The sequence below is a fragment of the Lontra canadensis genome, unplaced genomic scaffold (assembly GCF_010015895.1).
Source record: "Lontra canadensis isolate GAN:19392208 unplaced genomic scaffold, GSC_riverotter_1.0 scaffold176, whole genome shotgun sequence".
NCBI classification, from domain to species: domain Eukaryota; kingdom Metazoa; phylum Chordata; class Mammalia; order Carnivora; family Mustelidae; genus Lontra; species Lontra canadensis.
In genome coordinates this window covers 1,427,126-1,499,214 of record NW_022631170.1, presented here as the reverse complement: position 1 = coordinate 1,499,214, position 72,089 = coordinate 1,427,126, and the positions used below count along the sequence as shown (strand labels likewise).

At 35.8% G+C, this 72,089-nt stretch overlaps 5 protein-coding genes and 2 pseudogenes across 5 annotated transcripts; all 7 read left to right on the top strand.

Moving 5' to 3' along the window:
* Positions 1-4,284: 4,284 nt before the first annotated feature.
* LOC116860497 (olfactory receptor 8J2-like) lies at positions 4,285-5,232 on the top strand. The gene has a single exon (XM_032846550.1). It carries the CDS (start codon positions 4,285-4,287, stop codon positions 5,230-5,232), a length of 948 nt encoding a protein of 315 aa, XP_032702441.1.
* Positions 5,233-19,909: 14,677 nt separating this feature from the next.
* Positions 19,910-20,863, top strand: LOC116860496 (olfactory receptor 8K3-like). The gene has a single exon (XM_032846549.1). It carries the CDS (start codon positions 19,910-19,912, stop codon positions 20,861-20,863), a length of 954 nt encoding a protein of 317 aa, XP_032702440.1.
* A 9,025-nt stretch (positions 20,864-29,888) lies between these two features.
* On the top strand, positions 29,889-30,810 carry LOC116860524 (annotated as a pseudogene).
* A 5,169-nt stretch (positions 30,811-35,979) lies between these two features.
* LOC116860419 (olfactory receptor 8J2-like) lies at positions 35,980-36,927 on the top strand. Its single transcript, XM_032846472.1, has one exon. It carries the CDS (start codon positions 35,980-35,982, stop codon positions 36,925-36,927), a length of 948 nt encoding a protein of 315 aa, XP_032702363.1.
* Positions 36,928-53,334: 16,407 nt separating this feature from the next.
* LOC116860441 (olfactory receptor 8K3-like) lies at positions 53,335-54,276 on the top strand. The gene has a single exon (XM_032846497.1). It carries the CDS (start codon positions 53,335-53,337, stop codon positions 54,274-54,276), a length of 942 nt encoding a protein of 313 aa, XP_032702388.1.
* Positions 54,277-61,280: 7,004 nt separating this feature from the next.
* Positions 61,281-68,779, top strand: LOC116860495 (annotated as a pseudogene).
* Positions 68,780-69,968: 1,189 nt separating this feature from the next.
* On the top strand, positions 69,969-70,916 carry LOC116860411 (olfactory receptor 8J2-like). The gene has a single exon (XM_032846466.1). It carries the CDS (start codon positions 69,969-69,971, stop codon positions 70,914-70,916), a length of 948 nt encoding a protein of 315 aa, XP_032702357.1.
* Positions 70,917-72,089: the final 1,173 nt, after the last annotated feature.

The window sequence follows — 72,089 nt, the reverse complement described above, 5'->3', positions numbered from 1 at the left end:
TGGTTTGGTGTCTGCTCTCAGCACAGGTCATGATCCTGGGGTCCTGGGATCCAGCCCCGCGTGGAGCTCCCTGTTCAGTGAGGAGCCTGCTTCTCCCTCTCCCTCTGCCACACCCCCTGCTTATGCTCCCTTTCTCTGTCTCTCTCTGTGTCAGATGGATAAATAAAATCTTTTTTTAAAAAAAAGATCATATGAAAAATGTATTTTCTATCAAATAATTTTAATTAAAAGCCAGCAACAAAACCAGATATATGATGGGTACCTTCAAATTTCAATAAAACAATTGATAGTCTTCTTACAATAATGCACATTTTACGTTTATCATGGAAATCATGTGTTTCTTATGGCAAATACATCAGGGCTTGTTCTTGATCAGAATGTGAGCTTTGCCTTCAGTTCTATTCCCAACATTCACAGTAAAGTGGAACATTGGGGCCAGAATCCTGGGCTTTCCAACTGTTGGATTTTCTCCACCCCAGGGTCAGCAGCCACATTTCTCATACATTACAGGGGACAATTCAAAAAAACAAACAAACACACAAAGGGTGGAATCATTGCACAAGATTGTTCCTCAGTAGGATCATCTAAGCAAATCCTAGGCTGGCCCCACATTTTCACTCTCTGGGTGCAGTTCTTGTGTGGAGACCTACGTAATTGGTTTTTCTTTCCCTGGGGAATCAGAACTTTGTCTGGGAATTCCTGTTTCCATGTGTAGGGACTGAGCCCATAAACAAGCTTATTCCCATGTGCAGGTCTTCAGAAACTTCAGACACAGGTAAATTTCTTCAGCGTGCCTCCTGCAGAACCTTCACAGTGGGTCTCAGCAGATCTCTGGACAGCTAGGTTCACCCCAACCATTTACTTAGTACTCATCCTGGATGTGAAGACTACATATCTTGGGAACCTTATAGATTCAAATCAGACTCAGGAAGAAAATATCTTTTCTGCTTTCTTCTGGGAACTTAACTCCCTGTTCTCTGAAGCCTCAGTGGAAGGGACAGAGAAATGACTCAAAGCGTGGTCCCCAGCACCCCTGCTGGTAAATTAGACAGCGTGAGCATTTCTACAGAGAAATGAAGAGTCATTATGAGGATTCTATTCCACTCTTAGGAAAGAGAAATATTTCTGTGTTAGAGCTGGCAGAACTGATGTTTTAGAAGACCCTCTCTACAGATAGGAAGCTTCTTAAGTGATTTGAAATATTTTATTTCTTCTCCTAGACAGATCTACCAAATTGTTAAACATCAAGAAAAGTAGGTTTCTTCCCTTCTGGATGTTCACATTGTCCAGGTGACAAACCCTAAGATGGAAAGATTCCCTGATGCTGACTGGTGGGCTTGCAGATGCTGGTGGACACTGTCAAGTGTCAAGTGTCCAAGCTCCTGTCAAGGTGCAGTTTGTCCCGAACACAACTCAGGTTTAAATAAGTTGAGGACAAGTTGTACAGTTAGAGATCAATAGAATACCTCTTGAAATCATTTCAGAAGATATTTATAAATATTTTCACTCTTATTCTTCAGCTTAATTTTAGTATAAATGATTAATATTAGATAAATATTTTTATTTTTTTTTACTTTTTTTATTTTAGAGAGAGAGAAAGCATGAGTGGGGAGAGCAGAGGGAGAGGGAGAGAGAATATCGATCAGTCTCTATGCTGAGCACATAGCCCCACTCAGAGCTTGATCTCAGGAACATAAAATCACAACTTGAGTTGAAATCAGGCCCCTCCACATTATGTACATCTTTAAAATTCTTTTCTGACATGTTATTATTTGGTAGGCTTATAAAATATTTCTTTTCAAAAACAAACTTGAAAAAATATGTGTAAAAAACTAACATAGCTTTATCAGAAACAAATCAGAAAATTTCTGAAGAGAAAAAGTCTTTATTTCAGTAACATACCTACCAAGATAAAAAAAAACAACAACAACAAAAACCCAAAAACCTAAGCTTTGCTGTTAGTGATATTTCATTAGAAGAAGGAATTAATAAAAGAAAGAATTAATAACAGGTAATGATATATGCAAATATGTTTTTTCAAAGCTAATTGCATGAATTCATAATACACAATCCACAGTTACTATTGTTGGTACTTTTTGTTTTCTCTTGTTAAATTAAGGATGTTTATTGAGTATCTTATATCTCTGAGTGAAATATGCACTGAGCTGCTTTATGTGCACAAAAAAAAAAAAACCAGAAATGTTTTGTGTAAAGTCAGTGTGACCATTCCATTTTCTACCATGAACTTACCTGTACATTTCTTTTCAGATGTGGTGGCAGGAGAAAATAGATATGGGATATCTAGAGTAACACAATCGTATAACCTCATCAGACATATTTGATGTATGGAATAAAGTATCTTAGATTCAGCAATCACCATACATTAAAGAATCAGGTTATGGGAGAACACAACCTGCATTGTTTGTTAAATATATAGCCAGATATCACGTGTCCCAGTTGCTAAAATATGCAAAATTATAATACACTTGCTATTTCACATTTCAACTATGTAACTTAGTGAGATAAAATGAGTTACAGGGACACAAACAGGAAACCGATTTAAATATTATTCAAAACATGCTAATAAGAACAGCTGGAACCAATTATCCTGCGTTCATTGTTAACAGGCTCTGTACTAATGCATGTTTGTATATTATTTCATTACATTCACACAACACAAGAATATAAATACTTGATAAAAATCACACAGCTAATAATTGGCGGCCTAACATCCAACCAACCAAGTGACCAAACAAAACAAAACACATAAAGCAAAACTGAAAAACCATAGCATTAATCAATATTGTACACAGACTCTTTGTATGACTTAATCTCATCAAGCCTCAACTGTCTCATCAGACATATAAATAATTATGGTCATCTAGGACACTCCTGCAAGATAATGAGATCATTATTTTGAAAGGCCTAGTATTGTTCTGGACCAGAATCCCTCACATAGCAAATAATGTTAACAGTCTTCTCTATGCCTTTCTCTGAATAAGGAAAACAAAATGATCAAACTTGAGCAATTCAAAACTACAGGTAATATTTTTCAAAACCTCAAAACAGGTTTTAAACAATTTAAAGAAAAGAGCTGTAAGATGGATGAAATAATAGAGAACACAATAATAGAGAAGTGTCTGAGCAGGTAGAGGTGAGAGTGATAAAAAGGACTAGTTTATTTGGCAGGAGAAACATAATTATTTAAAAAAAAAAATTCGGGCACCTGGGTGGCTCAGTGGGTTAAAGCCTCTGCCTTCAGCTCAGGTCATGATCTCAGAGTCCTGGGATCGAGCCCCACATCAGGCTGTCTGCTCAGCAGCAAGCCTGCTTCCTCCTCTCTCTCTGCCTGCCTGTCTGCCTACTTGTAATCTCTGTCTGTCAAATAAATAAATAAAATCTTAAAAAAATTTTAAAAAAAATTTCAGTTTCTGAATAACCCTAAAAAGGAAGACTAAAGAGGTAGAGTCTCTTGGTGGGCAGCAGAAATAGCACAGTGTGGTAGAAACTGTTACAGAAAACCCAGCATTGTCACAGTATTTCATGCAGAAAAATAAAATTTCCAGGGATGGTGACAACGTGTGGATTTGAACACACAGCCACTGGCAGCTAGGTGAAAAATAACTGAAAGTCACCAGAAGTCACTCTGGTTCATCAGCTTCTTTTATGTATCTATCATTTATCACTGGAAACATACACAGAGGCATGAATGTGTATATGTAAATATATATTCATGCAATATTATAATTAATGTTTAATATACATATAAATATTAATGCATATACTATAATAGATTAATATATACAATGAATATAAATTATATTTAAAACACAATTGAAAAATTAATAGCTTGTTACAACTGCTCTATTAACCTGAAATTGAGAAGATAGGGGTTAGGAGGATGGGTGAACTTGGTGATGGGTAGTGAAGAGGGCACAGGTTCCATGGAGCAATGGGTATTATACACAAACAATGACTCATGGAACACTACATCAAACTAATGATGTGCTATATGGTGACTAACATGAGAAAAAAATGAGAAAAAAAAGTTAAAAAAAATAAAAAATTTTCAAAAATGAAACAGGACTTTAGAATGTTTGTATTTCTCAATTTTGTTAAAAGATGTGGAGAAATACAATAAAGTCTGATATTTTTAATTGTGAACAAAAATAATCTGATTTAAACAACACAGCCTAAAATCTAGCATCTACCAGAAAAATCAACCTCATCATCTACTAATCTGCTCTCATTTTCCCCCACAAAAAGATGAGAACAACAAAATAAATGGCCTCAGAAAATCTTACTAGTGTGACCAAGTTCATTCTCATGGGAGTCTCAGATCACCCAGTCCTCCAGATTCCACTCTTCTTTGTTTTCCTGCTGATCTATGGACTGACCATGGCAGGGAACTTGGGCATCATCACCCTCACCAGTGTTGACTCTCAGCTCCAAACGCCCATGTACTTCTTCCTCAGGCACTTGGCTATCATCAATCTTGGCAATTCTACTGTCATTGCCCCCAAAATGCTGGTAAACTTCTTGGTTACAAAGAAAACCATATCCTACTATGGATGTGCAGCCCAGTTGGGTGGGTTCCTGGTTTTCATAGTTGGGGAGATTTTCATGCTGGCTGCAATGGCATATGATCGTTACGTGGCTATTTGCAACCCCCTGCTCTACATGGTGGTGGTCTCCCCACAGATCTGCATACTGCTGGTGTCCCTCACTTACCTCTACAGTCTGATCACAGCACTGACTGTCTCCTCCTATATGTTCTCCATGTCGTACTGTTCTTCCAATGTAATCAACCATTTTTACTGTGATAACGTCCCTTTGTTGGCATTGTCCTGTTCTGATACCTATCTTCCAGAAATAGCAGTGTTTACCTTTTCAGGGACCAATTTGTTTTTCTCTATGATTATTGTTCTAACATCGTACTTCAACATTGTGCTTGCCATTTTGAGGATCCGTTCCTCAGAGGGTCGACGAAAAGCCTTTTCTACCTGTGCCTCTCACATGATGGCTGTCACTGTGTTCTATGGGACACTTCTCTTCATGTATTTGCAACCAAGGACCAACCACTCCTTAGATACTGATAAAATGGCCTCTGTCTTCTACACCTTGGTGATACCAATGCTGAATCCCCTCATTTACAGCCTAAGGAACAAGGATGTGAAGGCTGCATTGAAGAGATTCCTAAAGAACCCTTGTCAGACTTTCAAATTAAAGTAAATTTAAAGCTTCAATGGTCTTCATTTAAGACAATCCCTGAAAAGTTAATCTGCTCCTGAAAAACTAATCTCTGTTAAATACAGAGGCAATAGTTAAAAATTATGTGGATTTCAATGGGAAGATCTTAACCCTTTCTATATTATCCAACTTTCCCCAACACAAAGATGTATTAGTTGACCAAGGAACGTACACTTATTTAAGTAGTAAACAATAGTTTCAAAATAAATACATTTTAAAGTGCAACACAACTTGCTACTGAGTTTTTGTAATTTCTAGCCAAGGATGAGAAAGTCTGAGACCCGAGGAAGGAATGTGAGAACACTTCTTGGAATATGGTTGAGTCAGGTCATCCTACTTGCCATAGATCTGCTCTTTTCAACTATTAAAAGTTTTATTTTTCCTTTTTGGTGTATTTTGTGTTTCAATTTCTTAAATTTTTTTAATCCATTTTTATCTTGCACTTAATATAAATTTGAATAACAGAAAAAGAAGTCTTTGGGTGAGAATAAAAACTAAATAAAATAATGCTTAGGGGCACCTGGTTGGCTCGGATGGTTGGGCTTCTACCTTCAGCTCAGATCATGATCTCTTGGTCCTGGGATTGAGCCCTATGTCTGGCTCTCAGCTCAGCTGGAAGTCTGCTTTTCCCTCTCCCTCTGACTCTGCCTCTCCCCTTGCTTGTTCTCTGTCTCTGACTCTCTTTAAATGAATAAATGGAATCTTAAAAAAAAAAAGCTTATACATACATCAAAATAGAACATTTAGCAAAACAGAAAAAGAAAGCATACAAATGGGGATTCTACTTTTTAAATGCTCCCATGTGCTATATGTAACAAAGCAAAATGTTGATATTTATCCTTATATGATATAAAATTAATATTCTCCATGTCATATTATCATAGCAAACATTATGGTATAGAGGTCATTTTCTGTGTTATGGATTCACAACAGCAAATTTCATTACTTTTAGCATTTGTATTTAGTGTGTTTTGGAGTAAAGTGTTACTAGAACAAAAATAAACCATTGTCTTCAAAGTGACACCAACTCTCAAGGACACTGGGATCAAAAAACAAAAAAAAACAAAAAAAAAGTTAACAGTTATTATGTGCCATAGCTCCTTCTGTACATGTAAAATGCTTCTAATTTACAATAGAGTAAGGGAGACTAGTCAAGGCATGCAAGTCAGACAATATCTGGAAATAAACTAAATGTGAAATTTTCAGGGATTCTGAAAGAAGGTAAATATAGGAACCAGGACACTCAGATCCATGAATCAATTTCTAATTTTAGTCATAAAAAAATAGCAAAGCTTTTGAAGGCTGCATAGTATTCCACTGTGTATATATACCACATCTTCTTTATCCATTCGTCTGTTGATGGACATCTAGGTTCTTTCCATAGTTTGGCTATTGTAGACATTGCTGCTATAAACATTCGGGTGCACGTGCCCCTTTGGATCACTACGTTTGTATCTTTAGGGTAAATACCCAGTAGTGCAATTGCTGGGTCATAGGGTAGTTCTATTTTCAACATTTGAGGAACCTCCATGCTGTTTTCCAGAGTGGTTGCACCAGCTTGCATTCCCACCAACAGTGTAGGAGGGTTCCCCTTTCTCCACATCCTCACCAGCATCTGTCATTTCCAGCCATCAGAAGAAATGAAATCTTGCCATTTGCGATGATGTGGATGGAACTAGAGGGTTTCATGCTTAGCGAAATAAGTCAATTGGAGAAAGACAACTATCATATGATCTCCCTGATATGAGGGAGAGGAGATGCAACATGGGGGGTTAAGGGGGTAGAAGAAGAGTAAATGAAGCAAGATGGGATTGGGAGGGAGATAAACCATAAGTGACTCTTAATCTCACAAAACAAACTGAGGGTTGCTGGGGGGAGGGAGGTTGGGGTGGGGGTGGGGTTATGGACATTGGGGAGGGTATGTGCTATGGTGAGTGCTGTGAAGTGTGTAAACCTGGCGATTCACAGACCTGTACCCCTGGGGAAAAAATATATTATATGTTTATAAAAAATAAAATAAAAAAAAGATATTAAAAAAATATATATAGCAAAGCTGAAAATAAAGTCACACTATATGATGGATACTTCTGGTCTCTTTTTTTCTATGAAAGGCAACATGTTCACAGTTCTGGGGATTTGGACATGGGCATCTATGGTGGGTAAGTGAGGGCACATTATTCTGCCTAAAACATCTACATTTATATTGACATATATTCTATAGCTAGGCAATCTAAAATCTTGCACCTGTCTCGTTCATGAGTACTCAATGGGATATTCTTTCAAAAACGTGCATACTATATACCTTTTCTGCATATATTAGCTACAAAATTTATCCTAAACAAATTATACACAAAGTCTTCTTTGATTGAAGGATAAGCTAAAATCATTTGGTTCAAAGGTAACAAAGTGTATGCATACATACACAAGTGCTTGCATATCACTAGAAAACATTTATCAGAAATAAATCAACCCAATCCACCAATCAGGCAGGCACATCAGCACAGTACCAGTTGTCCATGGAGTAAGACAGGGAAGATAATTTATATGGCAACTTTGATCTCCAACTGATCAAACTTACCCTGTCAGATGTTAAGGCACCTGTACTTCTAGCTTATCCCTAACTAACAGCTCTGGAGGTTCCATGGCTTTTGTGTCCATATAGTGACAACAAAATTCCCCTGGTGGTGAAGGACAGAGGAGATGCAAGACACAGACATAAAGCAAGGTCTGACAATACCTGTAAAAGTTAGGGCACACTTCAAACAGGACCACAGGACCCCATCTTCTCCAGCTGCCACAGAAGCAGTAGCTTTGACCTGATTCCATATATAGGGATACTCAGTTGGTTAAGCGTCTGCCTTCAGCTCAGGTTATTATCCCAGCATCCTGGGATTGAGTCCCACATGGGCTCCTTGCTTGGCTTCTCCCTCTGCCTCTGTCTGCCTGTGCTCTCTCTCTCACTCTCTGACAAATAAATAAATAAAATCTTAAATAAATAAATAAATAAATAAACAAACAAACAAAAATATTTACTTCTTAAAAAACATATACAATGGAATATTACTCAACCACAAAAAAATGAGATCTTTTAATTTGTGACAACATAGAAAGACCTTGAAGGATTATGCTAAGTGCAATAAATTCAATAAAGGAAAATACTATGTGATTACACTTGTAGACTATAAAAACAACACAAATTGAACCAAAAAAAAAACAAATTCTTAAATATAGAGAAGAAACTAGTGGTTTCCAGAAAGAAAACAGGTGAGGAAATGAGCAAAATAATAAAGGAGATTAAGAGATATAAACTTCCAGTTATAAAATAAGTCACAGGTATGGAAAGTACTCTACAGAGAATATAGTCAATATTATAAGAGCATTTTGTGGTGACAGCTCATGACTGCAGTTAGCATGGTGAGCCCTGAATAATGTACAAAATTATAGAATCAATAGGTAATACACCTGAAGCTAATAAAGAAGTGTGTGTTCATTGTACTTAAATTTTTAAAAAGCATCTAACCACAGAAGCAGTGTGAGTTGTAATTGTTGCAAGAGGTTACTAATGATTTCTTAAAAATACTTTGGAAAGCATATTTCAAAGATCTAGTAACTTACCGAATGATAAAGGTTATTAATGTTTACACAATAATAAAAAGTGATTAAGACACAGGCTGAGATTATATTATATTGATTTAAAGCCTTAATGAAATATGTAAGTAAGGTCCTTTCATGTTAAGATATGGATGCCTAAAACATTGCTTATTGATCACAGAATAATTAAAATTGGGGGCAAACTAGCAGTTTCTAGATCTCTGTTGTAATCATTTTTCTCTTTCCTTCCTGTCTCACAATTTTTTAGCATTCTGTACATTTCATGTTTTGACCACTGGAGCTACAAACTCTGAAACAGAAAGACAGTGTGGGAGGCCCTCAGGCTACAGCTCAGGCATTTCTCCACACCTGCCAGGAGTATGAGAAATCGGCTAGACAGACCTCCAGGAGGAAAAACAAGATTTGGATGTCACCCTCCCCCACTCTGCTACAAGGTGTGTTAGTGTTTTGTAACCTTAACAACTACTTTATCAGCATTTTCACTGTGATAAACATTCAAATAGTTTCATTACATTAAAATTAATGTATATATGTCTCCATTATAATCTCTGAACTTCTCAATTGACATGGATTATATCTAGTGCATTTTTCTATTTCCAATCCAGATCAATATTTGAATTCCTTTAAAAAAATAATGTATTACATCAAGTAAGACAATTTTAGCTCTTTAAAATTAAATTGGATTTAATTATTTGTTGTAACATTTACCATGTGTTCCAGTGGTACATATTCATAAGCTGGATGTCCAGAACATGAAAATGCTTGGATACCGGTGGTGGGATATATATTAATGAAAGAAATCTTTAAGTAGAACCAACTTATTTAAATAAATTAAATGTACTTATTTTTCCCAAGTCAAGGATGCAGGAGATACATTGCAGGCATGTTCATTCATGGGTCAGGGGGGACACACACAAAGTAGTTAATTGTGGTGATGCATGTAGAAGTAAAAATGAATAAATTTCAAAAACATAGCGAGAACCTTGAAGTATCAAAAATAAGTTATATAAGAGCATGTGTGTGCACTGTAAAACATATTCTCTTTACTTTATAAAACTACATTTCATTTTAAGAACTTATATCAACTGGGGCGCCTGGGTGGCTCAGTGGGTTAAAGCCTCTGCCTTCAGCTCAGGTTGTGATCCCAGGGTCCTGGGATCGAGCCCCACATTGGGCTCTCTTCTCAGCAGGGAGCCTGCTTCCCTTCCTCTCTCTCTGCCTGCTTCTCTGCGTGTTTGTGAACTCTGTCTTTCAAATAAAAATAAATAAAATCTTTAAAAAAAAAGAAACTGATTTTAAAAAAAAAGACATCAACTTTTTTAGGAGAGACACTTGTGTAGAGAAAGGAAACTGAAGCAGAGTTGAGAATAAGGAAGAGGAGGAAAAAGGCGTTGGAAAAGTTGAGGTAGATGAAGTGCAATGCTTAAATAAAATGGGTTAACACAAAACGTTTCATGTTTACTTGATGGAAGATGAAACAAAAGTATAAGAATAGTAATCAAAGTAAAATATAGTAAATGTACTCCATTTCCATCAATGCCATGTCCAGTTGGCTTTATCTGGATCAAACAGTCATATGTCCTGTCCTTGTACATTTTTTATAGAGCACAGCATACTTTTAAATATATTTTTTAAATTTAAATTCAATTAATTAACATATAATTAATTATTTGTTGAAGGGTACAAGTCTGTGATTCATCAGTTTATCAATTTATTTCCTAAGATTAAGAGTCTCTTATGATTGTCTCCCTCTCTGGTTTCATCTTTTTTCATTTTTTTCTCTCTTCCCCCATGAACCTCTCTGCCTTGTTTTGTAGATTCCTCATGTCAGTGAGATTCTATGATAGTTGTCTTTCTCTAATTAACTTATTTTGCTTAGCATAATACTCTCTAGTTCCATCTATGTCATTGCAAAAGTCAAGATTTCATTTTTGATGGCTGTGTAATATTCCTGTGTGTGTGTGTGTTTGTGTGTGTGTGTGTGTGTGTGTATCACATCTTCTTTAACCATTCATCTGTTGATGGACATCTAAGTTCTTTCCATAGTTTGGCTATTGTGGACACTGCTTCTACAAACACTGGGGTGCAGGTGGCCCTTCAGAGCACTACATTTGTATCTTTGAGATAAATACCAAGTAGTGCAATTGCTGGATCATAGGGTAGCTCTATTTTCAACTTTTTGAGGAAGCTCCATACAGTTTTCCAGAATGGCTACACCAGCTTGCATTACCACCAACAGTGTAGGAGGGTTCCCCTTTCTCATTTTTGCCATCATTTGTCATTTCCCGACTTGTTAATTTTAGCCATTTTGACTGGTGTGAGGTGGTATCTCACTGTGGTTTTGATTTGTATTTCCTTCATGCTGAGTGATATTGAACACTTTTTCATGTGTCTTTTGGCTATTTAGATATCTTCTTTGAGAAATGGTTGGGAGAAATGTCTGTTCATGTCTTCTGCCCATTTCTTGATTGGATTATTTGTTCTTTGGGTGTTGAATTTGATAAGTTCTTTATAGATCTTTGATACCAGCCCTTTATCTGATATGTCATTTGCAAATATCTTCTCCCATTCTGTCAGTGTCTTTTGGTTTTGTTGACTGCTTCCTTTGCTGTACAAAAGCTTTGTATCTTGATGAAGTCTCAATAGTTCCTCTTTGCTGTTGTTTCCCTTGCCTTTGGAGACGTGTATAGCAAGAAGTTGCTGTGGCCAAGGTTGAAGAAGTAGCTGCCTGTGTTCTCCTCAAGGATTTTTATGGATTCCTGTTTCACATTTAGGTCTTTCATCCATTTTGAGTCTATTTTTGTGTGTGGTGTAAGGAAATGGTCCAGTACCATTCTTTTGCATGTGGCTGTCCAATTTTCCCAAGACCATTTGCTGAAGAGATTGTCTTTTTTCCATTGGATATTCTTTCCTGCGTTGTCGAAGATTAGTTGACCATAGATTTGAGGTTCCATGTCTGGGTTCTCTATTCTGTTCCATTGATCCATGTGTCTGTCTTTGTGTCAGTACCATACTGTCTTGATGATTACAGTTTTGTAATATAGCTTGAAGTCAGGCATTGTCATGCCGCCAGCTTTGGTTTTCTTTTTCAACATTCCTTTGGCTATTTGGGGTCCTTTCTGGTTCCATATAAATTTTAGGATGATTTGTTTCTGTTCTGTGAAAAAAGTTGATGGTATTTCAATAGGGATTGCATTGAATGTATACATTGCTCTAGGAAGCATAAACATTTTAACAATATTTGTTCTTCCAATCCAAGATTTTTCTATTTCTTTGTGTCTTCCTCAATTTCTTTCATGAACATTCTATGGTTTTCTGAGTACAGATCCTTTGCCTCTTTGGTTAGGATTATTCCTTGGTATCTTGTGGTTTTGGGTGCAGTTGTAAATGGGATTGACTCCTTAATTTCTCTTTCCTGTCTCATTGTTGCTGTATAGAAATACAACTGATTTTTGTGTATTGATTTTATACCTTGCCACTTTATTGAATTCCTGTATAAGTCCTAGCAATATTAGGGTAGAGGCTTTTGGGTTTTCCTCATGTCATCTGCGAAAAGTAGGAGTTTGATTTCTTTGCTGATCCAGATTCCTTTATTTCTTTTTATTGTCTGATTGCTGAGGGTAGGACCTCTAGTACTATGTTGAACAGCAGTGGTGATAGTGGACATCCCTGCCATATTCTTGACTTTAGGGAAAAAAAAACTCTCAGTTTTTCCCCATTGAGAATGATATTTGCTGTGAGTTCTTCATAGATGGATTCATGATATTGAGGTATTTACCCTCTATCCCTACACTGTGAAGAGTTTTAATCAAGAAAGGATGCTGTACTTTCTCAAATGCTTTTTCTGCATCTATTAAGGGGATCACATGGTTCTTGCCCTTTCTTTTTTTATGGAGTGCATGATATTGATTGATTTACAGAAATTGAGTCAAACTTGTAGCCCAGAAATAAATCCCACGTGGTTAAATTGAAAAATCCTTTTATTCTACTGTTGGATCCTATTGTCCAGTATTTTGGTGAGAATTTTTGCATCCATATTCAACAGAGATATTGGTCTGTAATTCTCCTTTTTGGTGGGGTCTTTTTCTGGTTTGGGGATACGTTGACCTTATAAAATGTGTTTGGAAGTTTTCCTTCCATTTCAACTTTTTGAAAAGATTCAGAAGAAAAGGTATTAATTCTTTAAATGTTGTGGTAGAATTCCCCTGGGAAACCATTTGGCTCTAGGCTCCTGTTTGTTGGGAGATTTTTTATTACTGCTTCAATTTCTTGCTGGTTATGGTTCTGTTCAGGTTTTCTATTTCTTCCTGGTTCAGTTTTAGTAGTTTATATGTCTCTAGGATTGCATCCATTTCTTCCAGATTGCCTAATTTGTTGGCGTATAGTTGTTCATAATATGTTCTTATAAGTGTTTGTATTTTTCTTCAGTGTTGGTTGTGATCTCTCCTCTTTCATTCATGATTTTATTTAATCGGGTGCTTTTTCCTTTCTTTTTAATAAGTCTGGTCAGGGGTTTATGAATTCTATCAATTCTTTCAAAGAACCAGCTCCTAGTTTTGTTGATTTGTTTTACTGTTCTTTTGGTTTTTATTTCATTGATTTCTGCTCTGATCTTTCTTATTTTTCTTCTCCTGCTGGGTTTAGGTTTTATTAGCTGTTCTTTCTCTAGCTCCTTTAGGTGTAGGGTTACATTGTGTATTTGAGACCTTTCTTTTTTCTTGAGAAAGTCTTGTATTGCTATATATTTCCCCCTTAGGACTGCCTTTGCACCCCAAAGATTTTGAACAGTTATGTTTTCATTTTCATTTGTTTCCATGAATTTTTAAATTCTTCTTTAATTTCCTGCTTGCCCTATTCATTCTTTAATAGGATACTCCTTAGCCTCCATTTATTTGAGTTCTTTCCAACTTTTCTCTGAGATTGAGTTCCACTGTCAAAGCATTGTGGCCTGAAAATATGTAGGGAATAATCTCAATTTTTTGGTACCAGTTGAGACCTGGCTTGTGCCCAGGATGTTATCTTTTCTGGAGAAAGTTCCATGTGCGCTCGAGAAGAATGCATATTCTATTGCTTTGAATAAAATGTTCTGAATATATCTGTGAAGTCTTTTGGTCCAGTGTGCCATTTAAAACCCTTATTTCCTTTTTATCTACTGCTTAGATGATCTGTCCAATTCAGTGAGGGGGGTGTTAGAATCCCCTACTATTATTGCATTATTATTGATGTGTTCTTTACATTTTGTTATTAATTGGCTTATATAATTGGTTGCTTCTGCATTAGGGGGATAAATATTTGCAATTGTTAGATCTTTTTGTTGGATAGATTCTTAAATTATTATATAGTATCCTTCCACATCTCTTATTACAGTCTTTGGTTTAAAATCTAATCTGTCTGACAGAAGGATTGTCACCCCAGCTATCTTTTGATGTCCATTAGCATGATAAGTGGTTTTCCACTCCCTCACTTTAAATCTGGAGGTGACTTTGGGTCTAAAATGAGTCTCTTGAAGACAGAATACTGATGGCTCTTGTTTTTGTTTGTTTGTTTGTTTGTTTGTTTGTTTTTTAATCTAATCTGATATGCTGTGTCTTTTGATTAGGGCATTTAGCCCATTCACATTCTGGGTAACTATTGAAAGATATACACTTAGTACTATTGTATTGTCTGTGACTGTTACTGTATATTGTCTCTGTTCCTTTCTAAGTTACTTTTGGGCTTTCTGTTTGCTTAGAGGACCTCTTTCAATATTTCTTGTAGGGCTGGTTTGGTGATCACAAATTCTTTCAGTTTGTTTGCACTCAAACTTTTTTATCACTCCTTCTATTTTGAATGACATCTTAGCTGGATAAAGTATTTTTGGTCGCATATTTTTCTAGTTTAGTGCATTGAATATATCATGCCAGTCCTTTCTGGCCTGCCAGGTCTCTGTAGATAGGTCTGCTGCCAATCTAATATTTCTAACCTTGTAGATTATTGACCTCTTGTCCAAAGCTGCTTTCAGGATTTTCTCTTTGTCTTTGAGAATTGAAAGTTTCACTATTATATGTCAGGGTGTTGACCTATTTTTATTGATTTTGAAGAGGGTTCTCTGTGCCTCCTGGATTTTGATGCCTGTTTCCTTCCCCAGAATAGGGAAGTTCTCCACTATCATTTGCTCCAATATACCTTCTGCCCCTCTCTCTCTTTCACCTTATTCTAGGATCCCAATTATTCTAACGTTTTTTTCACTTTATAGTGTCCCTTATCTCTCAGATTCTCCCCTCATGATCTATTAGTTGTTTACCTCTCTTTTTTCTCAGCTTCTTTATTTACCATCTTTTGGTCTTCTATATTACTAATTATCTCTTCTGTCTCACTTATCCTAGCAGATAGAGCTTCCATTTTTTATCGCATCTCATTAATAGTCTTTTTGGTTTCAACTTGCTTTGATTTGAGTTCTTTTATTTCTCCAGAAAGGGATTCTCCACTGTCTTCTCTGCTTTTTTCAAGCCCAACTAGTATCTTTGTAATCATTATTCTGAACTCTAGTTCCAATATCTTACTAATGTCCATATTGATTAGGTCCCTGGCAGTCAGTACTGCCTCCTGTTCTTTTTTTTTTTTTTTTTTTTGAGGTGAATTTTTCTGTCTTGTCATTTTGCAGAAAGTGGTTGCTTTTCTATTCATAGAGTTATAGCTATTCTCTTCTTCAGTCTCTGGTTGGGTTCTCAGGTGTTCAGAAGGTTTGATAGCTATCTAGCTGAATTCCTGGGACCAGACAAAATTAAGGTTTCCTACTTTTCTGCCATCTTGGACTCCTGCTCTGTTCATGTACCTTTAAACAGACAAAATTTAAGTACTTCAAATAAATCATACCATATCTATTTCCCCTTGGTCCCTATTACTTTGTCTTTCATTCATAAAGTCAATGGAGGTAGAATCAGATTCTAGCAATTTTATTAAAAAAAATTTGCAAAATATTGGTATACATGTAGTAAAATGAATAAAATTCAAAAACATATAGTTGATTGAGAACATTTAGATATCAAAATGAGCTATACAAAATGTTGTGTACTTTAAAATGTATATTATATTTACTTTATAAATTGCATTCCATATTAAGGACATATATTAACTTTTGAAAAGAGATTTATACCTATTTAAGGAAAAGTAACAGAAGTAGACATGGGAAATTAGTACTGAGCATGCACATGGGATGTGGAATTAGGGTATCATTAACTCAATTTAGTCCCTTAGTTTAGAAAAAGAAATAAAAATAGAAGCTACACATATATTCATAATTTTTATCCCTTCTGAATCCTCTAACATACTATAGGACATATTTAAAAGTTTTGTTTTTATCCTCAGATATAAAACATGGAAGAAGACTTTGTGGAAATTCTGAAAGTTTATGTGATTTATAGGTGATTAAGGCATATAAGAAATAATCTACTTAAATCCAGATATTTGAATGAATACAATAAAAATAACAACTAAGGGAAGCAGGTGAATTGTTTATGTAAAAAGACATTTCCTCAACAGAGGAATCAAAGTTACTCTGAATAATTAGCAAAGACCAGTGACATCATTTCCTTCTCTCAGATGATTTGGGAATAACCAAGAATTGCTTTCAAGTTCCCAGGGGGAGTGTCTCAAAGGGAGGAGATGTTCATAAATTCTTCTGACAGCATCAAACTGGTAATCACACAAGGGAACACAAAGGCAGTCCTCACTTAAGGTTAGTAGATGCTACTGATTATAATAATCACTAGATTAGTTGCAGTGATGACTTTTGATAACTACTTTCCATTTAAATGACAGTTATGAGTATAGTCATCAATGCCAGACTCAGTACATTACCTTATGCATAATAATCTTCTCTTTTAATAACTAGGTTTTCTGGAGTAATGATATATGTTTACCACTATGAGTATGTTGTTTGAAGGTGGTAAGTGACCTCATTTCTATTTGTTACTATTTCTACATTTATATAGAGAGTCTAGACAATATATACGGTGAAGGGAGAGTAAGCATTTTTGCAAACTCAACTTAGAATCCTCCTCTTCCTTCCTTCTCTGTCTTTCTCTCTCCTTTTGATAAGAGTGCAATGTTCTCAATTTGACCAACCTATTTATTCAGTTGAGGTTATTTACAAAATGTAATAGAATATTTAGTTGAGATTGGGTGTTTGCATTTGCACAAGAGACATCCTTGGTTTCCACGCCTATTCCCTAGGTCCTGCTACAACTCTGGAGTTTCTGCTTCCATTTGAGAGGAGTCAGGTTTGATGCTTATTTTATTTGTTTGTTTGTTTCTTTCCAGGGAGTGCTTAGGAATGACTGATGGGGATCAGGGCCACATAATTATTTATTCAATTGAGTTTGGAAAGAATGCCAGGGATTTGCAAAATCACAATAAAATGGATGTTAGAATGAAGAGGTTTACCAAACTGTCCAAACTGCTGTGGAATAGTAATTTCTTTGGGTATAATTTTTGTAGTTTGAGGTATTTGACTTTGTCATTTGTTTGGCTGCTGTTAATGAATATTTGTTATTGCTTTGCTATAAATATTTTGTTAATTTGAGTAGATTTTTGAATAAAGCAAATTTATGTAATTTTATCTGCCAAATTAATGTTGGATTTCTATTCTATGTTTTAGAAATTTCTGTTTATTTATGGCATCCAGAGATTCCAGTTTTTGAGTTTATGAGAGTTTAACACTTTCTTATGACATTAAATACTTAACCAGTCTAGGGTTGATTTTTGTATAGATGAATGAAACATCCAATTTTATCATTAGGGATAGGGATAATCACTTTCTCAGGTTCACTAAATAGACCAATTTTTAATACTAAGGACATCCTAACATGCCACTTTTGTCTTACATTGCAGTTCTATGCATTCATGGGTCCTTACCTGAGGTCCTTGTTCTTTTCCTTTGATGTAAGTATGCCATATTGTCTCAAGAACTCCAGGTTTATAAGTTTTATTATCTAGTTGTACAGGTCTTTTCAAAAGTATCTTTCTTCTTTACAGTATGCATTTTCTAAATGCATTTGAAATCATTGTCAAATTCTACCATTTTCCTTAGTGAGTTTTGATTGTAAAGGCATTGAACAAATAGACAAATTCAGCAGAAGTGACATTTGGTCACACTAAACTGTGCAATCCAGGAACATAGTATTTCTATCATTTTTTTTTAGGACCTCTGTAATGTTTCCCAAAAAAGTTTTTTTTTTTTTCTTTTTTAAAGTAGGTGCAGTCAGTTTTTAGAAGGTGTCCTATCACTATGGAATTTCCATTTTATTCTTAATTTTTGTCACTTTTGTCCATTCTAAATGGCAATAATATTTATTCAAATGTTTATTCTTTTCTAATTCATTCTGATACTGTGGAGAATCCTGATTACAAATCTTCCAAAACTAAATGTCTAGCCAAAAATGGGATTAATGCAACTTAAACAAGTTTTTTATAATTCTTACACATTTTTAAAATTGATATCAAAGATATATTACTATTGTTTAGGGTTATACATCTAAAGTGAAATTATAGGCCTATATATATAATGGGTTTTTAAATATAAATATTTATTTTTAAATCAGAATTTTAGACCTTGTAGAATGAGTCACAATGTAGTCCTCATTTTTTATACTCCAGAGAGTTTATAATAAAATTAGATAATTTTTTCCTATGAAAAGTTTGGAAGCACCTGCCTTTAGAAACAATCTGAGGGAGAAAGGAGATGGAAAAGTAGAGGTAAATGAAGTGTAATCCTTCAATAAAATATGTTAAAACATTTCATGTATACTTCACAAAAAACAAAATAAAGGTGTAAGAATAGTAGTCAATTAAAATATAGTAAATGTATTCCATTTCTTTCAATGCCATTCCCAGCTTTATCTGGATCAAATAATCATTCATCCTTGCCCATATAATTTAAAAAATAATTAAGTATTTTTAATGAATCTTGCCTTATTTCTTTCCCCTCGTTCCTTAGTACTTTGTCTTTCATTCATGTACTTCATGCAATGTTATTTGCAGCCTCTAATGCATTTGAGATAGCACTTCCTAATTTGGAGTGATATTTCTCTTTGTTGTGTAAATATATTTATAGCAGTTTATGCAACAATTATAGGAGATACCTTAAGAAATACATTTTAATTTATTTGCCTTAAATATGCTAGAATGTATAATCACATTAAGTCTATATCAAAGATATTAGCAGTAAGGTCAAAGCAAATGTGGGAATGACAACTAATTGTTTTTTCTCATATTGAATAACTTATATAGATGCAGGCCTTACTTGGTATGTAACATAGCAATAATCATAAACTGAAAATGATCAACATCTGAGTGCTGAATTTTCACATGCATGACTCTACAGAAAATAAAAGTTTATTTATGTGCATAAGAATGCATGAGTTAGGAACTTCCGCAAAAGACCTAAATTATTGTCTAGCATTACAAAAATATCATAAACACTATTTAATACTAATAAAAGCATAGTGGAATAAAAATACAGTTTTAAAAATGAAATGAATGGTAGAATGAGAATGCTATTAGATATGTAGAGTTATAATGAGAAAAGTAAATCAAAGACTACTAAATGAGTTTTCATTGGAGGTTGTGACAAAAGTTGAAAGGACAAGAAACAGTGGGCTATCACTTTTATTACAATTCTCTTAAGTATGAAATGGCTTAACCAATTATAGGTAGCTTAAGTAAAAACCATTTCTAAAAAGACATCAGTATTTCCACTCAAGACCAAACATTACTAATAATATATTGTTGACAGACCATAAAAAGAGTGCATTGACTTGATGATGATAGCCAGCATGTGGTACAAAAAATAAAATGGCTACCATACACCTTAGGTTGTAACACATTCATCATTTGTTTCCAGGTTCAATGATGGAGGTGAGTCTTATTTTAAATTAACCCGTCTGAAAAATTGGATTTTTCTTACCCACAATGGCTTTGCCTCCTAAAATATCAACAGATGTTGTCTCCTGAAACCCAATGACTCTTGTGATGGTTGTTCCCACAGCAATTTTCCTTAACAGCCTGGATGAACAAACAAAATCTAACAGTGCTAACAAAATTCATCCTAATGGGAATCACAGACCGTCCAGAGCTGCAGGCTCCCTTCTTTGGGCTCTTCCTCATCATCTACACAGTCTCAGTGGTGGGCAACCTGGGCATGATCATCCTCACCAACGTGGATTCCAGGCTCCAAACACCCATGTATTTCTTTCTTAGACACCTGGCTTTCATTGATCTTGGTTATTCAACAGCTGTGGGACCCAAAATGCTGGTAAATTTTGTAACTAACCAAAATACAATCCTCTACAATTGGTGTGCTACACAGCTGTCTGTCTTCATCTTGTTCATCATCAGTGAGCTTTTCATTCTGTCCACAATGGCCTATGACCGCTATGTGGCCATCTGTAACCCTCTGCTCTACACAATTGTTATGTCGCAAAGGGTGTGCTGGATTCTGGTAGCAGTCCCTTATGTCTACAGTGCTTTTCTTTCTCTGATAATTACCATAAAGATTTTTATGTCATCCTTCTGTGGCCATAATGTCATTAGACATTTTTACTGTGACAATCTTCCCTTGTTAACTTTGGTTTGCTCAAGCTCACATGATACTGAGTTGATAATACTGATCTTTTCAGCGTTTAATTTGGTTTCCTCCCTTCTGATAGTGCTTGTGTCCTACATCCTGATCCTAATGGCCATCCTTAGGATGAAGTCTGCAGAGGGCAGGCACAAGGCCTTCTCTACCTGTGGTTCTCACCTGACGGTGGTGGTTGTATTATATGCAACACTATTCTTCATGTACGTGCAACCCAAATCCAATCATTCTTTTGATACTGATAAAATCGCCTCTGTATTTTACACTTTGATAATACCTATGCTGAATCCCATGATCTACAGCTTGAGGAACAAAGAGGTAAAAAGTGCCCTGCATAGGATTTGGAAAAATCTGCACAGACTACCTACGTGGAATGCAACATAGATTATGTATTCAATAAATTAGGTTATACACTGCTTTTTATTATTTGACATATGTCTTATAAAGGAGCAATGTGTAAAAGTCATGGACACCTAGAAATATTTTTCTTGTTTTCAGTTTATAGAAGTTTGACTAGTGACCATTCTTCTGATATCAACATTAGTTTCAGCACAAGAGGCTCAAGTCTGGACCACTATTCTCACATTGCCAAGTACTTATGTTGCAAATGAAGACAAGTTTTGATTTGTTGTGTTTAAAATACACCTCTGCTTAGATAATATTTTTTAAAGGGCTTTTTTGTATCTTTATTAAATATTAAATAAATATCAGTGCCTACCATACTGACATAGGGCATAGATAGATGGCACTTATTGTTTTTGGAGAAGGAATATACATATAAATGAATAATCAATGCTACCTGTTTGAATAGCAATTTAACAGCCCCTTGTTGTGGATAACATCTCAGAATTTGTTAAATGATGATATGTGAGCCTATATATGCTTCAGAAAGCAGAAATAAGTGTGATTATTTTCAGGTGGCATAACTGTATACAGTAAAAATTCCAAAATACTCTTCATTCTGAAACATTAGACATAAAAAGTGAATTTTTCAAGAGTGGTGCATATAAGGCCAGCATATAAGAGATCAGTGGGTTTCTTTTGTTTTTGTTTTGTTTGTCTTCTGTTTATTTGTTTGTTTTTGCTATACACTAGCAAAAAAAAAAAACAGGAAAAATATAATTTTATTATTTTAATTTTTTAAAGATTTTATTTGTTCAATAAATAAAGAGAGAGAGCATGAGCAGGGGAGAGAGGCAGAGGAGAAAATAGACTCCCTGCTAAGCAGGGAGCCCAATGCAGGACTCAATCCCAGGACCCTGGGATCATGACCTGAGCCGAATGCAGATACTTAACCATCTAAGCCATCCAAATGCCCCAAGGAAAAATATCATTTTACACTATTGCTTTTACTAGAAATAAAAACTGAAATACCAAGGGAAAGTTGTAGTGAAGGATTTGCATAATTGTTTCCTAGAAACTACAAAATCATTGCTGAATTATTAAGGAAGACATAAGTGTAGCATATACCATACCATTGCTTGGATGAAATAAATGTTGTGTGATGGGGTTCATCCTCCCTAAATTATTCTATGCTTTTAATGCAGCAACAATCAAAAATCCAATAGTATTTTTAATACTTGTTGACTTTAAGAATTATGTGGAAATGCAAAGGGTCTAGAATATCTTTGAAGAATAAAGAACACAGAGGTTTCCAATAACAGATATCAGCTCCTTTAATAAAATTAGATGATTTTTTAAAAATCATTTTTAAAAATATTTTTAAAACAATTCTTCCCTTGTTCGTTCTTTGTTTGTCTTTTCTTCTTCCTTTTAGAGTGATGGAAGCTGATTCTAAAAGTTATTATGCAAGGCAAAATGATAAAAAGTTAAAGACAGTCTTATAGAAAGAGTATAAAGTTGCAGGAGTTACAACTCCAGATTTCATGACCTATTAAAAAGCTGCAGTAATTAAGAAAACATAGTCCTAATTGATAAAGGCCCTAAGGAAGAAGAATGGATGTTCCTCTAAAAATTAAAAATAAAATACCATATGATCCAGTAATTTCACTACTGGTTATTTACACAAAGAACATGAAAATACGAATTCAAAAAGATATATGCACCCTTATGTTCATTGCAACATTATCTGCAGTAGTGAAGTTACAGAAGCAGCCCAAGTAGCCCTTGATAGCTTGATAGATAGATGAATAGATTTTATATATATATAATATTATATATAATATTATATATAATATTATATATAATATTAGTTGGCCATAAAAAAGAATGAGCTCTTGCCATTTGTGACAACATGGATGGAACTAGAGGGTATTGTGGAAAGTGAAACAAGTCAGACAGAGAAATACAAATGCCATATGAATTCACTTATATATGGAATCTAAAAACAAAACAAACAAAAAACCAGAAACAGACCCGTAAATACCAAGAACAAACTGATGGCTGCTGGAGGGTAGAAAAATACAGGGAAGGAATAAACGGGTGAGGGGACTTCCCATTATGGAATAAGTGAGTAACAGGATAAAAGGTATAGCATAAAAAATATAGTTGATGGCATTGTATGGTGACAGATGGCAGTTACACTTGTGGTGGGCATAAAAGAATGTATAAACATGCTGATTCACTATGCTGTGCCTCTGAAACTAATGTAATGTTGTGTGTCTGCACTTCAGCTGCACTTCAATAAAAAAAGAAAGAAAACATTTTACAGAAGTCGGACTAATTGATTAATGGACTAGAATGATGACCACAGAAACAGATCCACACATATATTGTCACTTAACATATGATAGATGCATCATTATTTTCTAGAAGAGAAAGAATGATCTTTTCAATAAATGTTATTAGGGTAATTTTTTCTATTTGTTTTAGGGAAAAAAAAAAATCTTGGGACATACACAGGTCCTATACAGACTCAATTCTACTTGAATTAAAGATCTAAATGTGAAATGCAAACAACCTTAAAAGGAAAACATAGTGGGATGTCTTTATGATATAGAAATATAAACAACATTTTAAACAGAATACACAAAACAATAGCTATCTAAGATTTAAAATGATCCACTGAACTGTTTTAAGAAATTCTGTTCATCAGGGAACCTGGGTGGCTCAGTGGGTTAAAGCCTCTACCTTCGACTCAGGTCATGATCCCAGGATCCTGGGATTGAGCCTCACATAGGGCCCTCTGCTCAGCAGGGAGCCTGCTTCCTCCTCTCTCTCTCTCTCTCTCTCTCTCTCTCTCTGCCTGCCTCTCTGCCTACTTGTGATCTCTGTATGTCAAATAAATAAATAAAATCTTAAAAAAAAATTCTGTTCATAAAAATTAATAGTGTGGAAAGGAAACTTTCATAGTAGGAGAAGATAGTTTTATCAGACCTACAGAATCAGATAGAGAGCTGACAAAGGACTCATGCAAAAAATAAAAGTAACTCCTACAAATCTATAAATAAAATAGTTAACATGAAATACAATGCAAAGGTGACAAAAGATATTAGCCACCATGTTTCAAAAGAAGATCTCTAAAATGGCCATTAAACATATAAAAAGTTTCTCAATTTCATTTAGCATTAGAATAATACAAAATAAAACCACAATACTAAAGTCCCATACACAGTATCCTCAAAGGTAAGGAAGAAAATGTTGGAAAATACTAAGTCTTTTTTTTTTTTAAGATTTTATTTATTTATTTGACAGAGATCACAAGTAGGCAGAGAGGCAGGCAGAGAGAGAGGAAAGGAAGGAGGCTCCCCACTGAGCAGAGAGCCAGATGCGGGGCTTTATCCCAGGGGCTTTATCGCAGGGGCTTGATCCCAGGGGCTTGATCCCAGGACCCTGAGATCATGTTCTGAGCTGAAGGCAGCGGCTTTAACCCACTGAGCCACCCAGGCGCCTGGGAAAATTCTAAGTCTTAACAAGGCTATTGAGCAAACATGACTATTTGCACTGTTAACAGGTATGCGCATTAAAATAACTGCTCTGCAATTGCAGGGTCATAGGGAAGTTCTATTTTTAATTTCTTGAGGAATCTCCACACTGTTCTCCAAAGTGGCTGCACTTTCCCTATGACCCTGCAATTGCACTACTGGGTATTTACCCCAAAGATACAGATGTAGTGAAAAGAAGGGCCATCTGTACCCCAATGTTTATAGCAGCAATGGCCACAGTCACCAAACTGTGGAAAGAACCAAGATGTCCTTCAACGGACAAATGGATAAGGAAGATGTGGTCCATATACACTATGGAGTATTATGCCTCCATCAGAAAGGATGAATACCCAACTTTTGTAGCAACATGGACAGGACTGGAAGAGATTATGCTGAGTGAAATAAGTCAAGCAGAGAGAGACAATTATCATATGGTTTCACTTACTTGTGGAGCATAACAAATAGCATGGAGGACAATGGGAGATGGAGAGGAGAAGGGAGTTGAGAGAAATTGGAAGGGGAGGTGAACCATGAGAGACTGTGGACTCTGAAAAACAATCTGAGGGGTTTGAAGGGGCGGGGAGTGGGAGGTTGGGGGAACCAGGTGGTGGGTATTGGAGAGGGCACGGATTGCATGGAGCACTGGGTGTGGTGCAAAAACAATGAATACTGTTACGCTGAAAATAAATAAAAAAAAAATTTAAAAAAAAAAAAAAAACTGCTCTGAGGGGCGCCTGGGTGGCTCAGTGGGTTAAAGCCTCTGCCTTCAGCTCAGGTCATGATCCCAGGGTCCTGTATATCGGGCTCTTTGCTCAGCAAGAAGACTTCTTCTCTTCCTCTCTCTGCCTGCTTCTCTGCCTACTTGTGATCTGTCAAATAAATAAATAAAATCTTAAAAAAAAAAACTGCTCTGGAAACTCACTGGACAATATTTACTAGTGCTGAGTGTGTGACTCTTATGACAACAAGTTCAGTGTGAAGGATATACCCAAAAAAATGCTTTCAAGATTAAACCGATCTAGATTAAATATTGGCGTCGATGTGAAGGATGTAGTAGTAGCTGTTTTTAAATGCCATTTGCAGAAAATGTTTCTGTATATCAGAGGAATATTTTCTATAAATTGTAAGTGATTCTTTTTCATAAATACATGACAAAAATCCAGGGTTTTGTGGGGGTTTTTTTGGTTTTTTTGTTTTGTTTTGTTTTGTTTTGTTTTATAATCCAAAGATGTGAAAAAGAATGTTTTATGTTGTTGATCAAAACATCAGATGGAATGGAATGTTTATATCACTGGTCATAAGCCTGCAAATTTGAACCAATTCTAACATTGATGATAGCACAATGAGTAACTAATTTGTGGTATACTCATAAAAGGGCATTGTGCACAGCCGTGAGAATGAGCAATCTAGAACTACCTATAACAACATAATAACCGAAAGAAGCCCAACCAAAGCAATAACATATATAGTATTTTTTTTTATAAATTAACAAAAATAGGTAAAAATAACTTATGCTGTTAGAAGGCAGAATAATGGTTATTCCTGTGTGTTTGTGTGTGATAGGAGAATGAAGGATTCTTCTGGGGTATTGACAATGTTTTATTTTTGTTATTATCATAGCTCTTTAATCTGGATTCTGATTACATAGTTGTGTTGGATTTGTAAAAATGTGTGATGTATGCATTTTTAATATGTTTCAATATTTTATTTATAAAATAAATATTTTATTTATATTTATTTATTTATAAAATTTTATAACTAAATTTTATAAATAAATAAAATATTATTTATAAAATAAATTTTTAAAATAAAATTTATTATGCTTCAATAATAAGTTTAAGCACTAAAAATAAGGGAAAACAGCTTTCCTATATGTTGTTACTACTTGTAAATTTTTTAAGGATGCAATAAGCATCATTCAAACATCTTCATTCTGTCCACAGACATAAAGTTCAAAAAGCCACTGTATTAAAAGGAGGTAATTTGGGGTTAGAGAAAAATGAAAATACCTTTCCTACAGATACAAAGTTTCAATTCCAGATCTGGGTTATAGTAGAAACACTTAACCAGAAGACACCATGGAAAGTTTTCTAACAGAACTTTATTTGTAGGGGAATATAAAGATGTCCTATATAATTAGCAGATACACCATAACTTCCTTTGATGCTTTTGAAACCTTTGGTGTAATTAATGTGCAGGAAAGACACCCATATATCCTCCCTGGGTGTGTTAGGAATGTTTGGGAGCACAAAAAGATTCCCCGTCAACCCTTCAAAGGTGAGTGAACTGAACTACACCTGTCTTGTGACTCACTCAGACCAGTGACTCTTCAGAGCCCCATTAGGGTCTGATACCCCTTGGTGATTTAGCCATCTCTTTAATGATCTGCCATGATAACTGAAGTTTCTGGGCAAACACAAGGTTGTAAACATCATTCTTATAATTTTTGGTGAAAGCTAGATAGACATTTGCTATGATGTATGAAGTTTGTACTCTTTTTTTTTTAAGATTTTATTTATTTGACAGAGAGAGATGGTGAGAGAGAGAACACAAGCAAGGGGAGTGGGAGAGGGAGAAGCAGGCTTTCCACTGAGCAGAGAGCCTGATGCAGGGCTCCTAGAGCCCCTTAGGACCTTGGGATCATTATCTGAGCCAAAGGCAGATGCTTAACAACTGAGCCACCCAGGCACCCCTGTACTCTTTGAATAGTTAAAAAAAAAAAAAAAAATCTCTGAAAAGGGATTTTTGTTAAGAAAATTCACAACAAAGACCTGAAGATTGTCATTATTTTCTTTCATTTGGATCCTCAAAAAAATGTCAAAGATGATATTGTTATACATAGTTATTTGGATGTTTTTCAGAATTCTTAAGCTCAAATAATAACACATTTCCATAGTGTTTTCCAGCTACTTTTCAAATAAAAGGATTATCTCAGTGTGTTTATAATACTTGCAATTTGTTTCTAATATACCATGTGTTTCCCAAACGTACCAATGTCTTTTACAAATTACCACTTTTAACTGGAGGTGAGGCAAAAACAAATGATTATAGCCTTGCTATGTCTCTACCACACCACAAAGTCTGATTAGTAAGGGGATGACCCTGATTCCTTACCTACAAGCCATGGAAGAGTTTCTGAAATGCCACGAGATTGTCCCTTGAATGACTCAATGCACATCTAATGGAGACAGGAGCTAAGATTAAAAGATGTACAAATAGAATTTAGGCAAATAATTCTTGCAAAATTTTGAAGCAGTAACATGTATTTTGCCTAAAATTAAGATTTCTTTTCCACTTACTTAATAGCTTTTTCCAAAACTCTCCTTATCCCCCCTTGAAAGTTACTTCAGTGTTTAAGTATGTGAATTTAAATGCATATTTTGTTGATCTTTCATTGCAGAATATACTTAGTGTCAATTCAGTTTAGAGAACTATATTTGGCAGTTGGAGGGGCAGGACTGGGGAATGGTTTAATTCTCTCACTTCTATACTGAGGGTAGATTTTTATGAAGGTCCAGTGTTAATCTCATTGTATTTTTTACATGTTTGTATAGTCTTGAGAAGGGAAAAAAAAAACAGATTTAAAAGATAAGAACAAGTTTACCTTCAGTAATCAAATAAAATAATGTAAATATAAATTGAACCATGTAAAATAAAGAGTTCAGTGCTTAACATAGAACTCTAAAGATGATGAGAAAAACATCTCATATCTTTTCATATATAGGGGGACAGGTATTTATTAGCTTGGATTTGAACAGAGCACAGGTTTTAATATTTTCATATATTCCACGAGATTCATGATATTTTTTATATCTACCAGAAAGACGTCCTTACTTGTATTGTCTCCTGAGAATTAATTTAGTGTTTCTAATAAGCCACAACTAATCTGCTTTCCATCTCTGTGGATTTATCTCTTCTGGATATTCCATGTAATGGAATTATATAAAATGTATACTATGTGCCCTTTTATACTTGGCTTATTTTGCTTAGCATAAAGTTTTAAAGACACATACATGTTGTACCATGTACCAATATTTCTTTCCTTGTATGGTATACTAATATTCCATTGTATGGATACAACACACATGTTATCCATTCATCAGTTGTTGGACATTTGGGTTGTCTCTAAGTTTTGAATGTTATGAACTATTATAACTATTATGAATGCTCTTATGAACGTTTACGAGCAAAGTTTTGTTGAACACTTGGGGTTGTCAATACCTCTGGGTACATATCAAAGAATGGAATTACTGAATCATAATAATAATTGTATGTTTAACTTATTGAGTAACCATCAATGTGCTTCCCTAGTGGCTGTGCCATTTTACTTTCCCAAAAATATATGAATATTCTAATCTCCACACTATTGCCAGTTCTTTCTTTCTTTCTTTCTTTCTTTCTTTCTTTCTTTCTTTCTTTCTTTCTTTGTCTTTCTGTCTTTCTGTTTGTCTTTGTTGTGTGATGTGAAATGGTGGTTTATTAAAGCATTGGGACAGGACCCAAAGGCAGAAAAGGGCCACTGCACCTGGGTCTTGAGGAGTGATGATTATGCACTCCAAAGTTGGGGGAAGTAAGGAAAAGGGAGGTTTCAAAAGAACTTTCATATGCTAAAGAGGGCCTCTCTGCAAGATACCTAAAGGATACAGAGGTCTTGCCATTGCCTTGTCTTTTCTTTTCTAAGTCACTCTAAAGCAGGTGAAGTGGTAGCTCCCTGTGGTTTTGATTTGCATTTTTCTAATGACAAACAACTTGAATAGTTTTTCCTGAGCTTACGGCCATTTGTATATTTTCTGTGAGACATGTCTGTTCAAGTGTTTTGCCTGTTTTTTAATTTGGGTAATTTTTCTTTGAGATATTGAGTTATAAGTAGCCTTTGGATATTTTATGTACAAGACCCTTACCAGATATAAGATTTATAATTTTTCCATTATCTTTATAATTTTGTCCATTATATCCAATACATTTATAATTTATTTCCATTATTTCCAACTTTTCATTCTTTAATAATTTCCTTTCATCCATAAAATTCATTTTTTTTTCCTATTTTGATAAAGTCCAATTTAGGAGTTTTTACTTTTGTTTTTTTGTGCTTTTGCTGTCATCCCTGAGAAAGCTATAAAGAGAGGCGTCTGGTGGCTCAGCTGGTTAAAGGACTGCCTTTGGCTCAGGTCATGACCCTGGAGTTCACAGTGGGCTCCCTGCTCAGTGGGGAGCCTTCTTGTCCCTCTGACCTTTCCCCTCTCATGCTCTCTGCCTCTCTCTCATTCTCTTTCTCTCAAATAAATAAATAAAAATAAAATCTTAAAAAAAAGAAAAAAGAAAGAAAGCTATAAAGAGCTTAACTGAGCCAGAAGAGAGAGACTTGACCTGCCAGCTATTGGAACAGTCAATTAAAGCTTAGACCATAAATGCAAGATTTCAGCCTTTAATCACTTATTACAATGGTCATCTCAGTCATATGTCATGCAGGTTCATGTTTTTTTTTTTTTTATTTATTCCCAAGGTAGGTTTCCTGAATGACCTGGATGGACAAACACAGTCTAACACTGTGGAAAGAATTCATTTTATTGGGAACCACAGGACACCTGAGCTGCAGGCTCCATTGCCTGGACTCTTCCTCACTGTTTACCTGGTCTCAGTGGTGGGTTCTCGAGCTTGAGCTTCCTCACCAAGACAGACTCCGGGCTACAAACATTCATTTACTTCTTATTTAAACTCCTGGCTCTCACTGATCTGGGTTATTCAACCACTGGGGAACCCAAAATGTTTCATGTGTTGTGGAAGCACATATGATCTCCTATTATTTGTGCACCACCCACGGAGCTTTCCTTATGTCCATTGTTAGGAGATGTTCATGCTATGTCCTGGAGCCCTACCATGGCCATCTGTAACCTTCTCCACCCTGTCATCATGCCACCAAGTCCGGATCAGGTGCTGGTGGTAATCCCCTATCTCTATGGCACATTTGTGTCTCTCACAGTCACCACCAAGGTACTTAGTTTATCTTTCTGTGGCTACAATATTGAAAATCATTTCTACTGTAACAGCTTCCCCTCGTTATCTTTGCTCTGCTCAAATATGCACAAAATGGAATTGATGATTATGATTTTCTCAGTTTTTAATTTGATTTTATTGCTTCTGATAGTTCTTGTGTCTTACCTGCTGATCCTGGTAGCTATTGTCAGGATGAACTCAGCTGAAGGAAGGTGCAAGGCTTTTCGCACCTGTAGGTCCCACCCAACAGTGGCCACTGTATTCTATGGGACTTTGATATTTATGTATGTGCAACCTGAGTCCAGTCATTCCTTTAACATTGACAAAGTGGTGTCCATATTTTATAGCCTAATTATTCCGATGCTGAATCCTTTGAGCTATAGCTTGAGGAACAAAGATGTAAAATATGCAGGACAAAGGATGTGGGGAAAATTATGCAATATCTTCTCTTAATTGATTGTACTATGTGTTTCCTATCAACATTAAACATGTCCCTTCAGAAGGAAAAGCAAAGACAGATGAGTTCAACATACAGAGATTGACTTCTATTTACCTGTCATACTCCTAAGTGAACTTGCAGAAAGAGACATTCAGTATATAATTTATAGTAATTTAAATGCCTGCAAAATTATAGCATTTTGTTAAGAAGTACATTCATATATAGTTAACCAGTAAAAACTTGCATATGAAGGACACAGTGTAGATAAGATTTATACATGATGAAACAGATAGTGAGATAGGATAAGACCAGGATTAATAGAAAGATGAAAGGGTATAAAGGAGATTCAGCTTTGTAAGAAAAGGCATTCTTATTGTAAAAGTCCAATTAAAAACTGGCTAATGTGAATATATAAAGTAAATTATATTCAATTGGAATGAAGCGTCACTTATTCAAGATGATTAAATTGTAGAGACTTGTTATAAAACATTGTGCTATAATCACCATTACTGTATTGTATGTTTAAATATTGGTCAGAAGTGTTGATCTCATGATATGTTTTCTTATCACCGTAAAAAATAAATGAAGATTTGGAAAAACAGAAAAAGATTTTATACAGATATTAACTAACTAGATGAGGTAGAGGGAATGGGAATGGAGGAAATGGATTAATGCCTATTCAGCTTATATATAATTAAATTATTAATTTAAAATAATGAATAATATTGGGAGAGTATGTGTTATGGTGAGCGCTGTGAATTGTATAAGACCGATGAATCACAGACCTCTGCCCCTGAAACAAATAATACATATATGTTAATTTTTAAAAATTTTAAATAAAAAAGTAAAAAATAAAGTAAAATAATGAATAATGTAAGATAGAACTATTCTTTCAAGTGGGCAATGGAAATAATATGGGGTTTATAACATCATTTTATGCATATGTGTGTGTGTGTGTGTGTAGGTGACATACATGTGTGTTTCTTACAAATACTTTGAAAGGTAAAATTTTGTGATCTAGCATAGTACTGTCCCATCTTAGAATTTTATCTTCATGACCAAAGTAAGTTTATTACATATTGTACTCACAACTTAGGAAATGGACAATACCTCTGTGCAATAAATAATAACTTTTAAATGAGAGATCAAATTGTAATATAAAGCATCAATAAGAATGGAAATTGTAGGGGCACCTGGTTGGCTCAGTGGGTTAAGCCTCTACCTTCAGCTCAGGTAATGATCTCAGGTTCCTGGGATCAAGTCCTATATCAGGCTCTCCACTCAGCAGGGAGCCTCTTCCCCCTCTCTTTCTGCCTGCCTCTCTGCCTACTTGTGATCTCTCTCTGTCAAATAAATAAATAAAATCTTAAAAAAAAATGGAAATTGTAAAAGTGATACTTTTTTTTTTTTTAATTTTACAACACTGTGGGAATGCTAAACAGATGGGGTAGTTGGCAGAGCTGAGGAGGGGATAAAGTCCTGTTAACCAAACAGGGTACAGACTATCATTGCTCACATGACTGACAATTGACAATTGACTTCACAGAGGAAACTACAACACAAACTTCATGTGGATACTCAGACTTTGGAAAGAACCTCAAGGATTTCAATATCTTATCTTGAATAACTTAAGATATTTAAGAATCTTTGTTATTTCCACTTTACAGTCCACAATTTGTTACTCCAAAAATGGTTGAGCCTAGAATGTGCCACACTCACGTTAGATATTAGGAACACCAAAATGAAAAAGGAACAGTGTATCCTGCCCTAAAGTAGTGAATATTCTAGAGCATGATATGCAAGTTGTTACTGTTTCTTTATCAATGATAAAATCATACTAAAGATAGAAGACACAGCTGAAGATGAAATCTCTTACTTTATTTCAGAATTTTAAAATGGGTATTATATTCACTCATTCACTTATTCATCATTCATTGCATCAATCAGTAAGTCAGTATATTTTGAACACCTACTCTTTCCTGGGTATTATTTTAGAAGATATTAATACAAAGACAAACTATTTAGACATTCCCTTTTTACTTATAAAGCTTGCAGACTAGAAAATGCCTCACAAGAAGTAAAATAAAAATGTTATCAATATTTAATTACATTTTTACATGCATGAAGAAAGATCACAATATCATATGAAAAATGTATTCTCCATCTAATAATTTTAATTTAAAAATAGCAACAGTACCAGGTATATGATGGGTTCCTTCCAAATGTCACTAAACTGATTGAAATTTAGTCTTCTTACAACCATGCACATTTTTAATGATTTTTATGCCAAATACAAGAGGGCTTATTGTTGACAGCAGAATGGAGGCTTATCATTCAGTTCTATTCCCAATATTCACAGTAAAATGGAACACTAGGACCAGAATCCTGTGCTTTGTAATTGTTGGATTTTCTCCACACCAGAGCCAGCAACTACACTTTTCAAACATTACCAGAGACAATTCAAAACACACACGCAAAGGGTGCAATCATTGCATGAGATTGTTACTCCATAGGATCATCTAAGCATGTCTCCAAGCTAACCCTGTATTTTCACTCTGTAGGTGAAATTGTGTGGAGACTTGAATAATTGGTTTCTCTTTCCCAGGAGAATCAGAACTTTATCTGAGAATTCCTATTTTCATGTATGGGGCCTGGATCCATAAACAAGCTTATTTCAGTGTGCGGGTCTCCAGGGACTTCAGACACTTGTAAAACTCTTCAGTGTGCCTCTTGCAAAACCTTTGCAGTGGATCTCAGCAGATCTCTGAACAGGTAGGTTCACTCCAACAATTTGCTTAGTGCACATTCTGGATGAGAAAACCATGTATCTACGGAGCTTTATGGATTCAAATCAGACTCAGGACTGAAATGATATCTTTCCTATTATCTTCTCCTGGTGACTCAGAAGAAGATACAGTTTGTCCCTAACATAGCCCATTTTTAAATAAATTTAAGACAAAATTCTTTGTTAGAGAACAATGGAATATACCCTTAAAATCATTACAGAAGATATTTAAAAACTAATATGCATATTATTTCTCAAATTGTACCATAAAATGATTCACATGAAGTATATTTTTAAAGGTTTTTTTTTTTTTTAAATGAGAAATGAGAATTGCTTATTTTGGTAGAGCTATAAAATACTTCTTTTCAGAAACAACTTGAAAAAACCCTATGGGTAAAGATCAAAGTAATATTGGGGACATATACTTACCAAAATGAAGAAAAACCCTACTTTTGCCAGTAGTGATATTTCAATAGGAAAATGAATTAATAATAATTAAGGAAAATATGCAAATATATTATTTTCAAAACCTGACTGCACAAATTCATAGACCACAATCTATAATTACTATTGTTGCTGATGTGTTTTTTTTGCTTTTGTTAAATTAAGGATACATGTGTTGAATACATGATATCTCAGAGTAAAACATGCACTGAGCAGCTTTCTTTAGGAAATGCTTTTTTCTAAAGTGAGGGTTTCCACAATGATTTTTATCAGAAGCTTACCTATGCATTTCCTTTCAGATGCAGTGATAGGACAAGAGACATGAGATACCCAGTGTAACATGGTCAGATAAGCTCATCAGACATATATTTGATGTTTGAAAAACTAAAACCACAGATTAAAGAAACAATCAGTTTGTGGGAGAACACAACCTGATTTGTTTATTAAGTAAATAGCTAGACATCATGTGTTCCAGGTGCTTGAATATGTAAAATTATAATTTACTTGTTACTCCCATTTCAACTATGAAACTCCTAAATTAAGTAGAATGAGTTACTAAGACAGAAATAGGAAACCACATTAGAATATCATTTAAAACATGCAAATAACAAGAACTGATGGTACCAATTATTCTGCATTCTTTGTTAACAAACTCTGTATTAACACTTGCTTGCCTAGTATCTCAATACATTCATACAACACAAGGATATAAATACTTAATAAAAAACACACAGCTAGTAACTGGTGGCCTAACACCCAACCAACCAAGTGGCCAAACAAACAAGCAAACAAAACACATAAAGCAAAGCAAAACCGTAAAACCATACCATTCACCAATATCCTATACAGATTCTTCACGTGACTTAGGCTCATTGAGCCTCAACTGTCCAATCAGACAGAGAAATAACTGCATCCACCTTCTAGGACACTCCTGCAGAATAATGAGATCATTATTTTGAAATGGCTAGCATAGTCCTGGGCCCAGAGTACACTACATATTGAAAAATGTTAGCACTCTTCACCTTACAGTTCTGTGTATGAGGAACACAAGTGCTCAAACTTGAGCAAATCAAAGCTACAAGTAATATTGTGTAAAACATCAAAACAGGCTGTGAACAATTTAAAAGAAGAAAGTGCAAACTGGAAAAAAGAAGAAGAAGAAGAAGAAGAAGAAGAAGAAGAAGAAGAAAAGAAAGTGCTACCAGATGGCCATGATAAAGCAGCATCTGATCAGACAGAGGTAAGAGTGATAGAAAGGACTAGTTTATTTGGCAAAAGAAGGGATATGTGATTAAGACAAAAAAATCAGTTTCTGAATGACACAAATAAAGACTACTGAGACGTAGTCTGTTGCTGGGCAGTAGAAGCAGCATGGTAGGGTAGAAACTGATAAAGAAAACCCAACATATTTCAAATATTTCCTGCAGAAATATTGAAACCAAGGATGAAGACAATGTATGAACTGAAGAGTCTTTGGCATCAAAGGAAAAAATAACTGAAAGTCAACCTCAGTCATCAACTTCTTATACGTAGCTATCTTTTGTCACTGGGAATGTACAAACATACAAAGAGGCATGTGCAGATATATGTAAATATATACTCATGAAACATTACAATTAATATGTTTAAATATGCATATAAATATTATGCATATGATATAGTAGATTAATATATATTTAACTAATATAAATTGCATTCGACAGAGATATGAAAAATTAATGGCTTGGTATAACAGTTCTAACAACCTGAAATTGGACTCCAGAGAGTTTGTATTTCTGAATCTTGTTAAAAGATTGGGAAAAATACAATTAAAATCTGACACTTTTACATGTGAACAAAAATTATCTAATTTAAATGAAACAGTCTATAATCTAGCATCTACCAGAAAAATTGACTTCACCCTCTACTAATCTCCTCTCATTTTCCCTATTAAAAGATGAAAACAACAAAATAAATGGCCTCAGAAAATATCACCCAGATGACTGAGTTCATTCTCATGGGAGTCTCAGATCACCCAGACCTCCAGATTCCACTCTTCTTTGTTTTCCTGCTGATCTATGGGCTGACCATGGCAGGGAACCTGGGCATCATCACCCTCACCAGTGTTGACTCTCAGCTCCAAACACCGATGTACTTCTTCCTCAGGCACTTGGCTATCATCAATCTTGGTGATTCTACTGTGATTGCACCAAAAATGCTGGTAAATTTCTTGGTTTCAAGGAAAACCATATCCTACTATGGATGTGCAGCCCAACTGGGTGGGTTCCTGGTTTTCATTGTTGGTGAGATTTTCATGCTGGCTGCAATGGCATATGATCGCTACGTGGCTATTTGCAAACCCCTGCTCTACATAGTGGTGGTCTCTCCACAGATGTGCATACTGCTGGTGTCCCTCACGTACCTCTACAGTCTAACCACAGCACTGACTGTCTCTTCATGTGTGTTCTCCATGTCGTACTGCTCTTCCAATGTAATCGACCATTTTTACTGTGATAATGTCCCTTTGTTGGCATTGTCATGTTCTGATACCTACATCCCAGAAACAGTAGTATTTACCTCTGCAGGAACCAATTTGTTTTTCTCTATGATTATTGTTCTAACATCATACTTCAACATTGCCCTTGCCATTTTGAGAATACGGTCCTCAGAGGGCCAACGAAAAGCCTTTTCCACCTGTGCCTCTCACATGATGGCTGTCACTGTGTTCTATGGGACACTTTTCTTCATGTATTTGCAACCAAGGTCCAACCACTCCTTAGATACTGATAAAATGGCCTCTGTCTTCTACACCCTGATGATACCAATGCTGAATCCCCTCATCTACAGCCTAAGGAACAAGGATGTAAAGGATGCTTTGAAGAGATTGCTAAAGAATCCTTGGGAGGCTTTCAAATTAATGTAAATTTAAAACTACAACTTTCTTCTTTTAAGCATTTGTAATTACTCCTGAAAAGCTAATATCTGTTAAATGCAAAGGCAATACACAGCTACAAATTCTATGGTTTTCAATGGGAAAATTTTAGCCATTTCTACTCAGACCTCAAATACCCAACTTTCCCTAATACAAAGATGTCTTAGTAGACCAAAGAAAGTACACGTATTTAAGTAGTAAACAATAATTTCAAAATATACACAGTTTAAAGTGCAACACAACTTACTACTGGGTTTTTATAATTTCTAGCCAAGGGTGAGAAAGTCTGGTACCTGAGGAAGGAATGTGGGAATGATTTCTTGGAATATGGTTGAGTCAGATCATCCTACTTGCCATAGATCTGTTCTTTTCAACTATCAAAAGTTTTACTTTTACTTTTTCCTGTATCTTTCAATTTCTTAACCTTTTAGAATCCATTTTTTCTTGTACTTAAATAAATTCATATCAAAGAGAAAACTTTAGGTGAAAATGAAAACTAAACATAAAATGCTTAGACACACATGGAAACAGACCAGGGAGCAAATCTGAAGAAAGTGTATGAAAGGGGATTCCACTCTTTCATTCCTTTCATATGGTATATGTACACAAAAGCAAAAGTTGGTATTTACCCAATGTGATGTAAAATTAATTTCCTCCACATCATATTCTCCTAGGAAGCACTGCTGTGTAGAGTTAATTATCTGTGTTATAAAATTGTGACAAAGCAAAAATCACTCCTTTTAGTGTTTTTGTATAGCATTTTGGAGTAAAATGTAAGTAGATAAAAATGGGGAAAAAAAAAAAACAGTGTTTGCTCGTAAGGTGATACCAAATCTCAAATACACAATGGCAAATAAATAAATAAATAAATAAATGTTTAGTGTCATTCTGTCCCCTGTTTTGGTCTGTACATGCAAAGTGCTGTGAACATACAATATCATGAGGGAGATGGGGAATACCATGCTAGCTAAGGCAATTCCTGGAAATAAAGTAGATTTATGACAGTTTGAGGGAAGTCCGAAATAAGGCAAATACAGGAACTTTGACACTCAACTTCATTAGCTAATTCCTTGATATAGTTTTAAATAAACAGAATAGCTAGCTAAAAACAGAAAAGTCACACAGACAAAACTGGCAATAACTTGATAGCAATAACCCTAAAGATTTTGTTTTATTCCTTATAAATATATAAAAGTATGTAATATAATTTATTGTATATTTATCTATTGTTTCACTTTCCTGTGGCTGTATTTGACTGCAACAGCTTACATATGTGCAATGGGGGAAGTATATTTCCTGGCAGAAAGGCATTCTCCTTGAGCCTAGTTTGGTGAACAGAATTGGAGCAACGGTGATAAACTCATACTTAATGCCTATCGATGTTATGAATTTTATTGTGAACTAAAGTCAAGAATGATAGCTTAGTGCTTTATATTTATTAACTTGATTTAAATATATGTATTTTCTAAACTTAATTATTTTGTCACTTGTATTAGTTTCCTAGTGTTACTATAACACATCACCAATGACTCAGTGGCTTGAAACAACAGAAACTTATTATCCCACAGTTCTGGAGATTGGAAGTTTAAAATGAGTCTCACTCGGCTACAGTCAAGATGTCAGCAGGCTGTGCTCCTTCCTGGACTGCTAGGGAAGAGTTTGTTTCTTTTTCTCTTCTGTCTGATAGAGGCAGTCCTCATCCCTTTCTTGGCAACCCCTTCCAAGCAGTGATCCCACTACTCTGACCTCTGCTTGCACTGCCACCATCTCCTTCTGACTCGGACTCTCTTGCCTCTCTCTCTTTCTTGGGATTACGTTGGTACACCCAGATAGTCCAGGACAGCCTCCCCATCTGGGGGTCCTTAACTTAATCACACCAGCAAATCTCTTCATGTGGAAGGAACCACGTTCACAGTTCTGGGCATCTTTGGCAGGGTGGGAGACCATTTTCTGCCTCAAATATCTACATCTACATTGGTATATTTTGTGAAACTGGGAAATCTAAATTCTTCATGTCTCATTGGCTAGTACTCAGTGGGATAGTTTCACGAAAGCTTACACTAGTTACGCTTTCTATATTACTATAAAATTTGTTCTAAACAATCTATGCAAAAATCCCTTTGAATGATAAGTAGAAAGTATTTTGGTTCAAAGTTTCCAAAGTGTATACACACATACACATGGGCTCACATATCACTTGTCCACAATTAGGAACTGTAAGGCTTTCAATGGAGATTTTCTGGTCCCATAAGGTCTACAAAAGTTTGGTTAGAACTGCCAATGCCATCTCCCTGCCTTCACCAGATGTCTACATGCCATGAGTCATATCTATCATCTGCTTTCCAAATGGCTATTTCTACACGCCACCTCCATGGAAAGGAAAAAGTCCTTTCAAGGAAACCATTCAAAAGAGAAGTAGAAATCCCTGAAGATATGGGTGACAAATCCCTGAAGATACGGGTGACAGTTTACATATGCTTAGAAAAGCTTAACTACTCTACCACAAAACAATTCTCCACTGAACTTCTTATATCTCCCATATATATTGGGTCTTAAACTAATACTGGTGCCTTTCTCTTACTCATTCTCTTTATCTCTCCTTACTTTTTTCTGTGCTTCAGTTAAAAGCTACAGATTTTTTCCCTTTTATTAAACAAAACTATTACTTAAAAAGCCTAAGACCCTTCCATAAATAATGCCATCAGTTATTATCCTCTATTCTACACACCTGTCCAGAATTGGTTTTGACTCTTTCAAAACATAAAGATACTTGTACAAACAACAACCATCTACAAGGTTGGAGAAATTTTGTTGACAAAAAAGTTGTTGTCAAGCTTCAATAACAAAATCTTACATCATCTCATGAAATGCACATGACTTTGGGTTAACTAAATGTAAATACCAAAATATCTACTACTTAATATCAAACCACAAAAATAATTTGAGCTATAGTTGTCACAAGAAGTAAGTAATGATTAAAAAAAAACACTGAAATTCATATTTCAAATAGATAACTGAATGATAAAGATTAATGTTTACCCAATCACAAAGTGATTAATTTAAGACATGGACTCAGATTATATGATATCAATTAAAACCTATATGAAATATTATGTAAAAAACATCCATGTTAAGATATGGTTGCTTAAAATATTGCCTTGAGATTGATGCATAATCAAAAAGGGTGCAAACCAACAATTCCTGAATAACTACGGCATCTTTTCTTATATTGTAATCACTTTTCTCTTTGTTTGCTTCCTCTCACAATTTTTCAGCATTCTGTCTTCATTTTGTGTCTTGAACATTGAGAAAACTCTGAAAGGACAAGCACACAGTAGGGTTGGAGCTTGGCTGCCCACAAGGAGAGGCTGTGCCTCCATGAGGTATGAGGCTACAGCTCAGCATCTTCTCCAGAGTTGCCAGGAGGATAAGAAGTCAGCTAGCCAGGTGCCCAGGAGGAGGAAAGGCAGGATTTGGAGATCTCTGCACTCCCCATTCTGCTATGAGGTGTGTGTTGGTGTTTTGTCACTTCAACATCTACTTCATCAGCATTATCAGATCTATAGACATTCAAATCATTATATTAAAATTAATGTCTGTCTCTGAACTTCTTTGTTGACATGGATTATAGTTAGTGTACTTTTCCATTTCAAATCATGACAGATATTTGGATTTTTTTATTCTTTTTTTTATTTTTTTAAGATTTTATTTATTTATTTGAGAAAGAGAGAAAGAGCACAAGAAGGGAGAGGGGCAGAGGGAGAGGAAGAAGCAGACTCCTGCTGAGCAAGGAGCCTGATGCAGGGCTTGATCCCAAGACCCTGGGATCATGACCTGAGCTGAAGGCAAACGTTTAACTGACTAAACCACCCAGGAACCCCAGATATTTGGATTCCTTTAAAAAATAATGTATTAAACCAAGGAAAATAAGGGTGCCTGGGTGGCTCAGAGGGTTAAGCCTCTGCCTTCAGCTCAGGTCATAATGTCAGGGTCCTGGGATCGAGCCCTGAATCAGGCTCTCTGCTCAGCAGGGAGCCTTCTTCCCTCTCTCTGCCTGCCTCTCTGCCTACTTGTGATCTCTCTCTGTCAAACAAATAAATAAAATCTTTAAAAAAAAATCAAGGAAAATAGTATTAGCAATATAAAGTATATCCGATTTAATTATTTGCTGTAGACTTAAACATTTCCTCAAGTGGTACATATTTATAAGTTGGCTGTTCACAGTATAAAATGTGTACTGATGAAAGCATGTATATGGATAAAAGAAATCTTGGAATAGACCCATCTTTATGTAAATAAGTTAAATCTGCTCTATTTATCCCAAAACAGGGTCTCAGGTGATATTTCAGATGTGTTCCTACATGGGTCAGTGGGGACCACACACATGAATTTGTTAATTGTGGTGAAGCATGTAGAAGTCACAAGTTGGGAACTAACCAAATGCCTCTTATTATGGCAGCAAAACTACAGTAAATGGGGGCATAGACAGATTGTAACAATTTTATTAAGCAAAGGCCAGCAAAATATTGGTGTGTATATACAAAATGAATAAAATTCAAAGCCATATAGCTGAGTGATAACCTTGAAGTATCAAAATAAGTCATATAACAACCTGTGTGTGCACTTTAAAACATGCATTATATTCACTTTATAAGGTTGCATTTCTTTTTTAAGATTTATTTATTTAATTTAGAATTTGAGAGAGAGCCTGTGAGCAGGGGGAGGGACAGAGGAAGAGGGAGAGAATCTCAAGCAGACTCCCCACTTGTGTGTGGAGCCCAATGCAAGGCTCAATCTCTCCACCCTGAGAGCATGACCTGAGCTAAAACCAAGAGTCAGATACATAGCCAACTGAACTACCCAGGCACCCCATAAAGCTGAATTTCTTAAGAACATATATCAACTTTAGTGGAAGAGATACTTGTGTAGGGAAAGGAAACTGGTTTAGGAGTGGGAATTAGGATGAGGATAAACACAGGGTATGGAATTATGTATCATTAACTCAGTTTAGCCCCTTAGGTTAAAAAACTAAACATAAATAACTTTAGACACATATTCCTAATTTTTTATTCTTTCTGAGCTTTTAACACACTATAGGTCATGTGTAAACAGTTTTGTCTTTATTCTCAGATAGAAAACATGGAAGAACCCATTGTGGAAAATATTGAAAGTTTACTGTAATTGATAGATGATGAAAGCATATATCTGAGAAAAACTCTTCTTACATCCAGACAATTGATGGAACATAATAAAAATAACAATTAAGGAAAGTAGGTAAATTGTATATATTAAAAAAAACAAGGGTGCCTGGGTGGCTGAATTGGTTAAGCGTCTGCCTTTGGCTCAGGTCATGATCTCAGGGTCCTGAGATAGAGCTCCATGTGGGGATCCCTGCTCAGTGGGGAGTCTGCTTCTCCCTCTTCCTCTACCCCTGCCCATTCATTCTCTCCCTCTCTCTTTCTCAAATAAATAAAACCTTTAAAAAAAATCCTCAATTGGGAAATCAAAGTTACTCTGAATAATTAGCAAAGACCAGTGGCATCATTTCTTGCTTTCAGATGCTTAGGGAAAAACCAAGAATTGCATTCAAGATCTCAGGGGAGTGTCTCAAAGGGAGAAGATGTTCATAAATTCTTCTGACAGCATTCAGGTCTAATAATCACACAGAGGAACAAGAAGACAGTCTTCACTTAAGGTGAATAGATGGCATTGATTATATTGATTACCACATCAGCTGCAGTGATGATTTTGGATCCCTGTCTTCCATTTAAGTGACCGATATGAGTATAGTCACCAAAGCCAGACTCAGTACAGTACATCGTGCATGTAAATCATCTCTCTTCATAACTAGGCTTTCTGGAGTAATGATATATGTGTACTACTATGAGTATGTTTTTTGAAGGTGGTAAGGGACCTCATTTCTATTTGTTATTATTTCTACATTTATGTTGAGGTTTTAGACAATAAACTTCGTGAAGTGGGAGTAAGCATTTTTGCAAGCTCAATTTAGATTCTTCCTCTCTCCTTCCCTTCCTCTCTCTTTCCCTCCTTCCTTTTAATGGGAGTGCAATGTTCTCAATATGGCCATCCCATTTACCTCAGTTGAGGCCATTTACAAAATGTTACAGAACATTTAGTTGAGATTGTTTGCATTTGCATAAGAGGATATCCTTGGGCTCCTTGCCCATCCCACAGGTCCTGGTACAACTGTGGAGTATCTGCTTTCATTTGATAAGAGTCAGATTTGATGCTCAATTAATTTTCTTGTTTGTTGTTGTTGTTGTTTTCCCCCAGGCAGTGATTGGGTACGATTGGTGGGAGGAGGATCACACAACTATTCATTCAATTGAGTTTCAGAAAAACACCGGGAATTTGTGGGGTTTTGGGGTGGAAGGACTGTTGTTTTTGTTTTTGTTGTTGTTGTTGTTTTGTTTTTTTAAGATTTTATTTATTCATCTGAAATAGAGAGAAAGAAAGGAAGAGATCAGGACAGCGGGGAGAGGTAGAGGGAAAGGGAGACTCCCCAGTGAGCAGGGAGCCCTACTTGGGGCTAGATCCTATGACCCTGAGATCATGACCTGGGCCAAAGGCAGATGCTCAACCATCTGAGCCACCCAGCCATCCCCAAGACTCCAGGCATTTGAAAATCCCAATAAAACAGAAGTGAGAATGAAGAGGTTTACCAAACTATATAAACTGCTGTAGAGCAGTCTTTCTCTGGATATAATTTTTGTAGCTTAAGGCATCAGACTTTGTCATTTGGTTGTGCTAATGAATGTTATTGTTTTGCTGCAAATATTGTTAATTTGAATAGATTTGGGGGTAGAGCAAATTTTGTGAAGTAGTTTTACCTGCCAAATTAATATTGAATTTCTATTCTATTTTTTGGAAATTTCTGTTTAATTAAGGGCATCCAGAAGCTTTAGTTTTTAACATTATAAAAGTTTAGAGGCACTTAGGTGGCTCAGTTGGTTAAGTCTCCAACCTGGGCTCAGTTCAGGATCTCCAGGTCATGAGACTGAACCCTAGTTCAGGCTCTGCACTGAGTGTGGAGACTACTTAAGATTCTTTCTCTCTACCCAATCCCTCTGCATGTGCAGGCCCAATCTCTCTCAAGGCAAAAAAAAAAAAAAAAAAAGTTAAACATTTTCTATGACATTAAGTCCTTGACCAGTCTAAGGTTGATTTTTATACGCATCAAGTAAACATCCAATTTCATCCTCTGCTATATACGTAATCATTATCTCCAGGTACATTGACTAGGCCATTTTTGCATGCCTGTCCTAGCATGCCATTTATGTCATATGCTACAGTCCTATACATTTATGGGTCTTTCCTGAGGTCTCTATTCTGCTCCATTGATGGATGCTGTATTGCCTCAATAATTCCAGCTACGTAAGTTTTATTATCAGGTAGTGTAGGGTTTTTAAAAATTTACTATGTTATTCTTTATAATTTGCATTTTAAAAATACATTTTTAAATCAAAGTCAAATTCTACACATTCTCTTAGTGAGATTTTGATTGCAAAGTCATCATGCAAATAAGATTAATTTGAGTACAATTGACATTTTTATAACACTAAGCTGTACAATCCAGGAACATAATATTTCTACCAATTTTTTTAGGACCTCTGTAATTTTTCCCAAAATGTTTAAACTTTTCACCTTTTAAGAGTATGTTCAAGTATGTTCAGTCTAGTTTTTATAAGATATTCTATCATTATGGCATTTCCCTTTTATTCTTAATTTTTATTGCTTTTTCCATTCTAAATGGTATTAATTCTTCATCTATTCAAATGCTCAATTTTTTTCTAATTCAGTCTGATCATGTGATTAATTCTAATTACAAACTTTCCAAAATTAAACCATCCAGCCAAACATGAGATCAATGAAGTTTGGACAACTGTCTTATAATTACTAAATTCTTATGCATTTTATAAACTGATATCAATGACATATTAATATTGTTTAGGGGAGATATGCATATATATAAAGCCTGAATATATTGTAGGTTTCTTTTATTATTACATCTTAATTTTTAAATCAATGCTTTGTCTCCTAGAATGAGTTACAGTGGGCTTCTCATTTTTTCACTCTGGAATAGTTAGTAAAAATATATGCATAATTTTTCCCCACGAAATTTTGGAACATTTGCCTTTAAAAACAGTATGCAGGAGAAAGGAGTTGGAAAAGTAGAGGTAGATAAACTGCAATCTTTGAATAAAATGTGTTAACACATTTCAAGTTTACTTGATGGAAGATGAAATAAAGGTGTAAATAAATGTACTCCATCTCTCTTCATGCCATGCCCAGTTCACTTTTCTGGATAAAATAATCATTAGTCCTGGGGCACCTGGGTGGCTCAGTGGGTTAAAGCCTCTGCCTTCGGCTCACATCATGATCCCAGGGTCCTGGGATCGAGCCCTGCATCGGGCTCTTTGCTCAGTGGGGAGCCTGCTTCCTCCTCTCTCTCTGCCTGCCTCTCTGCCTACTTGTGATCTCTGTCAAATAAATAAATTTAAAAAAATCATTAGTCCTGTCCATGTACATTTAAACAGACAAAATTTAAGTACTTCAATTAAATCATGCCATATCTATTTCCCCTTGTTCCCTATTACTTTTTCTTTCATACATGTAGTTCATGCCCTGTTACTTGCCAGTCTCTATGACATTTGAGATAACATCCCCTACTTTGGAGTGGTATGTCTCTTTGTTGGAAAGTGTATTAATAATAGTTTACTGAATGATTTCAGTTGATAAATTAACAAATATATTCTTACGATTTGTACTTGTCTTAAAATGAGCAAGAAAATATAACTATACTGTTAAAGCCATCATTTCAGAGATACTAGTCCTAAGATCAAAGAAAAAGTAGGAATGTTAGTATAGCCATCTTTTTTAACATTAATAAATTATAGATACAGGACTTATTTTCTGTGCAACATATGAAAAATCATAACCTGGGGGAAAAAAAAAAAAACCTAACAAGTCCTAAATATTCAGATACACTATTCTAGAGAAAATAAGGTTTATTTATGTGCATTAGATTAGGCATGTTAGGGACATCCGCAAGGTTGTTAAATTATTATCTATCATCATAAAAAAACATTAAACAATATTTAAAAATCATAAAAGCATAATGGTATGAGAACACAACTTAATATATCAAATGAGTAATGGAATGGGAATAACATTAGATACGCAGAGTTCTAATGAGAAATGTAAATCAAAGTCTATTAAATGAGTTAATCACGGCTTATTTGGAGGTTGGGACAGAAGTAGCAAGGCAAGAAGACAGGATTATTACTTACATCACAATTCCTTCTAAAGTATGATTGTTTAGCCAATTATAGGTATTTTAAGTAAAAAAGCATTTAAAAAGAAATCAAATTCCCAACCCCATGTGGCACAAAAAATAAAAAGGCTACCATATACCTTAGGTTGTAATCCTTTTTTTAAAAATTAAATTTATTTTTATTTTTTTATAAGCATATAAAGTATTTTTATCCCCAGGGTTCAGGTCTGTGAATCACCAGGTTTACACACTTCACAGCACTCACCATAGCACATACCCTCCCCAATGTCCATAATTATACCCCCCTCTCCTGACCCCCCTCACCCCAGCAACCCTCAGTTTGTTTTGTGAGATTGAGAGTCACTTATGGTTTGTCTCTCTCCCGATCCCATCCTGTTTCATTTATTCTTTTCCTACCCCCCAAACCCCCCACATTGCATCTCCACTTCTTCATATCAGGGAGATCATAAGGTAGTTGTCTTTCTCCAATTGACTTATTTCACTAAGCATAATACCCTCTAGTTCCATCCACATCGTCGCAAATGGCAAGATTTCATTTCTTTTGATGGCTGCATAGTATTCCATTGTCTATATATACCACCTCTTCTTTACCCATTCATCTGTTGATGGACATCTAGGTTCTTTCCATAGTTTGGCTATTGTGGACATTGCTGCTATAAACATTTGGGTGAATGTGCCCCTTCAGATCACTATGTTTGTACCTTTAGGGTAAATACCCAGTAGTACGATTGCTGAGTCATAGGGTAGCTCTATTTTCAACTTTTTGAGGAACCTCCATGCTGTTTTCCAGAGTGGCTGCACCAGCTTGCATTCCCACCAACAGTGTGGGAGGGTTCCCCTTTCTCTGCATCCTTGCCAGCATCTGTCATTTCCTGACTTGTCAATCTTAGCCATTCTGACTGGTGTGAGGTGGTATCTCACTGTGGTATTGATTTGTATTTCCCTGATGCCGAGTGATGTGGAGCACTTTTTCATGTGTCTGTTGGCCATCTGGATGTCTTCTTTGCAGAAATGTCTGTTCACGTTCTCTGCTCATTTCTTGATTGGATTATTTGTTCTTTGGGTGTTGAGTTTGCTAAGCTCTTTACAGATTTTGGACACTAGCCCTATATCTGATATGTCGTTTGCAAATATTTTCTCCCATTCTGTCAGTTGTCTTTTGGTTTTGTTAACAGTTTCCTTTGCTATGCAAAAGCTTTTGATGTTGATGAAATCCCAATACTTCATTTTTGCCCTTGCTTCCCTTGCCTTTGGCGATGTTCCTAGGAAGAAGTTGCTGTGGCTGAGGTCGAAGAGGTGGTTGCCTGTGTTCTTCTCAAGAATTTTGATGGATTCCTTTCTCACATTGAGGTCCTTCATCCATTTTGAGTCTATTCTCGTGTGTGGTTCAAGGAAATGGTCCAAGTTCATTTTTCTGCATGTGGCTGTCCAATTTTCCCAACACCATTTATTGAAGAGGCTGTCTTTTTTCCATTGAACATTATTTCCTACTTTGTCAACGATTAGTTGACCATAAAGTTAAGGGTCTATTTCTGGGCTTTCTATTCTGTTCCATTGATTTCTGTGTCTGTTTTTGTGCCAGTACCATATTGTCTTCATGATGACAGCTTTGTAATAGAGCTAGAAGTCCGGAATTGTGATGACACCAACCTTGGCTTTCTTTTTCAACATTCCTCTGGCTATTCGAGGTCTTTTCTGGTTCCATATAAATTTTAGGATTATTTGTTCCATTTCTTTGAAAAAAATGGGTGGGATTTTGATAGGGATTGCATTAAATATGTAGATTGCTTTAGGTAGCATAGACATTTCCACAATATTTGTTCTTCCATTCCAGGAGCATGGAACATTTTTTCCATTTCTTTGTGTCTTCCTCAATTTCTTTCATGAGTACTTTATACTTTTCTGAGTATAGATTCTTTGCCTCTTTGGTTAGGTTTATTCCTAGGTATCTTATAGTTTTGGGTGCAATTGTAAATGGGATTGAATCCTTAATTTCTCTTTCTTCTGTCTTGTTGTTGATGTAGAGAAATGCAACTTATTTCTGTGCATTGATTTTATATCCTGACACTTTACTGAATTCCTGTACAAGTTCTAGCCGTTTAGGAGTGGAGCCTTTTGGGTTTTCAACATATAGTATCATATCATCTGCAAAGAGTGATAGTTTGACTTCTTCTTTGCTGATTTGGATGCCTTTAATTTCTTTTTGTTGTCTGATTGCTGAGGCTAGGACTTCCAGTACTATGTTGAATAGCAGTGGTGATAATGGACATCCATGCCGTGTTCCTGACCTTAGCGGAAAAGCTTTCAGTTTTTCTCCATTGAGAATGATATTTGTGGTGAGTTTTTCATAGATGGCTTTGATAATATTGAGGTATGTGCCCTCTATCCCTACACTTTGAAGAGTTTTGATCAGGAAGTGATGCTGTACTTTGTCAAATGCTTTTTCAGCATCTATTGAGAGTATAATATGGCTCTTGTTCTTTCTTTTATTAATGTGTTGTATCACATTGATTGATTTGCGGATGTTGAACCAACCTTGCAGCCCTGGAATAAATCCTTTTAATGTACTGTTGAATCCTATTGGCTAGTATTTTGGTGAGAATTTTCACATCTGTGTTCATCAAAGATATTGGTCTGTAGTTCTCTTTTTTGATGGGATCCTTGTCTGGTTTTGGGATCAAGGTGATGCTGGCCTCATAAAATGAGTTTGGAAGTTTTCCTTCCATCTCTATTTTTTGGAACAGTTTCAGGAGAATAGGAATTAATTCTTCTTTAAATGTTTGGTAGAATTGCCCCGGGAAGCCATCTGGCCCTGAGCTTTTGTTTGTTTGGAGATTTTTGATGACTGTTTCAATCTCCTTACTGGTTATGGGTCTGTTCAGGTTTTCCATTTCTTCCTGGTCCAGTTGTGGTAGTTTATATGTCTCCAGGAATGCATCCATTTCTTCCAGATTGTCAAATTTTTGGGCATAGAGTTGCTCATAGTATGTTCTTATAATTGTTTGTATTTCTTTGGTGTTGGTTGTGATCTCTCCTCTTTCATTCATGATTTTATTTATTTGGGTCCTTTCTCTTTTCTTTTTGATAAGTCTGGCCAGAAGTTTTATTAATTCTTTCAAAGAACCAACTCCTAGTTTCGTTGATTTGTTCTACTGTTTTTTTGGTTTCTATTTCGTTGATTTCTGCTCTTTATTATTTCTCTTCTCCTGCTGGGTTTAGGCTTTCTTTGTTGTTCTTTCTCCAGCTCCATTATGTGTAAGTTTAGGTTGTGTATTTGAGACCTTCTTGTTTCTTGATAAAGTCTTATACTGCTATATATTTTCCTCTCAGGACTGCCTTTGCTGTGTCCCACAGATTTTTGAACCATTGTGTTTTCATTTTCATTTGTTTCCATGAATTTTTTCAATTCTTCTTTAATTTCCTGGTTGACCCATTCATTCTTTAGAAGGATGCTGGTTAGTCTCCATGTATTTGGGTTCATTTTTCCAAATTTTCTAAATTTCCTCTTGTAATTGAGTTCTAGCTTCAGAGCATTGTGGTCTGAAAATATGCAGGGAATGATCCCAATCTTTTGATACCAGTTGAGACCTGATTTATGACCCAGGATGTGATCTATTCTGGAGAATGTTCCATGTGCACTAGAGAAGAATGTGTATTCTGTTGCTTTGGGATGGATGGTTCTGAATATATCTGTGATGTCAATCTGGTCCAGTGTGTCATTTAAGGCCTTTATTTCCTTGTAGATCTTTTGCTTGGATGATCTGTTCATTTTAGTGAGGGGAGTGTTAAAGTCCCCTACTATTATTGTATTATTGTCAATGTGTTTCCTTGATTTTGTTATTAATTGGTTTATATAGTTGGCTGCTCCCATGTTAGGAGCATAGATATTTAAAATTGTTGATCTTTTTGTTATACAGACCCTTTGATATAGACCTTTAATATAGTGTCCTTCCTCATCTCTTATTATAGTCTTTGGCTTAAAATCCAATTGATCCAATATAAGGATTACCACCCAGCTTTTTTCTGATGCCCATTACATGGTAAATTGTTTTCCACCCTCTCACTTTAAATATGGCGGTGTCTTTGGGTCTAAAATGAGTTTCTTGTAGATAGCATATTGATGAGTTTTGTTTTTTTATCCATTCTGATGTCCTGTGTCTTTTGATTGGGGCATTTAGCCCATTTACATTCAGGGTAACTATTGAGAGATATGAATTTAGTGCCCTTGTATGGTGACTATTACTGTATATTGTCTCTGTTCCTTTCTGATCTACTACTTTTAGGCTCTCTCTTTGCTTAGAGGACCCCTTTCAATATTTCCTGTAGAGCTGGTTTGGTGTTTACAAATTCTTTCAGTTTTTGTTTGTCCTGGAAGCTTTTAATCTCTCCTTCTATTTTCAATAATAGCCTAGTTGGATATATACTCTTGGCTGCATGTTTTTCTCATTTAGTGCTCTGAATATATCATGCCAGCTCTTTCTGGCCTGCCAGGTCTTTGTGGATAAGTCCACTGCCAATCTAATATTTTTACCATTATATGTTAAGGACTTCTTTTCCCAGGCTGCTTTCAGGATTTTCTCTTTGTTGCTAAGACTTGCAAATTTTACTATTAGGTGACAGGTGTGGACCTATTCTTGTTGATTTTGAGGGGGGTTCTCTGCATCTCCTGGATTTTGATGCTTGTTCCCTTTGCTGTATTAGGGAAATTCTCTCCAATAATTCTCTCCAATATACCTTCTGCTCCCCTCTCTCTTTCTTCTTCTTCTGGAATCCCAATTACTCTAATGTTGTTTCGTCTTATGGTGTCACTTATCTCTCGAATTCTCCCCTCGTGGTCCAGTAGCTGTTTGTCCCTCTTTTGCTCAGCTTCTTTATTCTCTGTCATTTGGTCTTCTATATCACTAATTCTTTCTTCTGCCTCATTTATCCTAGCAGTAAGAGCCTCCATTTTTTATTGCACCTCATTAATAGCTTTTTTAATTTCAATTTGGTTAGATTTTAGTTCTTTTATTTCTCCAGAAAGGGCTTTTATCTCTCCAGAGAGGGTTTCTCTAATATCTTCCATGCCTTTTTCGAGCCTGGCTAGAACCTTGAGAATCATCATTCTGAACTCTAGATCTGACATATTACCAATGTCTGTATTGATTAGGTCCCTAGCCCTCAGTACTGCCTCTTGTTCTTTTTTTTGGTGGTGAGTTTTTCTACCTTGTCATTTTGTCTAGATAAGAATATATGAAGCAGCAAATAAAATACTAAATGGGTGGCAAAGACCCCAGGAAAATGCACTTTAACCAAATCAGTAGAGACCCCAAATTGTTGGGGGGGAGAAAAGGGATAAAAAGAAGTAGAAAAAAAAAAAAAAGAAAAAGAAAACAAATAAAGAAAAAATATAAAAAAGAATATATATATATATATATATTATATATATATTATATATATATATTATATATATATAATATATATATATTAGACTGGTGACTAGAACAGGGTCACCCACTTAATTTTGGGAGTATTTTGGTGTCTTAGAATAAAGTACCTCCCAAATTTTTAAAGAATGAAAAACATATATAATGGTAAACACAATGGATGGAATATGCCTATAAAGATGAAAATATATATGTTTTTTAATTTCTAAAAAAAAAAAAGAGTTGATAAAGTAAGTTGGTTGGGAGAATAAAGAAAAAGAAAGTGGAGAGAATTTGCTCAGGCTGGAGACTAGAATAAGCCCAGAGCTAGACTTAGGGTATATTTTGATCTATTAGAAGAAGTTGTACCCCAGTTTTTTTAGAAAAAATAACCCTATGTGTATACAAAAAATAAAGTTAGATACAATGGAGGATAAAATATGACTATAATTATGAAGGTTCAAAAAAGATTATTATTATTTTTTATGAAAGGTATTGTTAAGATAAACTAGTTAAAAACATTAAAAAAGGGTAAAAGTTAAAAAAAATAGCAGAAAAAAAATAAAATTAAAAAATATATTAAATTAACTGCAAGACTAAAGCATCATGGGGAGAAAGCCATGAGTTCCATGCTTTGCTTTCTCCTCTGGAATTCTGCTGTAAGTGAACTTGGTCTTGGCTGGATTTCTTGTTGATCTTCTGGGGGAGGGGTCTATTGTAGTGATTCTCAAGTGTCTTTGCCCAAGGTGGAATTGCACCACCCTTACCAGGGGTCAGTCTAAGTACTCCCCTTGGGTTCACTTACGGGAGCTTTTGTTCCCTGAATGCTTTCTGTAGAGTTCCAGAGGAGGGAAATGAAAATGGTGGCTTCCCAATCTCTGGCCCGGAGGAGCCAAGAGCTCAGGGCCCCATTCTTCAGTGCGCCCTCAGAGAAAAGCGCTCAGTCACTCCCGTCTCCCTGGCCTCTAGCTGCGCTCCCAGCTTACCCAGCCTGTGACTGGTTCAAGGTAACCCCAAGCTGAGAGCTCACTCCTTGGCTCTGCCTCTGTAGCTGGCTTCCCTGCTCTAAAACCTGTGAGCTCTGTGACACTCAGACTCCCCTGATTCTTCTGTGACCCTGTGGGACCTGGGGCCATGCTTACCCCACATGGGTTTTACCCCGGTTTAGCCTCTGGAGCGATGTCCCTCAGTGGAGCAGACTTTTAAAAGTCCTGATTTAGTGCTCCATTGCTCCACCACTTGCCAGGATCTGGCCCCTCCCCCTGCAGTCTATCTTCCTGTCACTTTGGATTCACTTCTCCACCAGTCCTACCTTTCAAAAAGTGGTCAATTTTCTGTTTCTAGAATTGCTGCTCTTCTTCTCTTCGGTCTCCTGTTGGATTTGTAGGTGTTTGCAATGATTTGATAAGCTATCTAGCTGATCAGCTGCTACCTGATGTCGTTTCAGCCTGCTACTTCTCCGCCATCTTGACTCCTACCCCCAGTTGTAACACTTTTTAAATTTGGTTCCAGGTTTAATGATGGAGGTGAGTCTTATTTTAAATTAACCCATCTAAAATATTAAGTTTATCTTACCCACAATGACTTTGGCTCCTAAAATGTCAATAGATGTTGTCTCCTGAAACCTAATGACTCTTGTGATGGTTGTTCCCACAGCAATTTTCCTTAACAGCCTGGATGAACAAACAAAATCTAACAGTGCTAACAGAATTCATCCTAATGGGAATCACGGACCGTCTGGAGCTGCAGGCTCCCTTCTTTGGGCTCTTCTTCATCATCTACACAGTCTCAGTGGTAGGCAACCTGGGTGTGATCATCCTCACCAAGATGGACTCCAGGCTTCAAACACCCATGTACTTCCTCCTCAGACACCTGGCTTTCATTGATCTTGGTTATTCAACTGCTGTGGGACCCAAAATGTTAGTAAATTTTGTAGCTAATCAAAATACAATCCCCTATAACTGGTGTGCTACACAGCTGGCTTTCTTCCTCTTGTTCATCATCAGTGAATTTTTCATTCTGTCAGCAATGGCCTATGACCGCTATGTGGCTATCTGTAACCCTCTGCTCTACACGATTGTTATATCACAAAGGGTGTGCTGGGTGCTGGTAGTCATCCCTTATGTCTACAGTGCTTTTCTTTCTGTGATAATCACCAAAAAGATTTTTATGTCATCCTTCTGTGGCCATAATGTCATTAGACATTTTTACTGTGATAGTCTTCCCTTGTTAACTTTGCTGTGCTCAAGCTCACATGATATTGAGTTGATAATACTGATCTTTTCAGCATTTAATTTGGTTTCATCCCTTCTAGTAGTGCTGGTGTCTTACATCCTAATCCTTATGGCCATCCTTAGGATGAACTCTGCAGAGGGCAGGCACAAGACCTTCTCCACCTGTGGCTCTCACCTGACAGTGGTCCTTGTATTATACACCACTCTATTCTTCATGTATTTGCAGCCTCAAACAAATCATTCCTTTGATACTGATAAAATTGTCTCTGTATTTTACACTTTGATTATACCTATGCTGAATCCTATGATCTACACCTTGAGGAACAAAGAGGTTAAAGGTGCCCTACATAGGATATGGAAAAACTGGCATGCACTGCCTATGTAGAGTTCAAAATAAACAATGCATATAATAAATTAGGTTAGAGACTACTGTTTAGTTCTTGTCACAGGGCTTAGGAAGCACCCGTGTGTAAAAGTCATAGAAAACTAGAAATAATTTTTTTCCTGTTTTCAACTTCTAGATATTTCAGTAGTGATCATCTTTCTGTTACCAACTTTGGTTTCAGTGCAAGAGACTGATATACAGATCACCATTCTCACATTGCAAAGTACTTGGGTGATGATCAAAGACAACTTTGGTTTTGATTAAAATACATCTCGGCTTAGGAGCGCCTGGGTGGCTCAGTGGACTAAAGCCTCTGCCTTCGGCTCAGGTCATGATCCCAGTGTCCTGGGATCGAGCCCCGCATCGTGCCCTCTGCTCAGCAGAGAGCCTGCTTCCTCCTCTCTCTCTGCCTGCCTCTCTGCCTACTTGTGATCTCTGTCTATCAAATAAATAAATAAAATCTTAAAAAAAATACATCTCAGCTTAATCTTTTTTAAAAGGTGTTTTGTGTCTTTCATTTAATATTAAGTAAATATGCCCATCCCACTGGCATTAGCATAGGAGAGATGGCACTTATTATTTTGTGGAGGGAATATACACATCAATGAACAATCAACAATATCTGCCTTAATGATATTTTAATTTTATCCCCGTGTGGTGTTGGCAGCTCAGATTCTGTTACGTGTTAATTTGTATACCTGTATATACTTAGGAAGGCAAAAATAGAAGTGCGATTATTCTCAGAAAGCATAATTCTGTACATTAAAAATTTAAAACAACTCTTCATGCTGAAACGTTAGAAATAATGAGTGGAGTTTGTAAGTTTGGTGCATATAAGTTCAGCATATGAAAGATTAGGTGTTTTTTTTTTTTTCCTATATGCTAGAAAAAACAGGTAAAAATATAATTTTGAACCACCTATTATATTGGAGATAAAAACTGTATAATACCTAGGGAAAATTGTAATGAAGGATTTGCATGATTTTCTTGCTGGAAACTAAAACATTGCTCATATTAAGTAAGACATAAATGTGGCATATGCTATACAAATGCTTTGGGAAAGGATCCAGAATATCTTAGAAGAAGAAAGAACACAGACATATTCTAAAACACATATCAATTCCTTTAATAAAACCAGATCATTTTTAAAACTATTTTTGAAACTATTTAAACTTTTTTTAAATAATTCTTCCTTCCTTCTTTGTCTTTTCTTCTACCTTTTAGAAAGATGAAAGCTGATTCTAAAATTTATTAGGAAAAGCAAAATGTCTAAAAGTTAAAGACAGTCTTGGAGAAAGAATAAATCTGCAGGAGTTATCCCACTAGATTTCATGATCTATCACAAAGCTATAGCAATTAAGAAAATATTGGCATAGTCACTATCAAGATAGTATGGAGGTTCCTCTGAAAATTAAGAATAGAAAATATCATATGATCGAGTAATTTCACCTCTGGATATTTACCCAAAGGAAACAAAACAGGACTTCAAAAAGATATGCACAGTCTTTTGTTCATTGCTACATTATTTACAGTAGCTGAGATAAAGAAGCAGTCCAAGTAGTCCTTGATAGATGAATGGATAAAAACATACATATTGGAATAAAAAAGAAGGAACTCTTGCTATTTGTGACAACATGGACAGACATAGAGGGCATTATGGAAAATGAAATCAATCAGAAAAATGCAAATACTATATGAATTCACTTATATATGGAGTATAGAAAACAAAACAAACAAAAAACAGGAAAAATACCCAAAAATGCTGAGAACAAACTGATGGTTGCCAGAGGGGAGGGAAATACAGTGAAGGGATAAATGGGTAAGGGGGAGTGGAAGATACAGACTTCCAGTTATGGAATGAGTGAGTTACAGGATAAAAGTCACAGCATAGGAAATATGGTCGATCGTATTTTAGTCGCATTGTATGAAGACGGATGACAGCTACACTTGTGGTGAACATAACATAATGTATAAACATGTTGATTCACTATGTTGTGCGTCTGAAACTAATGTAACATTATGTGTCAACTGCACTTCAATTAAAAAAAAAGGTAACATTTTCCAAAAATCAGACTAATTGATCAATGGAATTGAATGGTGACTTCAGAAACAGATCCACATGTATATTGTCACCTAGCATGTGACAGATACATCACTATTTTCCTAAAAAGAAAGTATGATCTTTTCAATAAATGCTATTAGGTAATTAATATACTATTTTGAGAAAAACAATAGTCTTGACACATACCCAGGACCTATATAGGATCAATTCTACTTGGATTAAAGATTTAAATGTGAAAGGCAATAACATTTGAAAAGAGATCATAGTGGGACATCTTTGCAATATAGAAATATGTACAACATTTTAAACAGAACACACAAAACAATAGCTACCTAAGATTTAAAATGATTAATTGAATTTTACATGGAAATCCTGTTCATCAATATTCATAATGTGAAAGGAAACTCTCATAGTGGGAGAGGATACCTTTTTTTTTTTTAATTTCTTTTCAGCATAACAGAATTCATTGTTTATGCACCACACCCAGTACTCCATGCCATATGTGCCCTCCATAATACCCACCACCTGGCTCCCCCAACCTCCCATCCCCCGCACCTTCAAAACCCTCAGATTGTTTTTCAGAGTCCATAGTCTCTCATGGTTCACCTCCCCTTCCAATTTCCCTCAACTCCCTTCTCTGCATTTCCCATGTCCTCCATGTTATTTGTTATGCTACACAAATAAGTGAAACCATATGATAACTGACTCTCTCTGCTTGACTTATTTCACTCAGCATAATCTCTTCCAGTCCCATCGATGTAGATACAAAAATTGGGTATTCATCCTTTCTGATGGAGGCATAATACTCCATAGTGCATATGGACCACATCTTCCTTATCCATTTGTCCGTTGAAGGGCATCTTGGTTCTTTCCACAGTTTGGCAACCGTGGCCATTGCTGCTATGAACATTGGGGTATAGATGGCCCTTCTTTTCACTACATCTATCTTTGGGGTAAATACCCACTAGTGCAATTGCAGGGTCATAGGGAAGCGGGAGAGGATACCTTTATCAGACTTACGGAATCAGAGAGCTGAAAGGGACTCGTGGGCAAAACATAAAAGTAACTGTTACAAATCCATAAATAGTTCACATGAAATACAATGCAAAGATGACAAAAGATATTAACAACCATGTTTCAAAAGAAAATATCTAAATGGCCATAAAATACATGAAAATGTTCTCAATTTCATTCAGCATTAGAATAACACAAACTAAAACTATAATGATCCTCATACACATTATCTACAAAGGTGAGAAAGAAAATGATGGAAAATACTAAATCTTGACAAGGATACTGATTACTCAAAACTATTCTCACTGGTAGTAGGATTGTGCATTAATACAACCACTCTGTAAACACATTAGGCACTATTTACTAATGCTGAATAAGTGTATCCACAACTCAATAATTTCAGTGTGAAGGATATACCCAATAGAAATAGATTCAAGAATAAGCCAATCTAGATTAAATATTTCTGTGGTTGTGAAGGATGTGGAATGATCTGCCTTTAATTACCATTTTGAAGGTTTATATCACTAGTCATAAGCCTGAAAATTCAAACTAATTCTAACATTTGATGATAGCACAATGAATAAATAATTTGTGGTATAGTCATAAAATGGCACTGTACATAGACATGAGAATGAGCAATTTAGAACTACCTATAATAGTATACTGCTTGAAAGAAGTCAGACACAAAAAATACACACATATTATTTATTTATATAAGTTAACAAAAATGCATGAAAATAATTTATGCTGTTAGAAGGCAGAATAATGGTTATCCGTGCATGTGTGTGTGTGTGTGTGTGTGCGTGTGATCAGAAAATGAAGGATTCTTCTGGGGACCTCTTTATGTCTTATTTTTGTTATTATGATAGCAGTTTAATCTGGTTTCTGATTATGTATTTGTGCTGGATTTGTAAAAATGCCTGATGTATGTATGCATCTTAATATGTATATTAGACTTCAATAAAAAGTTTAAAACACTACAAAAAAGGGGAAAACAGCTGCACCTATGTATTATTATTACATGTAATTTTTTTAATGATTCAGAAAACATCATTCAAACATCTTTATTATGTCCCTGGACAGAAAAGTCCTCAAAAGCCACTTTATTAACAGGAGTCAATTAAGGGTTGGGAGAAAAAATGAAAATACCTTTCCTACACATACAATGATTTGATTCCACATCTCTGGGTTGCAGTAGAAAGACTTCACCAGGAGATAGTGTATGGAAAGGTACCTAACAGAATTTTATTTGTAGTGGAATATATGGATGCCCTGTATAATTAGCGGAGATATCACTACTTCCTTTGATGCTTTTGAATGCTTTAGACGCAATGAACTTGCATGTTTTCTCCTCAGGGACAGCGTCAATTTAAGAAAGACACCCATACCACCTTCTTCACCGGTTGTGTTAGGAATGGATGCGAGCACAGACAGTCCCCTTCAGAGGGGAGTGGACTACACGTGTCTCTGTGACTAACTCAGACCAGGGACCCTTCAGGACCTCATTAGTGTCTTATACCCCACCTCCCGCACTGATTTAGCTATCTCTTTAATTATTCTCTTTGATAATCGAAGTTTCTGGGCAAACACAAGGGTGTACACAACTTTCTTGCAATTTTTGGTGAAAGCTAGACATTTGCTATGATGCAGGAAGTTTGTACTCTCTGAATAGTTAAAAAAAAATTCTCTGAAAAGGGAGCTTTATTAAGAAAATTTAAAACAAAGACCTGAAGATTGTCATGATTATTTTCTTTCATTTGGATCCTTAAGAAAATGTCAAAGATGATATCGTTATATGTAGTTATTTGGATGTTTCTCAGAATTCTTAAGGTCAAATAATAACACATTTCCATACTGATTTCCAGCTACTTCTCAAGTAAAAGGATTATCTCAGTATGTTTATAATCCTTGCAATTTCTGGGGTGCCTGTGTGTGTCAGTGGGTTAAAGGCTCTGCCTTCAGCTCAGGTCATGATCCCAGAGTCCTGGGATCGATCCTCGCATCTGGCTTTCTGCTTAGCAGGGAGCCTGCTTCCCCACTCTCTCTCTGCCTGCCTCTCTGCCTACTTGTGATCTCTGTCTGTCAAATAAATAAATAAAATCTTAAAAAAAAATACTTGCAGTTTCTGTTTCCAGTATGCCATGTGTTTCCCAGATGTACCAATGAACTTCGTAAATCACTTTTAGTTGGAGGTGAGGCAAAAACAAACGATTACAGCCTTGCTATGTCTCCATCACACTACAAAGTCTGATTAGTAAGAGGACTGCCCTGCTTCCTTACCTACAAGCCTTGGAAGAGTTTCTGAAATGACATGAGATTGTCCCTTGAATGACTCAATGCACATATAATGGAGATCAGAACTCCAAGATTAAAAGATGTACAAATACAAATTTAGGTAAAAAGAATTCTTATAAAATTTTGAAGCAGTAATATTTATTTTGCCTAAAATTGAGGATTCTTTTCCACTTCTTTATTTAGTAGCTTTTTCTAGGGGTAGCTGTGTGGCTCAGTCAGTTAAGCATCTGACTTCAACTCTGGTCATGATCTCAGTGTCCTGGGATTGAGCCAACATCAGGCTCCTAGTTCATGGGGAGTCTGCTTGACTCTTTCCCCGTGTCCTTTCCTCCCTCCACTGGTGCTCTCTCACCAAATAAGTAAAATCTTAAAAAAAAAAAAAAAAAAAAGATTTTTCTGAAACTCCCTTTATTCCCCCTTGAAAATTGCTTTGATATTTAAGTATATGCATTTAATACATATTTTATAGATCTTTAATTGGAGGATATACTCATTGTCACTTAATTCAGTGTAGATAGCTGTATTTGGCAGTGGGAGGGGCAGGACAGGGAAGTGGTTTAATTCTCTCACCTCTATACTTAGGTTAGATTTTCTTGAACATTTGGGGTTGCCAATACCTTTGGGTACCTATCAAAGAATGGAATTATTGGATCATAATAATAATTGTATGCTAACTTATTGAGTAACCATCTACATGCTTCCCCAGTGGTTGTGCCATCTTATTTTCCCAACAATATGCAAAGGTTCGAATCTCTACATCTTTGCCAGTCTCTGCAATTTTTCTTGTCTTTCCTTTGTAAATCACTCTAAAACAGATGAAGTGGTATCTTATTGTGGTTTTGTTTTGCATTTTTTCTGATAACTGAAGACATTGAAAATTTTTCATGTGCGTATCGGCATTTGTAAATTTTCAGTGAGAAATGTCTGTTCAAGTCTTTTGCCTAATTTTAATTTGGGTAATTTTTCTTTGAGATGTTGAGTTGTCAGAGTCCATTGGATATTTTATATACTAGGCCCTTAACAGATATAAGGTTTGCAATTTTTTTCCCATTATATGGGTCATCTTTTCATTCTTTAATAAATTCCTTTGATGCATAAAACTCATCTTTTTTTACATTTTGATAAAGTCCAATTTAGGAGTTTTTACTTTTGTTTTTTGTGCTTTTGGTGTCATACTCAAGAAAGCTATAAAGAATCAGCTGAGCTAAGAGAGAGAGAATTGAACTTCCAGGTGTTTGAACAGGCAATTAAAGCTCAGACCAGGGGCGCCTGGTTGGCTCAGTGGGTTAAGTCTCTGCCTTCAGCTCAGGTCATGATGTCAGGGTCCTGGGATCGAGCCCTGAATCAGGCTCTCTGCTCAGCAGGGAGCCTGCTTCCCCCTATTTCTCTGCCTGCCTCTCTGTCTACTTGTGATCTCTGTCTGTCAAATAAAAAAATAAATAAAATCTTTAAATTCTCCAGAAAATTCCAATGTATAACCAAGGTTGATATTAAAAAAAAAAAAAAACAGAACAAAACAAAACTCAGACCATAAATGCAAGATGTCAGCCTTTAAACATTTATAACAATGTCAGTCATATGTCATGAAAGTTAACAATTATTTTTTTATTTACTCCCAGTGTAGGTTTCCCAAATGGCCTGCATAGACGAACACAGTCTAACATTGTGGAAAGAATTCATTCTAATGGGAATCACAGGACTCCCTAAACTGCAGGCTCCATTGGTTGGACCCAATCTCACTGTTTGCCTGGTCTCAGTGGTGGGTATCCTGAGCTTGATCATTCTCACCAAGATGGACTCTGTGCTACAAACACCCATGTACTTCTTCCTCATATTCCTGGCTTTTCACTCATACCTGGGTTATTCAACAACCGGGGCACCCAAAAGGTTTAGTAAGTTTTATTGAGGAAACAAATACCATCTCTTGTTCCTGCACCACATGGGAGCTTTCCACATTATTTATGTTCATTGTTTTGAGCTGTTCATTCTATCAGCTGTCCTATAATCCCTGCCATGGACATCTGTAACCCTCCACTCTACCCTGACATCATGGCACAAAGGATGTGTCAGGTGCTGTGGCAATCCCCTATCTCTCTGGCACATTTGTTTCTCTTCTAGTCACCATAAAACTTTTTAATTTATCCTTCTGTGGCTACAAGATTGTAAGTCATTTCTACTGTGACAATCTCCCGTTGTTATCTTCGTTCTGCTCAAATACGCATAAAATTGAATTGACGATTATGATTTTCTGTTTTAAATTTGATTTTACTGCTTCTGATAGTTCTTGCATCTTACCTGCTAATCCCGGTAGCCATCATCAGGGTGAACTCGGCTTTTTATCTACACTGTGTCATTCATACACAAGTTGTTACTGGTTAACTATATATGAATGTACTGCTTAACAAAGTGTTATAATTTTTGCAGGTAATTAAATTAATGTATATTATAACCCAAATGTTTCTTTCTGCAAGTTCACTTAGAAATAGGATGGGTGTATAGAAGTCAATCTCTAAATATATGTTGCATATAAAAATTATTAATTATAATCACTTATTACTTAAGTAATAATAAGTTAATTAATTTATTATCATTCATGTATTAATGAATAATACAGCATAGGTTTTTTCCACCTGCAGGTCCCACATGACAGTAGTCACAGTGTTCTGTGGGACTTTGATATTTATGTATATGCAACCTGAGCCAAGTCATTACTTTGACACTGATAAAGTGGCGTCCATACTTTGCACCATTGCTATGCCCCTGCTGAATCCCTTGATCTATAGCTGGAGGAACAAAGAGGTAAAATATGCAGGACAAAGATGTGGGGAAAAGTATGCAATATCTTCTCAATTGACTATACTATGTGGTTTCTATGAATTCAGTTATCAACATTAAGCTTTGTTATATTCCTTGGGCGGGGAAAGCAAAGATAATTAAAGTCAACATATATTTAGAGATGGACTTCTATGTACCAGTCATATTTCTAAATGAACTTGCAGAAAGAGACATTTGGGTTATAATATACATTAATTTAATTACCTACAAAATATATCATTTTAAGAGGTACATTCGTATATAGTAAACTAGTAACAACTTGCATCTGAATAACATGGTGTAGAGAAGATTTACATGTGGCAAAACAAGTAATGAGAAAGAATCAGGCCAGGAGTAGAAAGATGAAAGGATATAAAAGGAGATCCAATTTTATAAGAAAAGGCAGTTTATGGCAAAAAATCAAAAACGGGCTATTGTGACTATGTAAAGTCAATTTTATTCCAAAGTAATATTTATTATGAAAAACAAATAATTACATTGCTATTATTTTCAGATCATTTAAAATTAGAAGAATCCTTCAGTTAATTATTTTTTTTTAAAGTTAGGTAATTTGCAAATAAATACAAACTAATAATGTGAGTACACCAAATTTGAAACTTCATAAAGGATGTTGTTGGAGTTAATATAGAGCATGAAATCATCCATAATATCTGGCTAGCTAAAATGTTACATGGGGAACCCCTCAAACTCAACACACACAAAACAGATAATCATATAAAAAAATGGGCAGAAGATATGAAAAGACACTTCTCCAATGAAGACATACAAATGGCTATCAGACACATGAAAAAATGTTCATCATCACTAGCCATCAGGGAGATTCAAATTAAAACCACATTGAGATATCACCTTATACCAGTTAGAATGGCCAAAATTAGCAAGACAGGAAACAACATGTGTTGGAGAGGATGTGGAGAAAGGGGAACCCTCTTACACTGTTGGTGGGAATGCAAGTTGGTGCAGCCACTTTGGAAAACAGTATGGAGATTCCTCAAGAAATTAAAAATAGAGCTTCCCTATGACCCTGCAATTGCACTACTGGGTATTTACCCCAAAGATACAGAGGAAGTGAAAAGAAGGGCCATCTGTACCCAATGTTTATAGCAACAATGGCCACGGTCGCCAAACTGTGGAAAGAACCAAGATGCCCTTCAGTGGATGAATGGATAAGGAAGATGTGGTCCATATACACTTATAGAGCATTATGTCTCCATCAGAAAGGATGAATACCCAACTTTTGTAGCAACATGGACGGGACTGGAAGAGATTATGCTTAGTGAAATAAGTCAAGCAGAGAGAGTCAATTATCATATGGTTTCACTTATTTGTGGAGCATAACAAATAACATGGAGGACAAGGGGAGATGGAGAGGAGAAGGGAGTTGAGGGAAATCGGAAGGGGAGGTGAACCATGAGAGACTGTGGACTCTGAAAAACAATCTGAGGGTTTTGAAGGGGCGGGAGGTGGGAGGTTGGGGGAACCAGGTGGTGGGTATTGGAGAGGACACAGATTGCATGGAGCACTGGGTGTGGTGCAAAAACAATGAATACTGTTAAGCTGAAAAGAAATTAAAAAATTTAAAAAAAATAATTAAAAAATAAAAAAATAAAATGTTACATGGGGGCCACTGGGGATAATGGAAAGTTTTGGAGGAGGGCACAAACTTTTGGAATGCTGAGTCGTGCATGACCACTCACATAGGAATGGCGCAGGGAGTTACATTCCCCAATGCTTTTTAGCCCAAACAGCTGTCCTGTGATCTAAAAGATGTATGCACAGTATCCTAGGCTATGTTTAGCAGAACTCCTAGAACACACTGATTAGCATATTGTATATTTCCCATAATCAGACCCTCCTAGTTCCAGTAAGACCCCTGTCACACATCACTACGTTGAAAAACAGAGTCATAGAGACTTATGATTTTCCTGAAGCACTAATAAAGGTGGGAGCAAAGAAGAGCAAAGGGTCTTTGTCTCTGAGCATTGACCCCCTTGCCTTCTCCTCTCTTTCATAGCAAAGTCTGGAGTAATCTTTCATCCATCGGTACAGGGATTGCCAGCCATTCCTGGCAGGATGTCATAAGCAAATTGAAAAGGGTATTATTTTATTGCATATAATAGAAAAATTATTATCGAGAATATATATAAGTTAAATTATATATACATGCACAATTTTAAAACCGCATAACTAGTGATATTATATATAATTTATGTATCCAAAAATATAACAGTAAATACATTTTATTTTTTAAAAAAGACAGTATGGATGAACCTTGAAGACATTATACTAAATGAAATAAGCTAGTCACAGAGGGACAAATACTACATGATGCCATCTATATGAGGTATTAAAATAAAAAATCTATAATGTCATTACCTGCACATATATATGTGTGTGTATGTATAGGTATGTAGACATGTGTGTGTGTTTTACAAGTAGTTTGAAAGGTAAAATTCTGTGATCCATGATGATCCTGTCCTATCTTAGAATTTTATGTTTAACCAAATTAAGTTTATTTGATATTATACTCACAATTTAAAAAGTGGGCAATACTTCTTGTGCAATAAATAATAAAGCTCAAATGAGAGAACAAATTGTAAAATAAAGCATCAATAAAAATGGAAAGTGTAAAGGCAATACTTTTTTTTCTAAAAAAAGCTAAATACACAGGGAAGTTGGCAGAACTGATGAGGGAATAAAGTCCTATTGACTGACCAGGGTACAGACTAACTTTGGTAACATGACAGATAATCTACAAATGACATTTCAGAGGAGGCAACAACACAACCTTCCTGTGAATACTTGGACTTTGGAAAGGACCTCAAGGATTTCAATTCATCCTCATAGTAATTTAAGATGTGTAAATATCTTTGTTATTTCCTCCTGATGGTCCACAATTTGACTGTTACTTCAAAAATGGTAGAACCTAGGGGTCCCTGGGTGGCTCAGTGGGTTAAGCCTCTGCCTTCAGCTCAGGTCATGATCTCAGGTCCTGGGATTGAGCCCTGAATGAGGCTCTGCTCAGCCAGGAGTCTGCTTCGCCCTCTCTCTCTGCCTGCCTCTCTGCCTGTGTGTGATCCTCTCTCTATGTCAAATAAATAAATAAATAAATAAATAAATAAAATCTTAAAAAAAAAAAAAAGGTAGAACCTAGAATGGGCTATACCTATGTTAGAAACTCTGAGATGAAGTGTCCTGCCCTAAAGTAGTGAATATTCTAGAGAACGTTATGCAGGTTATCACTGTTTCTTTATGAGTTAATATCATATTAAAGATAGATGCTGGAGCTGAAATCAAAACCTCATATTTTATTTCAGAATTTTAAGGTGGATATTATATTGACTCATTCACTTACTCATCATCCATTGCATCAGTCAGTAAGTCAGCAAATATCTTTGAACACCTACTCTTTCTTGGGTAGTATTTTAGAGGTTACTAATACAAAGACAAACTATTTAGACATACCTTTTTCACTTAAAAAGATAACAGACTAGAAAATCCCACACAAGAAATAAAATAAAATGTTATCAATATTTAATTACAGTACTTATACATGTGTGGGGAAATATCACAGACTATATAAAAAAATTCATTTTCCATCAAATAATTTTAATTAAAAACAAGAATTAGGACCAGGCATTTGATGGATACCTTCTAAAAGTCTCTAGAATGACTGAAATTTAGTCTTCTTATTACTGTGAACATCTTGAATGACTCTTATGGCAACTACACCAGGTCCTGTTTTTGACCAGAATGGAGCCTTTGCCTTCAGTTCTATTCCCAACATTCACAGTAAAATGGAACACTGGAGCCAGAATCCTGGGCTTTCCAACTGTTGGATTTTCTCCACCCAGGGCCAGCAGCCACACTTCTTAACCACCACAGGGGACAATTCAAAAGAAACAAACACCCAAAGGGTGAATCATTGCATGAGATTGTTACTCAATAGGATCATCTAAGCAAATCCCTAGTCTGGCCCCACATTTTCACTCTCTGGGTGCAATTCCTGTGTGGAGACTTGCATAATTGGTCTTTCTTTCCCTGAGGAATCAGAACTTTATCTGGGCATTCCTGTTTTCATGTGTAGGGACTGAACCCATGAGTGAGCTTATTTTAGTGTGCTGCTCCTCAGAAACTTCAGACACAGGTAAATTTCTTCAGCGTGCCTCCTGCAGAACCTTCACAGTGGGTCTCAGCAGATCTCTGGACAGGTAAGTTCACCCCAACCATTTACTTAGTACTCATCCTGGATGTGAAGACCATGTATCTTGGGAGCTTTATGGATTCAAATCAGACTCAGGACTGAAATATCTTTTCCGTTCTCTTCTGAGGACTTAAATCTCTGTTCTCTGAATGCTAAGTGAAAGGGACAGAGAAATGACTCAAAGTGTGGTCCCCAGCACCCCTGATGATAAATTAGTGTGATCATTTCCACAGAACAACGAAGATTCTATTTTACCTTAGGATAAAGGGGAATGTTTCTGCTTTAGAGCTGGCAGAACTGATGTTTTTGAAGGCACTCTCTACTGAACGGGAATCTTAAGTGATTTGAAATATCTGATTTCTTCTCCAAGACAGACCTTCTAAATTGTTTAACATCAAGAAAAAGAAGTTTCTCCCTTCCCTGATGTTCACATTGTCCAGGGTGACAAAGCCTATGGTGGAAAGGTTCCCTGATGTCAGCTGGGAGGCTTTCGGATGCTGGTGGACACTGACAGCTCCTGTCAAGGTGCAGTTTGTCCCGAACACAACTCAGGTATAAATAAGTTTAAGACAAATTGTACAGTTAGAGACCAATAGAATATTTCTTGAAATCATTTCAGTAGCTATTTAAAACATTTTCAGTATGGCTTCTTGGCCAAATAGTAATATAAATGATGAATATTAGGTACATTTTTTTAAGTTCTTTTCCTGACATGTTAACATTTTGGCAGACTTATGAAATATTTATTTTCAAAAACAAACTTGAAAAAATATATGTAAAAATCTGACATAACTTTATCAGAAACAAATCTGAAACCTTTCTGAAGAAACAGGAGAAAAATACTTTAATTCAGTGACATATACTTATCAAAAGACAAAAACGCAATCCTAGCTTTGCCATTAGTACTATTTCTATAGAAGAAGAAATTAAGAACAGGTAATTATACACACAAATATATCTCTTTGGAGCTAACTGCATGAATTCACATCCATAATCCAAGATTTTGGCTATTGTTGTTTTGTTCTGTCTTGTTTTGTTTTTACTTTGCTAAATTAAGGATAAAGTTATTGAATGTATTATATCTCAGAGTAAAACAGTGAACATGAAAACAGTTCACTCTGAACGGTTTTCATGTTCAGTGAAATGAACTGAAACATTCACTGTTTCAGTTTCAGTCAAATTAAAATGTTTTGTTTAAACAGGAAATGTTTTGTTTAAAGTGAGTGTTGCCACTGTGTTTTCCACCAGAAGTTTACCTATGCACTTCTTTTCAGATGTGGTGGTAAGTGAAAAGAGATATGGGATATCTACTGCAACACAGTTGTATAACCTGACTAGACATACCTAATGTAGGTATTAAAATATCTTTGATTAAACAAACACCACAGATTTAAGAAAGAATTAGTTTGCAGGGGAACACGGCCTGATTTGTTTTTACATATGTAGCTAGAAATCACATGTCCCAGTTGCCTAGATACACAAAATTATAATTCACTTACTATTCCCATTTCAACTATAAAACTACCTAATGGGGTAGAATGAGGAATGAGTCACTGGGACACAAACAGGAAACATTAGAAAAATCATTTAAAACATGCTAATAACAAGAACTGATAGTACCAATTATTCTGCATTCATTGTTAACAAACTGTACTAATAATACTTGCTTGCCTAGTATCTCAATACATTCATACAACACAAGGATATAAATACTTAATAAAAATCACACAGCTAGTAACTGGTGGCCTAACACCCAACCAACCAACTGGCCAAACAAACAAGCAAACAAAACACATAAAGTAAAACAAAACCATAAAACCATACCATTCACCAATATCCTATATAGATTCTTCACATGACTTAGGCTCATTGAGCTTCAACTGTTCAGTCAGACATAGAGATAACTACATCCACCTTCTAGGACACTTTTGCTGAATAATGAGATCATTATTTTGAAATGGCTAGCATAGTCCTGGGCCCAGAGTACACTACATATTGAATAATGTTAACACTCTTCACCTTAGAGTTCTCTGCACAAAGAACACAAAGTGATCAAACTTGAGGAAATCAAACATACAAGTAATATTTTGTGAAACGTGAAAATAGGCTTTAAACATTTTAAAAGAAATAAGTACAAACTGGGAAAAAGAGAGAAAGAAGAAAAAGGAAAAAAAAAAGATAGGAAGGGAGGGAGGGAGGGAGGAAGGAAAAAAAGAAAAGAAGGAAGGAAGGTAGGAAAAGAAAAGAAGGGAGGGAGAAAGAAAAAGAAAGAGAGAGAAAGAAAAAAGGAGCGAGCTGCCAGAAAACCATGATAAAGCAGCATCTGAGCAAGTAGAGGTTGGAGTAGTAGAAAGGAGAGTTCATTTGGCAGAAGAAAGGAAATGTGATTAAGTTAAAAAAAATCAGTTTCTTATTGACACTAAGAAACAAGACTACTGGGGCGCCTGGGTGGCTCAGTGGGTTAAGCCGCTGCCTTCGGCTCAGGTCATGATCTCAGGGTCCTGGGATCAAGCCCCGCATCGGGCTCTCTGCTCAGCAAGGAGCCTGCTTCCTCCTCTCTCTCTGCCTGCCTCTCTGCCTGTGATCTCTGTCTGTCAAATAAATAAATAAAATCTTAAAAAAAAAAAAAAAACAAGATTACTGAGGTGTAGTCAGTTGGTGGGCAGCTGAAGCAGCATTGATCATTAGATAGAAAGTGATAGTAGAAAGTGAAGGAAAACCCAGCATACACAAAGTATTTTGGACAGAAATAGAAAATTTCCAAGGTTGATAACAGGTTATAAGCCAAAGACAAAGCTAGTGGCGTCTAAGGAAAAAAATAACTGAAAGTCACTGGAAGTCACTCTGGCTCAACAACTTCTACTCCATAACTATCTTTTATCATTGAATACATATACACAAGCACGTTTGTATATATGTAAATATATATTCATGCAATATTGTGATTACTATGTTTAAAATATACATATAAATATTAATATATACACTAAAGTATATTAATATATATTCAATGAATATGAATTATATCTAACACAGAAGTGAAAAATTGATAGCTTGGTACAGCAGTTCTAGCAACATGAAATTGGTACCTACAAAGTTTATGTTTCTGAATATTTTAAAAGGACTAGGAGAAATACAAATAAAACTGATATCTTTAATTATGAACAGAAATAATCCCACTTAAATAAAATGGTTTACAATCTTGCATCTGCCAGAAAAATTTACTTACCATCTATTACTTCCCTTTCATTTTCCCATTAGAGGATGAGAACAACAAAATAAATGGCCTCAGAAAATCTCACCCAGGTGACTGAGTTCATTCTCATGGGAGTCTCAGATCACCCAGACCTCCAGATTCCACTCTTCTTTGTTTTCCTGCTGATCTATGGGCTGACCATGGCAGGGAACCTGGGCATCATCACCCTCACTAGTGTTGACTCTCAGCTCCAAACACCCATGTACTTCTTCCTCAGGCACTTGGCTATCATCAATCTTGGCGATTCTACTGTCATTGCCCCCAAAATGCTGATAAACTTCTTGGTTACAAAGAAAACCATATCCTACTATGGATGTGCAGCCCAGCTGGGTGGGTTCTTAGTTTTCATTATTGGTGAGACTTTCATGCTGGCTGCAATGGCCTATGACCGCTACGTGGCTATTTGCAAGCCCCTGCTCTACATGGTGGTGGTCTCTCCACAGATGTGCATACTGCTGGTGTCCCTCAATTACCTCTACAGTCTGACCACAGCACTGACTGTCTCCTCCTATGTGTTCTCCATGTCATACTGTTCTTCCAATGTAATCGATCATTTTTACTGTGATACTGTCCCTTTGTTGGCATTGTCCTGTTCTGATACCTACATCCCAGAAACAATAGTGTTTACCTCTGCAGGGACCAACTTGTTTTTCTCTATGAGTATTGTTCTAACATCATACTTCAACATTGTCCTTGCCATTTTGAGGATCCGTTCCTCAGAGGGCCGACGAAAAGCCTTTTCCACCTGTGCCTCTCACATGATGGCTGTCACTGTGTTCTATGGGACCCTTCTCTTCATGTATTTGCAACCGAGGTCCAACCACTCCTTATGTACTGATAAAATAGCCTCTGTCTTCTACACCCTGGTGATACCAATGCTGAATCCCCTCATATACAGCCTAAAGAATAAAGATGTAAAGGATGCATTCAAGAGATTCCTAAATAACCCATGGCAGGCTTCCAAATTGATGTAAATTTAAAACTACAAGAGTTTTTATTTAAGGGTTTGTATTTACTCCAGAAAAGCTAATCTCTATTAAATGCAGAGGTAATAAATAGCCAAAAATTCCATGGATTCCAATAAGAAAATCTTAATCCTTTCTATTGCAACCTCAAATACTTAATTTTTGCTAATACAAAGATGTATTAGTTGACCAAAGAAAGTACATTTATTTAAGTAGTAAGCAATAATTCCAAAATAAATACATTTTAAGGTGCAACACAACTCACTACTGGGTTTTTATAATTTCTAGCCATGAAAGAGGAAGTCTGAGAGCTGAAGAAGTTATGAGAGAAACATTTCTTAGAATGTGGTTGAGTCAGGTCATCTTACTTGCCACAAATCTGTTTTGTTCAACTGATAGAAGTTTTATTTTACTTTCATTTATTTTATCTTTCAATTTCTTAACCTTTTAGAATCCATTTTTATCTTGTACATAACACATATTTATATCATTTTTATCATATTTATATCATTTCTGTTCAGGAGAAAATGAAGACTAAACAAAAATGCTTAGATTTACATGGAAATAGGCCATGTGACGAAACAGAAGAAAACGTATGAAAGGGGATTCCACTGTTGATTTTGCTCACATGTGCATGTGCACAAAGCAAAATGTTGATATTTATCTCAATATGATATAAAATTAATTTTCTCTAATCCTCTTTTCCTCCTTAACATTGTGTGGAGGTAATCATCTGTGGTATAAAAACTTTACAGCAAATAACACTTCTTTTAGAATTTTTGTGTAGTGTTTTGGAGGAAAATATTAGAAAATGAAAGAAAAAAAGTCATTGCCCTCAAAGTGACACCAAGTCTCAAAGTCAGTACAGCCAATAAATAAATAAATATGATATATACATAAATGTTACTTGTCATTCTGTGCCTTATTTCTGTCTGTATATGCAAAATGCTGTGAACTACAATGTCATGAGAGAAATGGGGAATGCCATGATAGGTTAGGCAATGCCTGGAAATAATGCAGATTTATGACAATTTCAGGGAACTCAGAAATAAGTCAAACACAGGAATTGCGACACTCAGTTTCATAAGCTAATTCTTAACTTTAATGAGCAGAATAGCTAGCCAAAAACAGAAGAGTCACACTGTATGGTGGATATTCCTGGTCTCCACAGACAAAATTGGC

Bases quoted from the DNA above. Each gene is read 5' to 3' on its own strand.
- LOC116860497 (XM_032846550.1), top strand. From the start codon at position 4,285: ATGGCCTCAGAAAATCTTACTAGTGTGACCAAGTTCATTCTCATGGGA.
- LOC116860496 (XM_032846549.1), top strand. From the start codon at position 19,910: ATGAACAAACAAAATCTAACAGTGCTAACAAAATTCATCCTAATGGGA.
- LOC116860419 (XM_032846472.1), top strand. From the start codon at position 35,980: ATGGCCTCAGAAAATATCACCCAGATGACTGAGTTCATTCTCATGGGA.
- LOC116860441 (XM_032846497.1), top strand. From the start codon at position 53,335: ATGAACAAACAAAATCTAACAGTGCTAACAGAATTCATCCTAATGGGA.
- LOC116860411 (XM_032846466.1), top strand. From the start codon at position 69,969: ATGGCCTCAGAAAATCTCACCCAGGTGACTGAGTTCATTCTCATGGGA.